This window comes from Cyprinodon tularosa, unplaced genomic scaffold, assembly GCF_016077235.1.
Source record: "Cyprinodon tularosa strain WSP-4 unplaced genomic scaffold, ASM1607723v1 ctg614, whole genome shotgun sequence".
Classification (NCBI taxonomy): domain Eukaryota; kingdom Metazoa; phylum Chordata; class Actinopteri; order Cyprinodontiformes; family Cyprinodontidae; genus Cyprinodon; species Cyprinodon tularosa.
Window position 1 is genome coordinate 245,665 of NW_024039357.1, and position 72,089 is coordinate 317,753.

Consider the following 72,089-nt stretch of genomic DNA (forward strand, 5'->3'; position numbering starts at 1 on the left):
GTCATGGTGTGGGGAATATTTTCTTGGCACTCTTTGGGCCCCTTGGTACCAATTGAGCATTGTTGCAACACCACAGCCTACCTGAGTATTGTTGCTGACCATGTCCATCCCTTTATGAACACAATGTACCCAACTTCTGATGGCTACTTTCAGCAGGATAATGCGCCATGTCATAAAGCTGGAATCATCTCAGGCTGGTTTCTTGAACATGACAATGAGTTCACTGTACTCAAATGGCCTCCACAGTCACCAGATCTCAATCCAATAGAGCATCTTTGGGATGTGGTGGAACGGGAGATCCGCATCATGCAGCCGACAAATCTGCGGCAACTGTGTGATGCCATCATGTCAATATGGACCAAACTCCCTGAGGAATGCTTCCAGCACCTTGTTGAATCTATGCCACCAAGAATTGAGGCAGTTCTGAAGGCAAAAGGGGGTCCAACCCGTTACTAGCATTGGGTACCTAATAAAGTGGCCGGTGAGTGTATATATATATGTATATAGGGTGAGGAAGAGTTTTTATTTTATATATATAAATAAATAGCACTATAATCATAATATAGGTTTTTATTCAGTTAAGTTGTATTTTTTGAGCCTGAATGAATGTAAAAATTATCCACAGGCTTTTAGTTTAAATCCAAAAACAGTAGTTTTTAGATTTAAAGTTCTGCCCTGGGGACATGGATAAATGAATGGGAGGAGTTAATTCAAGGGGGCGGAGACTTGGTGTGTCCTCAGAGTGAGAGCATCCCAGAGCAGCAGTCTGTCTGCCATGGCCTGTCTGATGGCCGCTTGGTCTGTGCATAATCCCAGTGTGACCAACTCCATTATTATGGTAAGTTTGAACCACACACACATAGTGCAGTAGGTGTGTTAGAATGTTTGAAATAGCCAATGCTGTATCCTGTAAACAGATTAATTTAGCCTATGACTTGAATTAAGCTGTTAAGTTTCTGTCTCGCATAATGGTGGATTATATTTCCTGAGGTCCTCAGAGACATTGAGACAAATCTGGAGACAGAATCAGACTTTCTGCTTATATAGAAAAAGGAAAAAATTAATGAAAAACAGAATATAATAAAACAGTCAGAATAAGTTGAAACAGAAAGGTTCCTGTAAGAGGCTGTTTGATGTGTCTCCTGCACAGGTAAACCCACCTGAGGACATCCTTGTGGACAGCCTGAACATTTCATTTTACAATATACATAAAAAAAGAGATTGGAAATAGAGTAAAAACTGAACTGAAGTACGGACACTTGTATTTAGTTTGGTTTAGTTTTGATTTAGTTTTGATTCTAATCCACTTCATGTGACTTCAGATAATCTCACAATTATCTGATCTCTCTTTGTTGTTGTGTTTTTAAATGTTTCTGAGCCACATCTTCAGAGGAAATCTTAGTTTGCCATATTGTATCGACTGCTAGAGGTAGTATTGAGTATTTTAAATTATTTTAAGTTCCCTAAAAGAAACAGAGCCAACTCTTACTGTTCCAATTAACACCAGCTTGAATATCATTTTTAACCTATGTGTATGCATTGTATAAGTGTAGAGCTCCTGAGAGTGCGCCCCCCTAGTGCTTACACCCAGTAGCAGTCAATGGCAGCAAAGATTGGCAAAAAAAGATACATATTTTATTTTCAAACAATTACTTTTAATAACATTCCATGAATCTTACAGGCATGAAAATAGGCCTATAAAAGAGAGACCTGTCTGGTTTTGGAACATCAGGTGTACCCAATGTTCAGGTTGCTCAGGTGTTGGAGTGTTGCTGTCAGTTGTGCTGATTCACAGCAGCAATCAGTTCACTTAGAGGGAACTCTTCTGTCCGACAGTGACCTCTGGGACGGATTAATGTCTCAAAGCCTCCTACATAAACCGGACCTCTGCTGAGAATCTGCCTGCTAATCTGAGTACGCCTACTGCTTTTCTTCAGCTAAAGCATTAACATGTCCTCATAAAAAGTCTGAAGAAACTCTCTTTCATACTTTTAACCAACCAGTTGAATCATAGAGTAAAGAAGCTGATAGAAAATGAAAAGAGTTAAAGATTTTATAAATTAAATTACTAAAATGAAAAATTGGTTTGATGTTAAGTAGAAAACAAGCATATTAAAGATGAAACAAACATCATCTTACTTTCAGAACACAAACGGACCCCCAGACTTGATGCTGGATTCGCGAACGGTCTGTGTCTGTTTGGAGGAAGTAATCAACAAGACTCCGATGAGAACCCAACAGACGCCCCTGCTACAAAAACCACAGAAGAAGGTGGATGCACCCTTGAAGAAGGTGGACAACAGCCTGACGGAGGCCCAGAGGTTCTCCTCATTACCAAGGAGACCAGCAGTCAACATAGAGTTCAAAGATGTCTCATACTCAATCAGAGAGGGACCCTGGTGGAGGATAAAAGGTAAGTAGGAGACACAACCTTTAGCTTCAGAGGAAACACAAAACTTAACAAAAGATTTAATGACTTATATAGTTTTATTTAAGTCAACTTTGAACTGAGAAACTGATTAAACTGGTTCAAACAACAGAGTTTTAGAGGTGGTTGGAGAGGAGGTGTTCCCTGGCGAGATTACTCCTTCTGAGGGTTATTAGTACTATGGTGGAACCTTCTGACATGGAGGGCCATCAAAAAGACCACCAGCCTGTATTTCAGAGTGTAAACAGCTGCGGCTGGACCAAACCGTCCATGTAACAGGCATTCAAAGAGCTGTGGGAAGGTAGAGCAAGTATATGGGGAGTGGAGGGACATAAGGATCTGACAGGTTCTGAATATTTGGAAATAGTTTTGCTTACAGCTTCAGAGAGTTGGATGGCAAAGGGAATCAGATCAGATCCAGCTTTACTGTTGATGACCCTTGGTCAGAGTGATCAGAGAGAGGAAGGTCTTTGTGTCAGTTCACCTATAAAGATTTTATCCATCAGTTCATCCATCCGTTTATGGTAACTACCAAATATTACCCTCATGGTCTGTTTTACCAGTATTTTAATCCCTCCAGAGAGTTATAGGTCTACTTCAAGGCCTTGTTTAGGGGGAATATATCTAAAACATCTCCATTAGAAGGTGTTCAGAAGATATCCTCGTAAACCCCAAACGTTTTGATCTGTTCCACTCAGGGCCATAGTTCATCCCCAATGTGAAGTTGGAAATCTATTTTTCCCGGCTAAGGAAAGTGACTTCAGATCTACAGTAGCTCTTGTCCTGAGGAAGGTCTTTCTGCGTTTTCATGACTGCTGAAGAGGTATGGTTGTCAGTAGTTGTCCCTGGCAGGGGATTCAGTTGTTCTGCATGATATATCAAACTGATCAATTACTCTTGAAATGATACTAGGATGAAGGGATCAGCAATACCCCTCCTGGGCTGGTGAGATCAAGGCCACATCCCTAGAGCCAGGCCTGTGGGTGACGTCACTGTAGTCCAATGGTTCAGTCTTCACCCTTGTGTTATGTGCTATGAAGGAACTGTGTAATTAGAGTGTTCAAATGTCAGAGGCAGAGGACTTGATAAAGTTCATGGCCTCACTAAAATTTGCCTTTAAGGGTCTTAGAAGTCATTTTGGTCTAAACATACACAACTGGAATAAACCAAGAACAGCTTCATTAATATCTGGTCTAAATGTACCTTTTTGGTAACTTAAAAGAATATTTTTCTAATATACCGACTATATGGTGACCGACCTTGTTGAGGCCGAGAGCTATTTCATGGTTACTGAGTCATAGGAAGGGCTATCAATACTGACCTATGAACTGGAGGGGTCAGCGTTTTCCTAACTGAATTCAAATCAAGTCTCTTTATTTACAGGTCCTTCTCAAAATATTAGCATATTGTGATAGAGCTCATTATTTTCCATAATGTAATGATAAACTTGAACGTTCATATATCTTAGATTCATTGCACACTAACTGAAATATTTCAGGTCTTTTATTGTCTTAATATGGATGTTTTGGCATACAACTCATGAAAACCTAAAATTCCTATCTTACAAAATTAGCATATCATGAAAAAGGTCTATGCACCTAATCATCTGAATCGACAAATTAACTCTAAACACCAGCAAAATATTCGTGAGGTCTTTAAAACTCCCACCCTGGTTCATCACTCAAAACTCCAATCATGAGTAAGACTGCCGACCTGACTGCTATCCAGGAGGCCATCATTGACACCCTCAAGCAAGAGGATATGACACAGAAAGATATTTCTGAACCAATAGGCTGTTCCCAGAGTGCTGTATCAAGGCACCTGCAAAGTCTGTGGGAAGGAAAAATTTTGGCAGAAAACGCTGCACAACGAGAAGAGGTGACCAGACCCTGGGGCAGATTGTGGAGAAGGCCCGATTCCAGACCTTGGGGAACTTGCGGAAGCAGTGGAGTCTGGAGTAGAAACATCCAGAGCCACCGTGCACAGGTGTGTGCAGGAAATTGGCTACAGGTGCCGCATTCCCCAGGTCAAGCCACTTTAGTCCAGAAACAACAACAGAGGCGCCTGACCTGTGCTACAGAGAAGCAGCACTGGACTGTTGCTCAGTTTTGCATGTCATTTGAAAATCAAGGTGCCGGAGTCTGGAGGAAGACTGGGAAGAAGGAAATGCCAAAATGCCAGAAGTCCAGTGTCAAGTACCCACAGTCAGTGATGGTCTGGGGTGCCATGTCAGCTGCTGGTGTTGGTCCACTGTGTTTTATCAAGGGCAGGGTCAATGCAGCTATCAGGAGATTTTGGAGGACTTCATGCTTCCATCTGCTGAAAAGCTTTATGGAAATGAAGATTTCATTTTTCAGCACAACATGGCACCTGCTCACAGTACCAAAACCACTGGTACATGGTTTACTGACCATGGTATCACTGTGCTCAAATGGCCTGCCAACTCTCCTGATCTGAACCCCATAGAAAATCTGTGGGATACTGTGAAGAGAAAGTTGAGAGACAAAAGACCCAACCCTCTGGATGAGCTAAAGGCCACTATGGAAGCATACTGGGCCTCCATAACACCTCAGCAGTGCCACTGGCTGATTGCCTCCATGCCACGCCGCTTTGAAGCAGTCATTTCTGCAAAAGGATTCCCGACCAAGTTTTGAGTGCCTAACTGTACATAATTATTTGAAGGTTGACTTATTTGTATAAAGAACACTTTTCTTTTATTGGTCAGATGAAATATGCAAATTTGTGAGATAGGAATTTTGGGTTTCATGAGCTGTATGCCAAAATCATCTGTATTAAGAACATAAAAGACCTGAAATATTTCAGTTAGTGTGCAATGAATCTAAAATATAGGAATGTTCAAGTTTTATCATTACATTATGGAAAATAATGAACTTTATCACAATATGCTAATATTTTGAGAAGGACCTGTATATAACATGTCATCTCAAGATACTTTACAGAGACATTTCAACCAGATTTGGTTCAAAGTTCTCTATCTAAGGAAAACCAGCTGATTGCATCGACTCATTGACTCAACAGCAATCCCTCACACAAGCATGCTTGTAGTGACAGTGGAGAGGAAAAAACTCCCTTTAAACAAGAAGAAACCTCCAGCAGAACCAGGCTCAATCTGAGCGGCCATCTGGCATTCAAGGAGACAGACGCAGACACAGAAAAAGAAGCAGAGATACAAAAGGCACTGTCAACCGGCTCCCTTATGCTGTCGTCATCAACACACACACTCATACCTAATGACAATTTAGAGAGACCAGTTAACCAAACAGTCATGGTTAAGACTGTGGGAGAAAGCCAGAGTACCCAGAGAGAACCCATGCAGAGAACATTCAGAAAAACCCTGGGCTGGGAACTGAACCCATAATTTTCTTGCTGCAGGGCAACATTGTAACAAACTGTGCCACAGTGCAGGCCCAAAATTTAACAGTCAACTGGAAACTTGTCCATCATAGATTGTTCTTCACCTCTCCCAGTAGCTGTTGGACATGTTTGTCTACAGCAGGGGTGCTCAAGTCCATCCTGTAACTTTGCATCTCTTTTCTAACACACCTGAGGCATGGTAACAACACAATAATTTAATTCAGGTGTGTTAAAAATGGGGTGCATAAAAAAAGTTGCAGGTTAGTAGCTCTTGAGGACTGGACTTGAGCACCCCTGGTCTACAGCACCATGCTGTGTTTCATGCCTGGACCACATTAAGTTAAGATTAGTTACATCTTCTTCTATACGAACTTCCATGTGAACATGTAGGTATGTCTGAAACCAAAATGCCAAAATGTATCCAAACGAAGTTCTGGGAAAAGCAGTTTTAGACTTGTATGGCTTCAATGAGAAGCAGTGAAGTTTTAGATCTGTGGACAAGAAGAACTCTGCCAGAAAAGGACAGAAGGCCTGCACAGAAACAACTTCTATAGGTATTTTTGCAGCTGTGTTTCATCAGGAATCCTCTAAATGAACAAACCACTCAGAATCCTTTCCTGAGTGAAATTAAGACAATGAGAAAGTTATACTCAAGCACAGATAGCATTAGGTCCCTATCAGTAAACATTTATCTTTTGATAAAACCATTTTTTTTAAAGAATACAATTTTCTGATATCACTCAGATTAATTAATTTATTAAGCCTCCTCTTGAACCCAGCTGTTTTATTTTGTGGCACTAGTAACCTTTATTTGACACGACTGGGACTTAACTACCTCAAGAACTGAGGCTTCCATGCATGGGCTTGGAAAAACCTCATCATCACAGCATAAATGACCAAAAGAGCTAGAGCCAATATTGTGGAGAAAATTGATCATTTTATGCATGCTCCAGCCTCTATATTGATTGCTTAGAAAATTTGCTTCCATTTTAAATTAAAATATCATTCTCTTGACTCAGAATTTAGGAGTGAGAACTCTTTTTTTTAAAGAAAATGTTTTTGATACTGGAATAAATGACAGAGGCACATTTTTCCTGTCAGATCTCAAGAAAGTTCTGCAGGTGAATCCAGACCTGGTGTTTTTCTCTCGCAATCATTCTCACATTCACAGTGGTTCTGGTTCTGCTGAGGGGTTCTTCCCGTGAAACAGAGGTTGTTATTCTTTAATGTCACCTGTAAGTTTAAGGAAGAGGACAGCGGGAGAGTCAATGCCGCTGTTTCTATAGACAAATAAATAAAAAATGAGCATCTCTACCTAATAACCACAACCAAATTGTGATCAATGTGATTGAATTTCAACAATTTTCTGTTTAGATTTGATTGTTTTTTTATTTTGCACCCAGTTAGTCACAGTAAAAGAAACAGGACTGTAGTGGAAAAACAGGCCAAGCACCAACTTCTATAAACAAAGGTGTTGATGGCAGCAGCACAGCTGATCTGTGTCACAGCCAAACAGGAACAGTCAAGGAGAAGCTACTATGAGAAAAAGCATAGAGAGCAAAAATACTGCATGATGGAAGAATAGAGATAGAATGAAGCAGAATGATGAAAAGGGGTCCCTATGTCCTCCAGCAGTCTAAGCCTATAGCAGCATAACTATAGCGATAGCTCAGGATAACCTAAGCCACTCTAACTATAAGCTTTATCAAAAAGGTCTGCCTCATGGACTAAACCTAGTAGTTGGTTCCACAGGAGAGGAGCCTGATAACTAAAAGATCTCCCTCCCATTCTACTTTAAGCAATTCTCAGAACAACTGGTAAACCTGCAGTTTGAGAGCCTTTTGAATTGAAAAAGCTTCCTGGATGCCAAGCGAAACATCTTCAAACTTGAAAACAAAGTCCAGTGGATTGTTTTTTAAGTTGTTTGGAATTACTATGAGCCGGATGACTGAGAATCTTCACCAGCATTGAGAGCACTGTTAGGAACTCTGTTCGGAACATTAGGAACAATCATATCTCTGATATAAGATGGAGCTTGGCCATTTAGGCTTTATATGTGAGAAGGAGGATTTTAAATTGTATTCTCCATTTAATAGGAAGCCAATGAAGAAAAGCTAGGATAGGAGAGATATTATCTCTCTTTTTAATTTTCCGCAGAACTCTGGCTGCAGCATTTTGGATCAGCCTAAGGCTTTTAACTACAGTTTGGAGGTCTGTGGGCTTCCTGCTAGTAAAGAATTACAATATTCCAACCTTGAAGTAACAAATACATGGACTAGTTTTTCAGCATCAGCTCTAGATAAGATATTTCTAGTTTTTGCAATATATCAGAGATGAAAGAAGGAAATTCTAGAAATGTCTTTGATACGGGATTTAAATGACAGGTCCTGATCAAAAAGAACACAAAGTTCTTTTACTTTATGATCTGAAACCAATTTAATCCCACCCAAATGATGACTGACTAATCAGCCTCTTTTTCAAAAGATTAGACATCCAGGTGTTTATGTCTTTAAGAAACGCCCGTAATCTATGCCATTGGCTAGTTTAATCAGGATTTGTGGACAAATTATTAAAATCAGAAAAATCAGAGGTCAGGTATTTTCTGATCAATTGCCAAGTTACGTTAAACCTCCATCTGAGCTTAGAGAGCAAGGAGAACCCACCGAAGATGAAGGCATGTGAGCATCTGTTTGCTATTGCACCGGTCTGACAGTGTTTGTGTTCCTGCTGGATTAACAGGCTTTAATCTGTTAATCTCACTCAATGTCTCCTACTGGAAATAGCTGCACATCAGATTAAGAAGCTCTGCCAGCAACAGCTGAGAGGAATTTCTCCGTGATCAAGGGAAAAACAATCTGATGAGGCTGCAGAGGAGCAGGAGCTCCTTGTGAGATTGTCACCTGAGACTGAGTGCAATTCTTATTGTCTTCTGATTATCAACAAAGAAACTCACCATTAGAATAGGAAGAGAGACCTTTTCTGAGCAGCTGTGACTCTAAAACTCAGAATGTGAACAGAAAAGTTTGGATCATGTTTCAGCTTTTCAGACTGGAACAAAGACGGAGCTGCATGAACAGAGAGTCCTGATCTGTGCAGTGATACGTCGGTTTCACTCACTTCAAAGGTGCATGCATGTTTCAACCACTGATGATTTTACTTATTTAAGAAGAGCTGATGATAAATTATGTTTTTTACTGAATTACATTTCAGTGTTTAAAAAATATTCCTGGAGTGAGCGGTTGATTTAAATTTAGAGCCAGGCAGAAGTGGAGATGCTCAATTTTTTTTTAATACTCTGACTTCAAACTTTTTGTCTCATCACACTTTTATAACTCGTGTGTTTACCAGCTACACCTCCGGTAATCCAGTCTCTGGTCAGACCTTTGCGTTTCTAAAGATGTCTGTACGTGAAGTTTGTGGGGAGCTCAAACATTTAGATATTAAAATGTATGGATAAAAAAAGGCATACAGGATTTCACTAACTGCCTAAGAAGTAGAGGGAGATATTCTCACAGACAAAGACAGTTTCCCACAAACAGAAACATTGATTCTAGAGTCTAACCTCTTAACAAAACATCTAAAACAGCTTCTGAGGCATCAGTAGGATAAGACCCAGTCAGCCTTTTCTATCAGAAATTTATTTTTAGCTGAACCTGTGAGACATACAGTATACCCTTACTTAACCTACCCAACTAACAAAACTCTATTGCATTTGGAAAACTGCATTTGTTTTCTCTCTATTAAAAAGAGGAGATCCTACAATACCATATAATTACAAACCCATTTCAAAGCTGTGTGTTTTAGCAAAACTTCTTGAATGTTAATAAACGAACAGATTAAACATTATTGGTATCCTGAAAACATTTTATCACCTCATCAATCCGGTTTTAGAAAACAACATGAAATAGTTACTGCCTACCTGAAGGTCCTAAATGATGAAATTGAAGCTGTTGATGCCAAGGACTACTGTGCTGCCCATTTAATGGATCTGTCCAAAGCCTTTGACACAGTTGATATTTTTGTCTCAAAGGCTTTTGGACATAGGTTTCACTAACTAGGCTGTGGGTTCCTAAATTATCTAACTGGTCTTAAAAAGTGTGTACAGTTTTGTATTCAGACACCAAACTATTGGGACATCACTTGGGGGGTCCTGCAAGGGTCAATTTTAGGACCTACTCTTTTTACTATTTACTTTAACAATGTAACCCATGGTATTACTAATGCGGCTGTAAATAATTATGCTGATGATTCCATAAGCTATTGTCATGCAAAAGAAGTGAAGCTTTTCTTCGAGCACCTGTCTGTGTCACAGTTGGGTGGAGGTTTTGAGGACCCAAATGCAGAGATCAGGAGCCAGAGATGAATCTTGTAGATTTAATTACAGAACTGAGGCAAAACACAAAAATACAAATAACAACCAAAAGACCAGAAAACGTCAGGGGAAAACTCACGTTTGAAGCCAGAGATTAGGAAGCAACTAAACAACAACAAGGAACCAGCCCTGAGTGACAGCAGAGGTGGTGTATATAAGGGGAACAGAAGGGAGAACGGGTTAATGAGCTGTATAAGGAACAAGTGTGAATTAGAAGGAAACCAAGGGGAAAGGAAAAAAGCACAAGACGGCAACAGAGAGTAACTTAAGACTACTTGAATATAATGGAAAATAAACCCTAAGATCAACAAAACAGAATAACTGAAAACTAAAAACTCAGGCTCAAAAGGAGATAACCATAACAGTATGCTTTTAAGACAATTCAGTCACAGTTTTCACAACTTCAATTACTGCTAAATGCAAGCAAGATTAAAATAATTGTATTTTCCAGCAAATAGAAGAGGCGTTCACCTCTCCCTACTGTCACCACAGTTTTGGAATTGCAGATTGACTTAGTATCTTATACATATGTTGGCATCACTTCAAACTTTTAACCTTTCAGCCTCACATTGGAAACCTGCTCAAAAAGCTTAATCTAAAACTTCTTCTTTTTTTCAAGATAAATCTTATTTGCCAGAACAGCCTGTTTCTGCCATGTTCCTGAGCCTGTTAGGTTATGACGATGCTGTTTACATAAAAGCCTCTAACAGCTCATGACATGTTTTGAAAGCTGTGTATCATGGAGCTCTCAGTCTCACTCACCCTCTACTCACTAGTTAACTGGCCCTCTCTACACGCAGACTGCTACACATTTATTAACAGATCCAGTCTTCATCTGGTACCACCCTATTTGTCATGTTCATATCTATTAAATTTCAATTACCATGTTTTCACGACCATAAGGCGCACCGTACTAAAAGGCGCAGTCTCAGTTATGTGTCCCATTTCTGTATTTAACACACACATAAGGCGCACCGGACTATAGGGCGCAGGTTTTATATACAGGTGCATGTCCTCTACTACGTTTAAATGCCTCTACTGCGTATTTAAAAATAGAGCGGGAGCAAAACTGAGTATGTTTGTGTTTTATTCATGTATTTATTAAAAAGTATTAATCAAACCCATCCAAGTCATCATCCTCTGTTTCTGAATTAAACAGCTGCTCTAAATCAGACATGCCAGTTTCCCCTTCTTCGCTGTCAGAGTCACTTTCCGTACCGGGCGGCTCCTCGGAAATGATGCCGGCTTTTGCGAAAGCTCGAACAACAGTGCCAGTAGACACATTAGCCCAAGCATCAACAATCCATCCGCAAACGGTGGCGTAACTTGCCGGCGCTGCCTTCCACTTTTCGTGAAACTGTGGTCTCTGTCGGTCATCCATCGCTCCCACGCCGCTCGCAGCCTTACTTTGAACGGCCGCTTCATACCGATGTCGAGCAGTTGAAGTTCCTTTGTCAGACCCCCGGGATAACAGCGAGCACAGCGTTCATTTGATTCACCTTTTTTTCACATCGGCTGTGAGATGGGCATGCATGGAGTCACAGATTAACAGCGATGGTGATGTGTGGAAAAAACCACCTGGTTTCCTTACATAGACCTCCCTTAGCGGCGCTTTTATCATCTCCTCATCCATCCAGCCATTTTCATTTGCCTTAATAAAGACTCCAGCTGGAAAAGTCTCTTTAGGCAAAGTCTTTCTTTTAAAAATCACCATGGGCAGCAGTTTCTGTCCATTTGCGTGGCAGCCAAGCACACGGTTTTATATACAGGTGCATGTTCTCGCCAAGCAAACAGATAGGGCGCACCGCACATGTTGAGGAAAAAAAAAAAGACGTTTATATGCGCCTTATAGTCGTGAAAATACGGTAAATGTATTTATATAGTGCCAATTCACAACACATGTCATATCAAGGCACTTTATAGTTCACCAGATCATAGAGTCAAATTGATTCAAAGTTTTCTAGTAGTTTAGCCAGTCACAGTCAGAGAAACAGGACTACACTGAAAAACAGGCTGATCTCAAACATCTATAAACAAAGGTATTGATGGCAACAGCACAGCTGTTATGTCTCTCCAGCATGGGGTCACAGCCAAACAGGACACATCTCACATAAACAGCAGTGCCAGAGCCTCCCTTCACAGAATTTGATCCTTTCCAGCGTTCCTTTGGTACTTTGTGTCCTGAACTTTGCAAAAAAAGCATTTTCCACTCTGGTCTATCCACCTAGAACCTGCTTCAGTACGACCTGAAGTTATCCAGTCTATTCACACTTGGGGAGTTTTATTGATACTTCTAGAAAATACATGTATTGGCATCTACACATGTTTTAAATTATTTCATGAACAATTCATAACTGATCTTTTTTTACTGTGTATTGTATAATTTGTGTATTATATAATACTGTTAACAGTTATTGTTTTTAAAATATGTTCCTCTTGTAAATGAGATTCTAAATCTTAAGACATTTTCCTTTCTAAATAAAAGATTAAATAAAATACTTTAATATAAGGAAAAATGATTTAGATAATGTACAAAAAAGCTGCTAATTACAGACACAATCAAATTGTTCTTCTGAGGCAGTTTTAAAGCTATTCTAATTTTATTATAAATGCTTGAAGAAAAAGCTTTGCTTTGAAACATCCACACTGACCCGTGATATCACCTCCTGTGTGGCTGTTACCGGTTTTGTTCTTTGACACTGGAATAAAGGTCGCCAACAAAGGAATAAAGATCGTATTTCTCTGGAAGCAGCAGTTAAACTCATTGTTCTTCAAATTCAACCCCTTTATTCATTGGGAACATTCCTCTGCTGATCAGGCGTGAAAAAATACTGCAACAGGCCGCTCTGGGTTTCCTGTTTGCAAAACATTTCTTCAGTTTGCTACTGATTCTTTTTTCAGATTCAAACCTTGAACTACTCCACGTTCTGGGGTTTTGAACTTATTCAGCGTAAACCGCAAAAAGAGAGTTCCCGTGTTCCACAGTGATGAGGCTTTCTGGGCAAAACCAAAACCATCTGGAGCCCTGTTAGTTAGTGGGCTGAATACATGAGGTACAACTGTAGCACAATTGTAGTTAAGATTGTAGAACGGTCTGTAATATAGGCTTTTGTATGAATTGTGGTAATCATAATAGTACATGCTGTAAACCCGGCTATAGTAGAAATTGTAATACAGGTACTAGTACAAGTGGTAGCAAAGGATGGAGAACAGGCAAGAGTTCTGGTTGCAGAATCAGCTGTAGTACGGATTGTAGTACAGGAAGTAGTACTGGACGTATTGTGTCTTATAGCTCATTTGTGCAAGTAGTGGTTTAGGATGGAGTTGAGGCTGGGATAAAGGCTAGAATTGAGCTGTTGTAAAGTAGTACAGTACAGCTGCAGTACAGGTAGTGGTACTAGTCATATATATATAATATATATATATATATATATATATATATATATATATATATATATATATATATATATATATATATATATATATATATATATATATTTATATATATCATACTATTTAATATATTAGTAAAAGGTTATAGTTAGGGTTGTATTACAGGTTGTAGAGCTGCTGCAGAGGTTACTGTCAGTCAGTGGGGATTTAATCCAGTTCTCAGATAAACATGATAATCTCATTAAGGAGTTTTCACACTCCACCAGCTGATAAACTGTAGAGGTTGGTGAAGACATTCTTCATTGTTGTTTTCCTCAAGTTTTTGAAGGCAGATGGATCCCAAGTCTTGTTCTTTTGAATAAGCAACCGATGCAGATCATTTTCCTCAGGCAACCATATGGTCTTATTAACATAAAAATGGTCAAATGTATGCAGATGACAGTTTTTTTTTTTCTGTACACAAAGAGCAGTAATACTGTCACCAGAAATGTCTGGAGTCTGTCACTGGTTTATAAATAACCATTGCATTTTGAACTATACACAGAGTGCATTGATTATCTTTTCAGTTTAGAACAAAAAAAATATTCTAAGGTACTTTAAAAGTTTAACCGACTCTAAAGATGCTGGAAAACTATCCATGTGTCTCAGCATGTTTAAGGTGTAACATGCAACATTTGAGATGTTTCAGTGCAGATTTTCCAATCAGAAGTGTTTACAGTCTGTCAATGTGGAGAGAATTTAGCTTTGAAAAAAAAAGAAGAAAAAACTAAGTTCCTCTCGCCACCTTTTTTTGATTGGTTGGTTTTCAGAAGCTGAAACTGGACTGGAAACCAGAGCCATGGACTGGAGGACAAAGAACTGCTCTGGGTGCTGCTGGGAACCTGCAGACTCATTGTTTCTGTGTTGTTTCAGGTTACAAAACTCTACTCAAAGGGATCTCTGGGAAATTCACCAGTGGGGACCTTGTGGCCATTATGGGGCCCTCAGGAGCTGGGAAGTCCACGCTCATGAATATCCTGGCAGGATACAGGTGAGCCTGTGGCCTTTTAATCCTCACTCTGATCAGGTTCTGTGGAGTTCTGAGTTTTCCTTTGCAAGCATAAACATTTCAGACTGGATCTCTTTATGAATCAGATATTCTTATTTCTTCATTCTCCAACAGGGAGACAGGAATGAAAGGGGAGATCCTGATCAACGGTCAACCCAGAGACCTGCGCTCTTTCCGGAAGGTTTCCTGCTACATCATGCAGGACGATATGTTGCTTCCACACCTCACTGTGCAGGAGGCCATGATGGTAGGCTCAGATCCTCTGATAATCTGTCTTAAGGGAAAATGTCCAAATAATTCAATTCAATTCCGTTTATATAGCGCCAATTCACAACACGTCATCTCACAACACTTTACAGTTAACAGGATCATACAGTCAATTTGAATCAAACTTTTTTTATCTAAGGAAAACCAGTTGATTGCATCAACTCATTGACTTGAATGCAATCCCTCACACTAAGCGTGATTGTAGCGACAGTGGAGAGGAAAAACTCCCTTTTAACAGTAAGAAACCTCCAGCAGAACCAGGCTCAGTTTGAGCGGCCATCTGCTGAGGCCGACTGGGGTTCAAGGAGACAGAAGCAGAGATACAAAAGGCAGCTGTAAAAGGCGGCCCCATCCAGGAAACACACATGCAGGCATAAGAGCTGTGAGCCAGCTCCCATGTCAGAGGATGAAGAGAGCACATCCATCCACAGTCAGAGAAACAGGTCTACACTGAAAAACAGCCTGATCACTAAAACCTAATTTATTGTTGTTTTATTACATTAATCTATGTTCACCTTTATTTGCCAGAGTTATGATCTCCTACGGACTGAACTGACCAGTCAGAGCATCTATTTTTTTTTTTTAGGATTTCTAAATTCATCTTTTATATGAGCAAACATGAAAAGATGATGGGATTATCGTGTTTGATTTACTCTTATGCCAAGGTTTTATTCAATTTGTATACTGATCCGGATCATTAAGGACCCCAAACTGATCTCAAGGAGAATGTATTGGTCAGATATAGATAAAACTTGCAGCGCAGATTTTTTTCTGTCTGAAAGAACTTAAATTAAGCCAAACACAAGAAAAATCTTGACCTGTTGCAGTTTATGGTCTTCAAGCAATTTTCATCAAGTCTTTGTTGGGAACAAAGAGAAAGGTTTTGCTAGCTTAAGGAAAAGTTCTTGTCTGTTAGGCCCCGTCCACACGAAGCCGAACCCTGGCCTAAACGCACAAATTTTTCACCAAACCAGCCTCTCATCCATACGAAGCCGGCGTTTCGGGGGTCTGTAAACGATCTTTTTTTTATTCAGCCTTCAGAGTGGGAAGATTTTGAAACGCCGTTTTCGCGTTTCCATCTTTAAGCTCTAACCGCATTTTTTTTTACACGCATGCGTCATAGCGTCGCTTCTAAACACGCATGTGCGACACAGTATCACAACAACAATGGCGCCGTACTGTGTTGAATGGTTGCTGCTAATGCTACTCACCCTGCTGTCGGGCTTATAACAGAATCTTCTTCTTCTGGAATATCTCCATGAAGAACAGAGCAATATCGACGACATAGTTCAGCACCTGAATTTGACTGAACCACGAAAATGGACCCGCAGGGCAACCATGTATAAATATTAGTGCGCATGCCCAACATTTCGTCGCCACGACAGCGCCACTTACAGGCCTGGCATACATTTTGCAGCGTTTTCATGCATTCGTGTGGACGATCACATTTATTTTACGTCTCCGTCTTTACGACAAACGTTCTGGAAAATATTAGCATTTCGTGTTCGTTTTGACTTCGTGTGGACGGGGCCTTAGGTTCCTCCTCAGGCCCATAACACAAAGCAATGATATTCAGATAAGAGAGGCTTTGATAGGCAGGGAGTTGTTTGGAATTCTCACACATCAGTGCAGCATGGCTGTAAGCAGTGCAAGTGTTGACCCAAACACCCTACATCTTAAACTCCTCATTATACCAATTTTCTGGTTCAATATTAAGTTAACATGGTTGCAGAAGATGGTTAAAGATTGGGTGAAGTTTGTCTGAAAATAAAAATACAAATTTTAGCTGCTTTATTATATTATTTACATAATAGGGGTCTGGGATTCTATTGTGTGCTATTTATTGCGCCATAGTCTGAACCGTAAATAAATATACTAACATCATGAGGTTAAAAGATCAAACAGACATCTCTAGTCCTAGTTGTCATGTTAGTACCATATCTGTTCCTCTTGCAAATTTCAGACATGTATATTAGTTTTAGTTCATGTCCAGATGCTACAAACGTGACATCTGTGTGTCTCTGCAGGTTTCAGCCAACCTGAAGCTACAGGAAAAGGTGGAGGCTCGGAGGGAGATGGTACGCTTGCTTTTGTACAGTTTCTCTACCCCAGTTAAGACATCCAACTCTGCTCAGCAGATCTGATTTTGTTTTCGGCTCCATCAGGTTCAGGAGATCCTGACAGCTCTGGGGCTGCTTGACTGTGCTAAAACAAGAACATCGCACCTGTCAGGGGGTCAGAGAAAGAGGCTGGCCATCGCTCTGGAGCTTGTCAACAATCCTCCAGTTATGTTCTTTGATGAACCTACCAGGTGAGAAAAAGATCTGATGTCAACTATAGGTCTCCTAATCATTTCAATCAGTTTTCCTCTTCTTGTTATTAGGAGCTACAGTGTTTTTCCTGGTTGGTTTAGTTAGGGATATGTATACTGCTGGTTCTGTTGATTATTGTGCAGTTAAATATTTTTTAGTCTTGGAAACTTTAAATCATATTGAGCTGTTTGGTTCATTATTACTTCAGATTCCTGAGAAAGCACTGACACAACATTTGCTCTTGTGTGTTTGTGTTCTAGTGGTTTGGACAGTTCATCTTGTTTCCAAGTCGTCTCTCTTCTCAAAGCCCTGGCTCGAGGAGGACGGACCGTCATCTGCACCATTCATCAACCTAGTGCCAAACTCTTTGAGCTTTTCGACAAGGTAATGGGGGGAGAGCAAAGTTGCTGACATAATACACCAATAGACATAATACACCAATAGTATTAACCTACAGACACTTCTAAGTGCTCTAATATTAACACCCCTAAGATCCAGCACTGTTCTAAGACCCAATACCACCACAAGACCCGTCACCACTTTAAGACCAAAACTATTCTAAAACCAAGCTCATCCAAAGAACAAACACTATTCCAAGGCCCAACACCATCCTAAAGGTTGGAACAGACCTGATTTAACATCTGATCGGACGGAATATCGGATCAGATGAAGTTTTACCATGTACACTTGTGTCCATGGGCCTGGTTCAACTGCCCACAATTCTCTCCAACTGTACCTGGGTAGTTACAACCAAGGCAGAACCCTGGTGTATTTTGGTCGGACCAATGAGAATGCCATTAGTCAGGCATAAACAAAGACATGGTGGCAAAGGAAAAAAGATCTGCTTTGGCGGAAAAACAAAGAGCCTCTGTCTCCAGGAGGATCCTCATTTGGGCTTTCATAAAAATGTTGATTGGTCTAACTAGTCGACTTAGCTAGACTAATTTTACCCACATCTGGAAACTCAAAAATTGCCTGCAGGGCGGTGTGTGTGGCGTGCAAAACAGCTCTCTTATTACATTATTTTATGGGGTTACTAGAGCACACACTACAGTTAGCAATAATGGCCTGATTAGATCTACCTGACCGTCACAGCAACAGGATGAATTGTGAGTAATTTAAGTTCAGGTTAGGATTAACCCTTACTGTCAAATAGTCGACTTGGAAAAATTCCTCTCCGTTAATTCCCTATTCCCCATTTAGGTTAGTGTTAAAAACACTGCATTTATAGCTAACAGGAGAGACTTGGACATATCAAACCGAGAACATATAAAAAAAAAAAAAAAAACAAGATACCCTGGTATACATTTTATGAAAATGAGTGGCAGACATTGCAATTTGTTTTAGTGTAAGTTAGATATTTACCTTAAAATTTATGGTTCAGCAATATTTGGGAGGGGTTAACAAAGATTAACCTAAAGCTGGATGTTTTATAACTGACCTCTTTGGACTAAACCACTAGATGGCTTCACCAACTTTCTTAATCATATTAATTGAAAACATTTAACATTTTAAAAGCCTTTAAATCAAATTACACATAAACTGTTGGAGTGTCATACAAATACATAGGGCTAATTTTACTGAGTGCAAATAGATTTACCTAAAGATGTGTTGGTAACAAGCTAAAGAAGAGGTTATGAGTTAAATGAGACAGAAAGAAAATAAATCTGCTTACCATTTTTGGCCCTAAAGTTAAATTTTGTTTTTTATCTGAAATCAACTTTATTTTCTGCAACAAGGTATTTTCTTTTCTCCCTTTCAGATTAAGCTTCTTTCTGTCCATCATTTTCACCCAGAACATTTTAGGAACACAGTAGCAATAACATTTCCAGGCAAACTGAACTGTTTGGAAAAGAGACCTCAGAAAACTCAAATAGATCCAGAGTTGTAGTGACCTGAGATTCCTGATCTCTGTGTGTGTGTTTCAGCTCTATGTGCTGAGCCAGGGTCAGTGCATCTACAGAGGAAAAGTGTCCAGCCTGGTTCCATACCTGCAGAACCTCGGACTGAACTGTCCCACCTACCACAACCCAGCCGATTTCAGTAAGAACAGAAGCACCAGTCTCATTTCAAGACCCGTTCTCTGACTCAGAACCTGGTCACCCGGGTTATGAGGAATAGTCGTGACAGTGTCCTCTGTGTAGTAGACAGCAGGCAGAAGCTCAGAAGGATTCTGGTGTACCTATAGATGCATGAAAGATTTGCTTATCTTCAAGCCAAGGTCTTATTCATCTTTGACAGGATTTAAAGCAGAAACTTAAAAAAGACAAAACATTTTTTTATTTCAAGTTTGAGGAACTTGGATGGAGGAAAGCTTGCATTAAGTTGGTGCTAGGGTCTCCGATGTAGTTAAACAACTTAGAAAAACTTAGGATAGGTATATCTACGTGGAGCGTTTCAGTATCAAAAACCAGTCTTCTTTAACTTTTCTGTGGTTCTAGCATGGAGGTGGTTCTCTGCATAAGCTTTTTGGGATGGGGCTCATAGTCTGTTGATATATCAGATCAAATGTTATGTCCTTATTCTTAGCCACCTGGAAAAGTTAATTCCATGCTACTAAAGACACATCTGTCTGAGGTGAACCTTATGTTCAGGAGCATTCTGGTCTTTGTCCTGGCGATCTCAAACTAAACCACCTCTTTACCCTCACCATCAGGGCCGGTTCTAGCCCTTTGGTTGCCCTAGGCGAGATTGAGTTTTGCGCCCCCCCCCCCCCCCCCCGCTCACTTTTGCCGTGCTAAATACGAATACTGTTTTCAGCATCTGTTTAGTGCTTCGTTGAGTTCAGTGAGTGGATTTGATATAAGTATTAATAGTTTTAGGAATTGTGCTATAAGAATCAAGGTTGTGTTTAAGCATTCAGAAAAAACTGTAACTTAGCATGGAGTGATGCATAGACAAATACCAGAATAGGTTTCAGTACCTCTTATTTTAAATAATTTATTACACACTCAAAGTTAGGACTGTGCAAAAACACTTTTAACCATCTGTAAGGACACTTAGGTAAAGTATAACTAAAAAACTGGATTGAATCATTGAATGAATTTATTTCAGACAATTAACAAATTTAACACACATTAAACAAATATTAAATAAATCAATTTCAGAAATTACCAAATAACAATAAAAAATAATAAATTTAAGAAATTCTTCAACCAAGGACTACATAAAAAAGTAATTGATAAACATTAAATTAAATTTTCTTTTCCAGTTCAATTAAATCATTTGAACATAAATAGAAATGAGATAAACAAAATTTTCCTCTAAATAAAATATATCAGGTATATTTACCCTGATTTCTGACACTGATTAGTGATTAAAGAAAGGATTAACCCTCTACAAACAAAAGTGCTTTTATGAATACCATTACAAAATTAAAAGTTTGAAGTCGTTTTTTTTTTGTTCACATATTCTATGATGAACAGCCATAACTTCATATATTTTGATGATTATTTGTACATCCCTTTTGAACACTCAATGCAGATAATCACTACAAAATATTTTATTTATATTAGTATCTTCTACCCATTCTCAAGCTAATAATATAGCACATAATTCTGAGAAAAAAATGTCAACATTAGGGATGGGGATCGTTAATATTTATTGATATCGATACCTTTATCGATACTCCTTATCGATCCGAGTCTTTATCGATACCACTATCGATACTTTTTTGTTATTTGGTGGAAAGACGATGCAACAAAATTTTATTAACAGAACTGGTATTGCACTATTGCTTAACAAGTGAGCATAACAAAAACGTTTCTAGCCTTCAATAAACATGGCTAATGTAATAGGCCACTTGGAAATGACATAAAACTAACTAGAATATATTTTCACAATTGTTGGTTAATGTATTGTCTACTGTCACTTTTCATCATGTTTTTAGTGATTAGGAAAATATTTAACAAATAAATAATTGTATTTTAAATTAAATGTAATTTTTAATAAATGTTGGCATCAGTAGTTTCATTATATATAGAGCAATATACAACTGTATTACTCATGTTTTTCGCCAAAAACAAAATTTCCCGTTTTCTTTACGTTACACTTGAACGCATCATGATAACCTAATTGTCATTTTACTGAGCCAATCTGAACACATCATCACGCAACACGTCTGAAACTTTATTTACTTTTCAAGCTAACTAGCTTGTATGCTTCCGATTACAAGACGGATTTCACAATTAATATTTTTAACTGACCGGACAAGCTACAAAGTCTGTGTGCGCTTACCAGTGGTACTCTGAGTGGATGATTAAGACGGGCCGACTGCGGCAGCAGCTGGAGGAGGAGAGGGGAGTCTTTTCCGTTCAGCCATCCTCGAGTCGCGAGCAAAGTTAAGTGTCAGAATTCACTTGTTTTACTTTTAATATCTGTTTGCTTACAATTTCATTCCAAAATATTGGTGGACATGCTGCAGGGATTGACGTCACGACTTCCGGGTTGGAGGGCGCTTGAAAAGAGATCAGAATCTTTTCCGATTTTCTCTTAAATGTGAAAAAATAAATAAAAAAACGGTGGTATATTTATTTGTTCATATTTTGCTATTTATATATACGTAAGCTTAAGTCAAACTGACGGATGCTTCATAACCGGTTTAATTCGCTTTTTTTTCTAATTCTATGATTAATGGGAAGTAAGCCTAAGGGCGACGCTAAGTATAGAGGGCGCCCCCAACACATTTGTCGCCCTAGGCAATTGCCTAGCTCGCCTATAGCAATCGCCGGCCCTGCTCACCATGACATTTCAGCTTATATAGACTTTTTTTAAGGCCATGGGTCTCAGCTGGAGGGAAGGTAGAAGACGACTTTTGGATTGGGAAGGATGTTCTGTCACAAAGTGATGTGGGATGGGGATTAGATTAGATAAAATGTATTGTCACGAAATTAATTTGATTTGGGTACAGACTCTGGCTCCTACATAGTCCAAACTATGTGTCACACTGCATTCACACATAAAAACACTGCTACAGAAATTCCATTATAGGACAATAAATAAATACATAATGAACAATGTTACGTTACATTTACAATAAGAAAAGAAAAAAATATAAAAACCCTTCTTTAAAAAATCTACTACATGAGATAATGAATATAGAAACAAGCATATCCATTTAGTGTAAATTTTGAATACCCTTGCATATTCCACAATTTAATGCTTGATACTGTTTATTGCCTTAATGGAAAGTGGAAGAAATGAGCTCTTATAGCAGTTCAATCTCGACTGGGACTCGACCTGAAGGAAGAAACTGATACTCTGAATAAACAAATATGAGTGGGGTCTGAGATGATTTTCTGGGCTTGTCTAGTTATTGTTTCATTGAAGATGGTTTGAAGTAAGGGGTGCTTAACAAGTTCCATCAAATTCATTGCTCTTTGAGTCAGGCAATTAGGTTTGGCCTCCATTTACAAACCAAGACAGGTTGCCAAACCAGGCAGAAATTCCATACCAAATCATGTTCTCTATAACAGCACGGTAAAAGAGCAGCATGACTCTCTGACTGACACCAAAGGCCCTCAGCCTGCGCAGAAAATGTAGCCACTGCTGGACCCTGTTGCAGACATAATCAACTTGAGCAGTCCGAGATAATTTATTATTGATTTTTAATACAAGATGTTCATAGGAATCTGCTTGGGCAAGTATTTGATTATGGATGACTAATTGATGGAGCTAACTAAATAGACTGGAGCAGCATTTGCTGTGATTGTCATGTTGAAAAGTGTACTGAACTTTGCTGAGGAGCCAAGCATATAGGGTCTCTGCTTCTACTCTTGTTCTTGTCTGTCTGTCTTCTCTATAAGTCATGGAGGTTGCATCCGGGGAGTACGGGGACCAGATGGTGAGACTGGTCAGGGCAGTTCAGGACAGGAGATCTGAGGAGGTCCATCAGAAAGAGCTGAATGGAGACGCCAGCCTCCACCCGCTTCTGTGGCAGGAGGTAGAAAACAAACCACTCTAGGATCTCAACTGGAATATCAGACAGTAAAATAAAAACATACAGTCGGTGTTCTGGATGATTTCTTACAGCTGAATGTTTCTGCTCTGCTCAGGAGAGTTCTTCATCTGAAGGTTGCCACAGCTTCTCAGCCAGCTGCAAGACTCAGTTCTGCATCCTGTTCAGGAGGACTTTCCTCAGCATCCTCAGAGACTCGGTGAGAAAGCTGGTCTCCCTCCTACAGCTGCTGGAGGCTTACCTCCACTATCTCAGATTTGATTCTGACCCATTTGAAAAAGATCTGAGAGTGGATCATTGATGCTTAAAACCTGAGAAAATAAAAATACTGTGATTGGCAACTTCTCAAGAAATTCAATTCAGTTCAAGTCAGTTTATTTATATAGCGCCAATTCACAAAAAAAGTCATCTCAAGGCACTTTACAGTTGATCAGATCATCCAGTCATATTGATACAGTTTTCTATCTAAGGAAAACCAGTTGATTGCATCGACTCATTGACTCAAATGCAATCCCTAACACTAAGCACGCTTCTAGTGACAGTGGAGAGGAAAAACTCCCTTTTAACTGGAAGAAAACCTCCAGCAGAACCACGCTCAGTGTGAGTGACCATCTGCTGAGGCCAGCTGGGGTTCAAGGAGACAGAAGCAAACATTGAAAAAGAAGCTGTAAAAGGCGGCCCCGTCCAGGAAACACACAGCCAGGCAGACGAGCTCTGAGCCGACTCCTATGTCAGAGGATGAAGAGAGCACATCCAGCCAGTCACAGTCAGAGAAACTGGACTACAGTGAAAAACAGGCCAATCTCCAACATCTATAAACAAAGGTGTTGATGGCAGCAGCACAGCTGATATTTCTCTCCAGGATGAAGTCACAGTCAAAGAGGAACAGACAAGATAAAGCTACCAGGAGAAAAAGCAGAGAGAGTATAACGTTAGAGATTGAACTAAAAGATTCTACAGAGTGGGAGAATAGCGATAGAATGAGGCAGAATGATGAAAAAGGCCCCCCTATGTCCTCCAGATGTCTAAGCCTGTAGCAGCATATTTATAGAGATAGTTCAGGACAACCTGAGCACCTCTAAATATAAGCTTTATCAAAAAGGAAAGTTTTAAGCCAACCCAAAAAATAGACAAGGTGTCTGCTTCACAGACTACAACTGGTAGTTGGTTTCACAGGAGAGGAGCCTGATAACTAAAAGATCTGCCTCCCATTCTACTTTAAGAAGTTCTAGGAACCACTAGTAAACCTGCAGATTGAGAGGAACATAAGTAACAATCATATTTCTGATATAAGATGGAGCTTGGCCATTTAAGGCTTTGTATGTGAGAAGGAGGATTTTAAATTCTATTCTTTGATTCAACATGAAGCCAATGAAGAGAAGCTAGGATAGGAGAGATATGATCTCTTTTTTTAATCAGAACTCTGGCTGCAGCATTTTGGATCAGCTGAAGGATTTTACTCCAGCCTTGAAGTAACAAATGGATGGACTAGTTTCTCAGCATCACCCCTCTATCCAACCTCTATTGTTTTCTTCCTATTTGCGGCTTGTAAAATTCTGGCTTCATATGGAACAGTCATTTCCGTCATTAACAACTGTAAACTAGAGTTTGTTCAAGCAATGCTTTCCTCAACTTTGAACTAATCTGACAATGTGGTCTGGTTGAATTGACTCTGTAAAGAGCCTTGAGATGACATGTGTTGTAAATTGGCACCACATAAATAAACTGAATTTAATTCAAATTGAATTAGAACAGTGAAGCTAACGGTAGCTTAGCTCATACAATGCTCCAAATTTAACATTAATCATTGTAGATCATATTTCTACTGCTGTCAGAACACATTTATGACATTAAACTTAGTTATTTAGTAATGACTTTAGTTTAACAATTTTAAACTCTTAAAGAGAACAACAATTAGGCCAAATCTTCTTTGCTAACGTACTAGCTGCAGCCAGGAAGAAATCAGTACTGTCTCAGAACGCAGGATTTCATGAAAGGTAGCCAATCACAGGCAGTTTACTTTTTTTGGTGGGTTTCCCCCTAAAAACAATGATAAAAGTTGACATAAGCCACAGAAAAAGATCCACAAATGAGTAGAAGAGAATCTACTGGCACATAAAAAGCGTTTCAGAAGCAAATAGAAGGAGCATGAACTCGTGGATGTGATAAATTAAGGACCTCATGATATTAAATATGCATACATTAAATATTTAGAACGTGCCTACAGAGCAGTGTTTACAATTTAAATAAAACTGCTCAAATTAGTTTTTATTACATGTGAACTTTTGGAAGAATTCTCTCTTCTTACTTTCATATCATAATGTTTTAATTCCAGAGAAGAGATTTTGGCTAATCTTGTGGAAATAAAATCCTAAATTTGATACCAATATATGTTGTTTTATGTTTCACACATAAAATGGATCTTAATAGACTCCCAAATAAATTAAAAATGTTTTCCACATTATGTAACAGGTATCCCTGACACCTTAAATGAAAACAAGCAAATATTGTAGATTTGAATGAAAGAGCTGCATTATTTTGCAGTTTGTACATCCTGGTTGTTTGTTGATTTCATTAAAATAATTTATTCTTTTTAATCAGTTATCATAGAATAATTGTTAATTTCTCTAGTATCTGTATAACACTGTGACTGGCTGAGCAGGTGCTGACCCACCTCAGGATCTCCTCTCACATCGGGATCGGAGTTCTGATCGGGCTCCTGTACCTGGGCATCGGAAACGAGGCCAAGAAGGTTCTGAGTAACTCAGGCTTCCTCTTCTTCTCCATGCTGTTCCTCATGTTTGCTGCTCTCATGCCTACTGTACTCACATGTGAGTCAGCATGTCTCTCTCAGTATGGTACACAGAGGTAGAACCAGAGGAACATTCCTGGTTCCTCCTCCTGGTCCCTTTTTTCCTTCCTAATATTATCCTCCCATGTTTCTGTGCTCAGTTCCTCTGGAGTTGGGGGTTTTCCTGAGGGAACACCTGAACTACTGGTACAGTCTGAAGGCTTACTACTTGGCCAAGACCATGGCTGACCTTCCCTTCCAGGTAACTTCCTCACACACACGTTCCTCCAGTATTATTAAACACCTATCGAACACCTGGACCTTGATTTTGAGCTTTGAGGGACAGCCATGATGTGTTTATAGGTTGGATCTAAGAGTAACCTGCCAAGAATAAGATATCTGTCAATAAAAACCTAGAGTAGGTTCTTTAGGGGGGTTACCTATAACTTCACTATATTTCTAGAAAGCTAGTCGTTATTCATTCCTTTTGCTCAGCTTATCTTTCTTATCATCATATCAATTTAACTTTATTGATCTCACATTGGAGAAATTTACCTTTGTATTTTGCCCCTCCACTTGGGGAGCAGTGGGCTGCCATTGTGGGGCTAAAAATCTTGTTCATAGACCCTGAGTGGCAGTTTGTGGAAGTGGGGCTTGAACCCAGACCCACAGGATTCCAAGCTCTATACCCTAACCAATAGCAGGCCACTTCTCTCTTTTTGTTTATCTTTCTTGAAATGAAATTCGCCACATTAGGTTTTCACAAAGTTCAAAGTTCATCCTAATGAATGAGTATCCTGGTTGTTAAGGTCGTTAATTAGCACCATATTCAGAACTTATACATGGCCTTGAGGACTGAATTTAGACACCACTGTCGTAGAGATTTAATGACATTCCACAAATAAGAACAACTTAGGGCAGATATATTATTGGTAGTTTACAAATTTTATAAATGCTGAGAGTTGTAGTTTATTTGTGGTAATAGACTCAAGCCTCCTGATTTCTTTTTTGTTGTTTTTCAAAAAAAAAAAAAAAAGATGATAAAAAATACCTTTTTTTGTGGCATTTAATGCTGAATTTTTTTTTCTCCAGCTTTTTAATTGTAATTACACTGTCGCAAGTACAGAGCAACGGCATGTACTCTGCAGTTAACCCATCCCCTTGGGGAGCAGTGGGCTTCCATTAAGCGGCACCTGGGGAGCAATCAGGGGTTAATGGTTTTCCTCGGGACCCAGAATCCCAGTCCGTGTGAGTGGGGCTTGAACTCAGAACCTTTGGAATCAAAGCACAATGCCCTAACCACTGTGTAGCCTATTGGTGGTGTACAGTAGAATTTGAAGCAGGGTGAAAATTACAAGGTTCTGTAAAATTACTTCGAAGAATAAACATCAAACAACGGATATTAGAATTAATATCAGTACGTTTAATTTGTGCCATTGAATACTTGAGTATTTTCAAAAGTGAGCACTTCAGTGCCTTAATTTGAGTCAATTTTTGACCAAGCAACTTTTGCTGGTAGTTGAGTAAGATCGACCATGAGTATTGTGTCCAAGACTCGATATTTGTCAACTATTTGTATTTTGCTGCACTAGTGGCTCGTCATTGCAAAGTAGGCTGACAGGAAAGGGGGTACAAGTGAGGGGGAGAGACATGCAGTAAAGGACGACAAGTCGGATTGGAACCACGGTCAGGGATGTTGAGGATACATGGGTTGTGTGAACTAAAGCACGCCCTACGTGACAACATTTTTGATGATCTGAGACTCATATAGCTTGCAGCACACAGAACTGGTCCACCATTTCTTTATTGTTTTTAGTGTTTAAACTATGGTGATACCTTCTTTTTCTGGAAGGCCCACAGCACTACTGCAGCCCATAATATCTGTTTGTATCTGCCTTGGTACTTTATTTGAGAACTGACAGGTTAGACAGAAATTTCAGTTCTAGATTGTAAAAACATAAATAAATCAGAGCTGAAATACAATCTGAGCAAAAGAGAGATTCTGTGTAACTCTTTAAAGTGTTGGAGGGTTTAACAGAAAACTGTAAGTCCTTCAGCTGTGGGTGACACACTGGGTTATAGTAGACAGAGGTATCCATGTTTTCATCACATCACAGGTCTCTGAGATTAATGTGTTAAATTAAAAACCTTCAAACATAAACTGTGATTGATTAAAAACTGTAGAGATAGAACTAAAACACCCATGGTTCTAGGTAGACCTATCAAGCAGAACTTTGGGTCAAAAAAAAAAAGTTTTGTTGAACTTGACCAAAGCTGCAGCAGGAGTCAGCTAAAGAAAAACTTGGAGGGAACTTGTACAAAACCACGAAATGGTGTTTTTAGATTTTTGACAGAAGAAACTCTTTATTCTAGGTGGTGTTTCCAGTGGTTTACTGCAGTATTGTTTACTGGATGACGGCTCAGCCTCCAGACGCTGCACGATTCTTCCTCTTCCTGTCTCTGGGAGTCCTTACGTCCTTAGTGGCTCAGAGCCTGGGTTTGCTGATCGGAGCTGCCTCCACCTCACTGCAGGTCGGTTCCTTCCCTCACCTGCATAGAGTTGGATTGGTTTCCATGGCAATCTCACAATATTTGATCTTTGCAGGTGGCCACATTTGTGGGTCCGGTCACAGCGATCCCGGTGCTGCTATTCTCAGGGTTCTTTGTCAGCTTTGATACCATCCCCTGGTACCTGCAGTGGATGTCCTACATCTCCTATGTCAGGTGGGGGCAGCTGTCAATGCTTCAGGATCATGATCAATAAGTTGGCAGCAGGGGGCACTGTTGTCCAGCTGACTGACACAATTTGCTGCTGTTGTGCTTCAGGTATGGCTTTGAGGGTGCCATCCTGTCCATCTATGGTCTGGATCGAGCAGACCTTCACTGCGATGAAGAAGATACCTGCCACTTCCAGAAGTCTGAGGCCATTCTGAAGGAGCTCGACATGATGGATGCCAAACTCTACCTGGACTTCATCGTCCTCGCCATCTTCTTCTTCTCTCTGAGGATCATCGCCTACTTCGTCCTGCGGTACAAGATACGGTCTGAGAGGTAGACCAGCACTAGCACAGGACTAAACCAGTCAGTCTGCATTTGGACTCTGATGAGGAGATGCTGTGTGTCTGAAGGTCTGGTTCAGGTCTTGCAGGGACTGGAGCTGGTCTCCTGGTTTCTGAATATTTTACTGTGCCACACTCTGAACTCAGCAGAATATAAGTCTCCCTGGGCTGGTTTCTGAAACAAGACTCTGATCAAGAGACGTTCAGGGCCAAGAGAACTTTCTTTGTGATGTTAGTGAATCATTGGTAGGTTTGTGAATGAAGACTTGTGGACTCACTGAGACTGTCCCACAAATAAACGTGTCAAACAAGTTTGGTTTCACTGTTTGCTTCCTCCAGTCTTTTTCCTGAAGCTGAATGCTCTTTGATTTGATCCTTGTGAAGCTTATTTTTTAAGTCTCGTGGCACCAAAGTAAGCACAGAGTGGGAAGACATGCAGCAAAAGTCTTAGTATGTAAACCCAATGTCAAAATAGAGGACTATGGCCTTCCTATATATCAGCAGCCTCTGCCATTATGCCACTGCTTACTGTGTAAAGCTTTCCATCCATCCATCCATCCATCCATCCATCCATCCATCCATCCATCCATCCATCCATCCATCCATCCTCTGCACAGCAATAAAAAAAAATCATGGTTCTTTTATTGAGTTTCTTTTTAATCGGAAATAAAAACTCGTAAAAAATGGTCAGTAAGAAACAAAACATATGCATCTCTGCAGATGCAGAACATGGAGGAGGAACCCTGTTTTTTTTTATTTTTTATTTTTTTTTGGTGTATTTGTTTTTTTAACCTATCATGAAAAAGTGCTGCATTTTTCCTGACCAGCAGGTGGAGATATTTACTTATAGAAGATAAAACTGCTGACATCAGGAGTGATTTTACACCCCAAAGAATTATGCTTCTCTTATTGAACTATGACCTGTAAACTGATAACCAATAATCAAAGATTTATCTGTGAGTTCTGGGGGAGATAAGCGAAGTCATGAGCTGCTTTCTTTGGATTTTTAGATTTTAGGAAAACAAAGGAAACAGTAAATGAACACATTAACTGACTGGTTATTTCTCCTCCTCAAGATACATATTAAAATTCATTCATCTGAGTTTGGTGACAGGAGGAGCAGCAGGAGCTGAGCAAAGTTTGTATTGTTTGGATGATTAAAGAGTTATGGAAGAATTTAAATCACTTTTGCCCCGAATTAATCAACTTTAAGGTTTTCCAGATCTCCTATCAATCACATTTCTTTTTCTCATAAATCCCACTTTTCCTCAAATTATTTCTAGAAAACACAGTTTACCCCAAAATATTTTTATGAGGTACACCATCATTTGGTGGAGATAATTACAGCACTTGATTTAACAAATGCAGCCATTATTAATTAGAAAGAGCACACTGAAACTCTGCATGTTTCTTACAGCAATTATATGGAAATTCATATATATGATGATATTGACTGCATTGTACAGAGGGTAAAATTGTCATACAAATACGATATTTATCTTACACCTGGCCCACTGTGTGCTGATCAGTTGGAACACTGGTACTGAAAGCTGATTGTTCTCAGGTTTAAATGTGTTTTTTGGTGGGAAAGATGTACAAGTTTAATTATACAATGCGGGTATTAAAAAAATACTTCTTTTTAGTGGTACACTTAAGATTAATTTGGAAAAAAGTGGAACAAAGTGGACTTAATGGAAGATGACCAAGAAGGACACCATCATTATAAACTAATCATAGAAAGGCCAGACTGGAATTTGCCAAACAAGATGGTGACAGCCACAATGATTCTAACAAATGAGAGAACGCTGGACTTTTACTCAAAGCACATCAACTCTATGTCCATAGAGGGGAAAATGAAGCATATCAAGTAAAGAACACTGTCCATACATACAAATGCTTTAATACTTTCTTTTTTGATGCATTTTTTATGATAATGGTCTTAACTTAAAGTTAAAAACATAGTCTATTTTCATAAATATATTTACTGATACATTTATCAGAACTATTACAATGTGCAATGTGGTAAATGCTTTGTTTGGTTTCATTTCTTTTAAAGGTTTTTCACCTGCTTAATTAAATGATTATCTGTAAACAACACAAGAAGAAAAATAAAAAAGGAAAAGATGAAACAACAGTTTGGTCATTGAGTGGAACCCAGTTTAATGTTCAGCTTAATACACGCCTTCAAGTGTGGGAATAGCACAGCAAAGATTCAATCACTTGACAAACATGGAGCAAGCTCTGTTATGCTCTGGGGCTTCTTTGCTTCATCTGGCACAGGGTGTCCATCTCTACAGGTTCCAATGAAATTTCAAGAATATCAGGGGATCATAAAGAGAATGTGTTAGAACTGTGTTAGAAAGCTTGGTCAACATGACAATGACCCAAAATACAGCTAAAAACACAGAGAATGGCTGAGAAGAAAACATTGGACTATTCTATTCGGCTTGTAAGAATAAAATCTAAATCCTATTGAGCATCTTTGGAAGAAGCTGAAAAATACTTTCTGGAAAAGGCCCCCTTCAAACCTGAAACAAGTGGAGCAGTTTTCTCATAAGGAGTTGAACAAAATACTTGAATGGAGGAGCAGATTTATCATTGACAGTCATAGGAATCATTTGGTTGCAGTGATTGCCTCTAAAGGTTGTGGAACAATATGTTTAAGCCAAAGGTACTATTAGTTTTGTCCAGGCATATTTAAGGAGTAAATATTTTTTTCCTTTTAAATCACTCTGCTGAAGGATTTTTTTAAAGTAAATCCTAAATTTATTTTCTTCATTTTCATAGAATTTACTTTTGTCATATTTAAGCTATTTCTGTGACCATTGTGGATTTTTCTTTTATTTAAGTACCACAATTTTTTTATGTGTGTACTTCTAAATGCCGTTTTTTTGGGTCTTTTTCTTTAGAAGTCCTCCAGGGCTTCAGCCCCACAGGCCCAGGTGGCAGGTTCAGCCGAGTACCACTGTACCTGGAGTTAACCTAAACACCTTCTTACAGTGTACCTGTGTGTACAGGCCTGTATAAGCAGTGTAAAAAACCAGAAGCTAACTTGACAATACATATTTACTTGAATTTGATGCTACCTCTCTTAGAAAGGGTTTAGTGTTGGCCACTACTAAAACAAACCTCTGTCTTCCAACCCCTTTTCTCATGTTTTCAATGTTTAATCATTCACATCACACATTTACAGCTAGCTTGTGACAATTACCTGCACACTATATCAAATACTGCTTTTTTGTCTAAAACTATTTGTTAAAACACTCTCCTCAAGTTTAAAGGGGGTTACTTCACTATTGGCATATCCGGGAATGTGAAGTAACCCTGGAAATTTGCAGCCCTGCCCTGGGATACTACACTTTGCGACTGGCTCCTCCGACATTTACGGACTCACAATAAATTATAATGGAAGATGAAAATAAATAGTTATTTACTTTCTTATAAAAGTTAATAAAAAACTGTACATGTTTCTGATGAAGACAATGGAGATAACTCCTCATTCCACCACTCTGTTGCAAAACTATAATGACTGTGTTCAGTGTCAGTGCAGGTGCCAGGGTACAATAACAACTCATGAGACCGGGAAAGAATAATCATGTGTAAAATGAGGTGGAAATCAGAGGGAACAATTCCTTAAAGGAATAGTACTCCCAAAACATGATTAGCCTTCATTTTCTACTCACCCCCATGCTGAACAACACCCTGGAGTACTTTTTTGATATCTCAAATGCATCTGGAGATCTGGGAGGCTTCTTGCTGTCTGCTGACATTCAAATAATGGAGGTCTAAGGTGACCGAGACAGAAAGGTCCATAAAAGTTCACAAAAAACGAGTCAATATTCCTCCATACTGGTCGTCCAATGTATTCCAAGTGTCCTGAGTGGGTAGCATCCAGAATTTACTCGAAACGAAGTCATTTAGAATGTTTTTAGAGCATAAACAGTAGTGTATAGGATTTCCTGAAAGCGCGCACATGCGCGATCACGACGCTACGGAAGCCGGCAGACCAAACCAGATGAAAGTGCGCATTCAGCGTCTGCTCTGCCGATAATGCAAGCGTAGAAGAAGAAATGTGCTGTTTACCTGTGCAAAGAAAGAAACAACGAAAGAAAAATGTCTGAGGACTTCAGTGTTGAGGAAGAGCAGGAGTTCTTTGCCGAGCTGAATGCGCTGGTTTGGTCTGCCGGCTTCCGTAGCGTCGTGATCGCGCATGTGCGCGCTTTCAGGAAATCCTATACACTACTGTTTATGCTCTAAAAACATTCTAAATGACTTCGTTTCGAGTAAATTCTGGATGCTACCCACTCAGGAAACTTGGAATACATTGGACGAGCAGTATGGAGGTATATTGAAACGTTTTTTGTGGACTTTTATGGACCTTTCTGCCTCGGGCGCTGGGCACCTCCATTATTTGAATGTCAGCAGACAGCAAGAAGCCTCCCAGATCTCCAGATGCATTTGAGATATCAAAAAAGTACTCCAGAGTGTTGTTCAGCATGGGGGTGAGTAGAAAATGAAGGCTAATCATGTTTTGGGTGTACTATTCCTTTAAATAACTTGATTGGAACTTGTTCTAAAGCCCCTGTCACACCTTAACCATTTAAACCAGCATATGCCTGATGTATGAAAACTCTGGCAAAAACGCTGGCATACATTGGATAAGTTATAGGTTTTATACGTTTAGGTAGAAATGTTTTTTGCATTTAGGTTACGTATAGGTTTTATACGTTTTATATAAGTTATGAGCATGCTGAAGCACGCTGAAACACGCTGGCACACGTCGACATTAGGCAAGTATGACGAGAAATTTAGCTCATGCTCAAAATTTCTTGATGTATGCCAGTGTATGCCATACGTGGGCAATAAGTTACAGGTAAGTTATTTGATCGTTGTCAGACTTTAATTAAGTGTAAGTTACTCATAAGTCGTGGCGTGTAGCTTATCCAAACACTATGACTAACTTTTACATAACTTATCAAGAACTTATTTCAACGCATATCAATGTATTTGAAGTCTTCCATACGACCGTGGAACGTGTTTTTAACTTCCAGTTACTGTATAATGGTATAAAAGGGGGTTCACAGGAGGAAACTGTCAGTACTCCGCCAGACTTCATCCCCATCATAGGGTGCATGTGAGTCTGATGGATTCTCCCTGTGTTCACGGCCAACAAACTTCCTAGCAGACATTATGCTGAATGTGCTGTGACTGCAAACCTTATTTTTACTAATACCGCAGTCAAAGAAATCTTTTTATGCAGTTCAGGGGCCTCCAGGTGCACCGCTGCCCCCCTCAGGACACTGGCTTGAGACATTTCATGGGCATTATGCTGCCATGCGTTATTCATAAGTTAGGCTGTCTTTGGACATATGTTATGAATACTCTATGCATATGCCCCAAATTTAAACAGTTTTGCACTGAAAACTCAGTTGGATCAAAACAGTCCAAACTCATTTTATGCTCTGTAGTTACCTCAGATGCTGCTGTATCTTCCAGAGTTCAACCTATTATAGTTAGAGAGATACCAATGAAAAAACTCTTATTAATAAAGAACCCCATAAAATGACTTCTGTTAAGAATAGGGGGAATGGACGAATTAAAAGAGCCATGGTTCTGGGTGAGTTTGATGGCTGTATTAAAAAGATATCTAAGATTATTCTTATTCTCATCTACTAATGAATAAAAATATGTTCTAGTTCTATAAAGGGATATTTTATACAGCAGTGCACTGTTTTTTTTTTTAGATTAGGTAGGATTCCTCTAGGCATGTAGAGCACCATTTCTCTCCAGTTTCCTAGCATTATGCTTCAAAGTGCTCAAATCTGCATTTAACCAAGGAGCCAGCCTCCTATTACTACATTTCTTCTTTTTAGAGGGGCTACATTGTCTAAAGTAGCATAGAGAAATGAAGTAACAGCATCATCAATTAAATGGTTTCCCTCAGCAGTATTATTCAGTGATGCAGAGGAGATAAAAATATATATTTGTTTTTATTATTTATCATTGTATAATCTGACAATTATCTGCGACTTCTTTCAGGGGAATAGAAAAAATAGTCAGACAGGACAGGCTTGTAAGGAAATACTATTATTTCTCCACAGTCAATGACATATTTTAGCATATTTCAGGTACAAAGTATGAATATTAGAATGCGTGGGACTATGCACATTTTAAACAAACCTAATCGAGTCTAAGGTATCAGTAAAGGCTGCATTTTAGCTTTCACCTTCAGGACTGGCATTAATAACCATCACTATAATGACTTTGTCAGTATTTGACACTAAATCAGATAGAAACTTACAAAATTGTGAATAAGGACCTGGTGGACAATATAAAGTAACGCATAGAAGATGTCTTGTTGCTCTGAAGTTTGGATAGGGGGAAACTAAGATTTAAATTATAATCTAGTTTCTTGGCATATAAAAATGTAAACAGCTGGAGGGGGTTTGCCTTATTTATGCTTACAGAATGTCGTTGTAGCCATGTTTCATAATCTTTACACTTCCTTTCTAATTTCTACGTTGTTACCTCTGTAACAGAAACAAATTAGTTTTCTTCCTTCCACCTAGTGTAAAGTTAATCTGCATTTTGTTATAAACTTGTCAACGCCTCTCTGGATTTATCAGATCACAAACCATTAGTAACATCTAAACTTAAGAGTTTCTGAGTTAGAAAAGAGATGATACACTGCTGTGGAGCAGACTGGTGAAAATAAATCATTTCAAAAATACATCAATGGAGCTCCTTCTGTGGAAAGTCAGATTTAAGTGATTATGATAGTGCTTTCTTTTTTTTTAAATCAGGCTTAGTAGGAAAATAAACTATTGCAGCTCTGTTTCTGTATCAGCTACAGAACATTTCTAGAGTTGTTTGAAGAAATTGCATCATTCAAGCTCATTAGTCAACTCAGGGATGTCCAAGATCAGCTCATCATGTCATCATGTCCCAGAGGAGTCTTTATAATGGCAACAGTTCCTGTAATTCCCTCTGAAGCAGCTGAACCAGACCGACCAGTTAGGAGCAGATGTCCATTTGTCCTGAGAGGACAGAGAACACTAATGACATCCCTGCTGACTTCTCTGCAGACCTCAGAAAGGAATGACACAAAGGAGATGTTGCTCCACAGCAAACTCTGTTGTTGGTTGCAGAAAAACTTAGAAGAAAAACTTTGTTTCAATTGGAGCCAAATCACAGGAAAATAACATTAATGCAAAATTATTTTCTATGAAAGAAAAATGTTCCAGCTTTATAGTGTCCTATTTCTGTCAGTTAAGTTTAAAGTGTCCCTGGTGGACCAGACAGGTGAGAGGCCCTAAGGACCAGTAGGAAAAAAAAGATCTAAACAATAAACATTTATGTTAAAGTTCTTAAAGATGAAATATCATCACAACAAATGGGCAAAACTAATTACTCTGGATGTCAATGCTGTTTATAATACAATATTTGAAATGTTTTGCACTCAACTAATAATTTGGGTCATGGGTCGTCCCTGGTACCATTTTGTCGATCAGCAGCTGAAAAGCTTGGGGCCTTCTGGTCCAGAGGATCCATGTACAGAAAATCTGACACAGACTGAGCCTGAGCCTGAGCAACGAACACAAAGGATTCTGCAGATGAAACAAAAATAAAGAGCTAATGTTCTGGGTGTTCGATTAGTGGTTAAACACATTATATGCAATATATAACAATGAATGACCAAGTTTGTTGCATCCTGTGGTTGTGATAGAAAAAAAAAAAAAATCATCTCCTCTCCGTAACCCTGCTTGACAGCATATGAGGGTCTTCTTGCTGATTTGCTGTGCTTGGTATTTCTACAAACATAGGTAATTATGGTGCTTATTTCCTCTCCGGTCACATCTGTCCAGAAAGCGTTGAGTCAGAATTCTTGGTATTTGATTGAGTGCTGCTTTTCTAATCAAAACCATGCTGTCTTTTTATATATTTTTTTAATAGTATATGTTTTATCTTTCAACTTTCCAAAGAGCAAAAATTGTTCGGTGTTTATCTAATCAGGTCAATAGAGTCTAAGATCGAGCCCCCAAGATCCATGGTCTGAGCTTCACTCTCAGTCCTTGGACTGGATCTATTTTCTTTACAGCATTTTGAATTATCTTGCTAATTAAATGTGCTGTAAAAATAAACGTCTCTTGACTTACCTTGTAATAATGGGAGCAGAAGTTATTTTGTCAGAAGCCAATGATTTGTTCAAAAGTTACATTCACCAAATCAATCAATACATAAAACTGCAGTTTTGGATTTACAGCTAAAAGAAGCTGAGTCGGTCATATAGTGAGAATCTGAATCAGAATAAAGTTTAGTGCCAAGCAGGTTTGCACTTACAAGAAATTTGACTTGTTGATGGTGTGGACAAAATATATATACAGAGCCTATTGCTATATAGAATTTAAAACATACAATGAACTATATACAATATATAGTGTATCTACACTCACCGGCCACTTTATTAGGTACCCCATGCTAGTAACGGGTTGGACCCCCTTTTGCCTTCAGAACTTCCTCAATTCTTCATGGCATAGATTCAACAAGGTGCTGGAAGCATTCCTCAGGGAGTTTGGTCCATATTGACATGATGGCATCACACATTTGCCGCAGATTTGTTGGCTGCAAATCCATGATGCAAATCTCCCGTTCCACCACATCCCAAAGATGCTCTATTGGATTTAGATCTGGTGACTGTGGAGGCCATTTGAGTACAGTGAACTCATTGTCATGTTCAAGAAACCAGTCTGAGATGATTCCAGCTTTATGACATGGTGCATTATCCTGCTGAAAGTAGCCATCAGAAGTTGGGTACATTGTGGTCATAAAGGGATGGACAGGGTCAGCAACAATACTCGGGTAGGCTGTGGCATTGCAACGATGCTCAATTGGTACCAAGGGGCCCAAAGAGTGCCAAGAAAATATTCCCCACACCATGACATCACCACCACCAGCCTGAACCGTTGATACAAGGCAGGGTGGATCCATGCTTTCATGTTGTAGACGCCAAATTCTGACCCTACCATCCGAATGTCGCAGCAGAAATCGAGACTCATTAGACCAGGCAACGTTTTTTCAATCTTCTATTGTCCAATTTCGATGAGCTTGTGCAAATTGTAGCCTCAGTTTCCTGTTCTTAGCTGAAAGAAGTGGCACCCGGTGTGGTCTTCTGCTGCTGTAGCCCATCTGCCTCAAAGTTCAACGTACTGTGCGTTCAGAGATGCTCTTCTGCCCACCTTGGTTGTAACGGGTGGTTATTTGAGTCACTGTTGCCCTTCTATCAGCTCGAACCAGTCTGGCCATTCTCCTCTGACCTCTGGCATCAACAAGGCATTTCCGCCCACAGAACTGCCGCTCACTGGATGTTTTTTCTTTTTCGGACCATTCTCTGTAAACCCTAGAGATGGTTGTGCGTGAAAATCCCAGTAGACCAGCAGTTTCTAAAATACTCAGACCAGCACTTCTGGCACCAACAATCATGCCACGTTCAAAGTCACTCTAATCACCTTTCTTCCCCATACTGATGCTCGGTTTGAACTGCAGGAGATTGTCTTGACCATGTCTACATGCCTAAATGCACTGAGTTGCCGCCATGTGATTGGCTGCTTAGAAATTAAGTGTTAACGAGCAGTTGGACAGGTGTACCTTATAAAGTGGCCGATGAGTGTATATACTATATACACAGTGGACTGTGCGTTAATGTAACACAGGAGGTCTGGAAATGCTATGTTGGTGTAGCTTCTAGGTCTTTAACAGGGGATGGAGAGAGGCAGTGTCTGTGTCATGGGGTCTCTGGGCCTTGTTGATAAGGTTGGTAGCGGATGGGAAGAAAATGTTTTGTGGTGTGAGGTTTTGGTCCTGATGAATCACAGTCTCCTGCCAGAGGGAAGTGTCTAAAATAGTTTGTGGCTGTAGTTTGAGAGATCAGCCACAATCTTCTCTGCATGCCTCAGAGTCCTGGAGGTGTGCATATCCTGGATTGAAGATTGCAGCCGATCACCTTCTCTGCAGACCGGATCATACGCTGCAATCTACCCTTGTTCTTGGTGGTGGCACCAGCGTACCAGAGGATTATGGAGGAGGAGAGGAACTCCACCAGAACTCCACCATCATTGTCCTTGGCAGGTTGAATATTTTTAGCTGCTGCAGGAAGTGCATTCTCTGCTGGGTCTTTTTGGTGAGGGAGTTGATGTTCAGCTCCCACTTTAGGTGTCAATTGTGGAGTCACAGAGAGTGATGGGGATAGCTGGCGAGCTGTGAGTCAGAATGTGCTACTTTCAGAGTTTTATTGTCTTTTCTTCTGCTTTACAATTAATTTTGCAATAAGAAGTGGCATTGAAAGTAATAATCATAGACCTTTAACTGACTTTTATGTTCTCCACAAGCTAAAAGGCAATAAATATCAGACTCTAACTTTACCTTATTTTAAATTCCCTTGGCTAAAAAAAAAAGGACTCAGCTGGGACTTTTAGGTTTAAAAAAATATGTAATTTATGAAAAGGATTAGTTTGTATATTACAATAAAAAACAACTATTGCATAAATCACTGTATTATCTATTCCACATAATGTATGTCCTTATGTACAGTCTTTGTTTGAGCTGATATGTATTTCTTTAGTTCTGGTGGCATAAAAGGCATAAAGGGTGTAAATGTATTGGCATGTTGATGATATAAAGACATGTTGAACCGTATCAGAGAAGAAACACAATAAATGCCAGTTAAAGAGAAACTCAATCATGACAATAGCCACATTCCCAATGACCACTGGAAATAAGAAGCCCCTCCTCAACAAACCCTCTACCATGAATGGATTTAGACAACAAATTGATGGTTACATTTCCAATGCAAAAAATGTATACCCTATTCCCACTGGCCGAAAAACCTGTCTAAACCCTGGAACAATCGGCTTTTATTGGAAGTGGGAACAGCTCACTGACGCATGTTTACCAGGGTCAAACGACTCAGCAAGCAACCTGCGTTAAAATTGCGTAGGCTCTGATCGGCATGCTGTGGGAACACCAGAACCAGGTTGACACGCTAATTGAGGTGATACCATTGAGTGCAACATATGGACATCAACAGACTGTTCCAGCCACGTCTGTTCTAAAAAGCCGAAACCACCCTGTTTACATTTGATAAACATGGAGCAGCTCAGGTGAGAGAGATCTGGACAGATAAAAGAGAAAAACAATAAAGCATATTTACTACCCCCTGGCTTCCTTACATGTTGCTCTCAATTGTTTTCTTTTCAGATTTCTGTCGCACTGGTGATATCATCAACACTAAACCAGCGTGATGGTGTGATCAGACATGCAGCAGTGGTAGGAAAGAGGCCATGCAGCTTACCAGCTCGTGGTTAGACCCTACCCGGATTCCCGACGTGGAGGCCTGTGATTGGCCTGCGTCTTGCTCTCTTTTCTTTTAAAGTCTACTGGTGCAGTGGCGGCACGTCTGTCAGAGAGGCAGATCAGACCACTTAGGCCAGTAGCATATGAGTTTTAAGGTTAAAATGATTGCCAAAAAAAAATTATGGCTGTATCATTAACTGTTTGTCTGGATCAGGTGAAGAGGCCAAAATCAGCTCAGTTTGGCTTGAAAAGTCTATGTTTGCCCTAGACTCCCAAAATCTGATTTGAATTTTAGATCCATATTGTTAGTTTTAAGGTTGAAAGGATTGCCAGGAAAGATCATGGCTGTACTATTAACCCTCCAGTAGTCCGTATCAACCACACAGACAGCAGCGTTTGGAGGAAGGGATGTGTGACGTGTGTCTGGTGCCGGCTACTGTGATGTACATAGCTAGCGAGCGGTGCAATTGAGGATAAGAAGCAATGGACTCGGTCTTCTAACATAGTAAAAGGAAGAGTAAAGGCGGCGCAGAGAGGGACTACCTCCTGCTGGTGCTTCAGGGGAAGTATAGCATTTGGGAGAAGGTACAGAACCATTTCTACAGTAGAGCAACAACATGCTAGCCTCGTGAGACCATCCTGTTCACGCGAGCTTTCAAGGTTTCACTTGCAAATCAGTCTGGCTACTCTCCGTTAAAGAAAATTTGGAGCCGTTCACCAAACGAACGTCCAATCAGCGTTGGCTTTGAGGCGGGTTGAGGTGTGACGCAACAAGAAGCGCGACAGTTTAGTCTAAAGAACATGGCGGCTTCAGCCGATGAAACTAGCTGTAGCGTGGCTATCGAGCAAGTTTATCGAGCAAGAATTACAGAGTATTTTTTCACTGAAAGAAGAGCAAAACACTGCTCTGGAGGCTTTTCTCAGAGGAAAAGATGTTTTTGCTCTTCTCCCGACTGGTTTCGGCAAGAGTAGCCTGGCTTGTGGTTGTGTTTTCGTCGTTGCTCTCTTAGTACGTCATATGCTTCGTTGATCTGATTGGTTTATTTGGCCCGTCTATCACCAACATAGGCCAATCAGCTAACCAGTATTTTCGCCCCTTCCCAATTACTTCTACGGAAGGTTTCCAGATAGATATGCGGAGCAAATACATCTGGCGGAGTCAGGTTAACAACATGCACCAAGTGATTAAAAGTGGAATTAGCAATAACTAAAATAAAGACTAATGTACTTAATCTTTTAATTTTAGAATTTATTTTTTAAAATAAATTTATGCTTTCCATCTGAAAGAATAATAATAATTGAACTTGATTGATCTCACACTGGAGATGACTGTCTGTTCTTCTGCCTGGTTTGGATGCGTGTAAAAGTTGAAGGTGAACTAAAACATATAAGTAGTGTTGCAGCGATACCAGAATCAGGCAGGGCCCCTTTTCAATCAATGCAATTAGCTGGTTCAATCCCCACATTATCCATTCTGGGTTCCTGAGAAAGAGCCTTATCCCCACACTGCTCCCTGGGGAACACGCAATGGCAGCCCACTGCTTCCAAAGGGGATTCGTCAAATGCAGAGAGTGAATATCACATTTTCTTTTTTATGATTAAAGACAGCAATTACTTCATTCTGTGAATAATGAATTGGTTATACAACTTTTTCAGCTTTTATGGTAATGAAACTGTCAGAAGTACATAGCAACAAAATGAACTCTCTGCATTTAACCCATCCCCTCGGGGAGCAGTGGACTAACATTGTACAGCCGCCAGGGAGCAGAGTGGGGTTAAGGGTCTTGCTCAGGGACCAAGAATGGGAGTCTGTGGGAGTGGGGCTTTAACTCAGAAGTTCTGGATTCTGAGCGTAATGACCTAACCACTAGGCCACCCGCTTCCCCCTATAAAATATATGAATTTAGGTTTTTAATATGGGACCTGATTTTTTTATATTTTTATAGGGATGGAATGAAGATCCTTAAAATAATCTATTATGGTTTTTATTTCGCTTAACCCAATCTAAAGTTTTTTTCAGAATCAGAGCTAAACTGTAATTATCTTTAAAGATTGCATCAGTCTGCTAATGTGGAAAAAAATGGAAGGGATTAAAGGCTGCAGATTGTAGGCCCACAGGACTCGGCTGCTCATCATGTCATGAGCCACAGAGTCTGTCTGGTTAGACTGACTCTGACTGTTTGAGAGGTAAAGGTTGTTAATACCAGTTTAAGCAGGAAAGGAAGTGTCTGTTTTAATTCTAGTTTTTTCAAACCAGCTGAACTCTATATGCAGCAAATAATCATTATGAACTCGACACAGGTTTTATTTTTGACTTTAGGGGCTTACTTTGACACCAAGCTGTTGAAATACTTGTTCTTCCTTGTCGTCCTGTGTCTCTATGTTCTGATCATTGGTTCTAACATCGTGCTGATCGTGGTAATCTGTGTGAACAGGAGCCTACATGAACCCATGTACATGTTTCTGTGCAGCCTATTTGTGAATGAGCTGTATGGCAGCACAGCCTTGTTTCCCCTCCTGCTAGTTCAGATACTCTCCAATGTTCACGCTATTGCTGCTCCTCTCTGTTTCCTGCAGATCTTCTGTATCCACAGCTATGTAACTGTGGAGTTCTTCATCTTAGCTGTCATGTCCTATGACCGTTATGTGGCTATCTGCTACCCGCTGCGATATAAGGCAGTGATGAGAGCGAAGAGGATCTCTGTTCTTACTTCAGCTTCATGGTTTGCTGCCTTTCTCCTGGTAATAATAATGACATCTTTAAGTTTCTCTCTACAGCTTTGTGGAAGCATCATAAACAAAGTTTACTGCAACAACTACTCTATAGTTAAACTGGCTTGCTCTGATACCACAGTGAATAACATTTATGGCCTTATCAGCACTGCTCTCAGCGTTTTTCTTCCAGTATGTTTGATTCTCTACACCTACATGAGGATTTTGAAGGTATGTTTTTCTGGGTCCAAACAGACCCGACAGAAAGCAGTTGGCACCTGCACCCCTCACCTGGCCTCTATCATTAACTTCTGCGTTGGATGTGTGTTTGAAATAATCCAGAGCAGGTTTAACATGAGCAGCGTTCCCCGGGTGCTTCAAATACTGTTATCTCTGTACTTTCTGACGTTTCCTTCGCTCTTTAACCCTGTGATGTATGGCCTGAACGTGTCCAAAATACGCAATTTGTGTAAAAATCTGTTCCTGAAATGTTTTGATTGTTTCAAGAATAAAAAATAGCTGAGAGTTTTTTTTGTTTTGTTTTGTTTTTCCACCTCTCAAACAGTAGCTTTTTGAGGGTCTCTACGGTGTTAACGATACCACAACCTCAGGTCTTAACTATGTCTAGCAAACCAAATTTTTTTAATTTATAACTTACAAGTAATATCTGTGGTCATTTTAAGAATAACGTCTTTTTTATGATCCCTTTTTGTTCATTATGAAAAACAAAACAAAGAATTTATTTAGGAAAGACATTACTATCTCTGTGTCAACATGAAAATGCTGAAGAAAGCTGCTAGGATTATTATTTATTCTTTAATATAATTTAGATTGATTCATCATGTTTACATTTTGTCTGTAAATACACCTTTTACAGCTCTTTTACAGTGAGGGAAAGAAAGGGTCTTGTGCTGCATGTCTGTTCTTCTGCAAATTAAAACCTAAACCAAATATTAACTCCTTACATAATAATTATATTTGTTGAATAAAGCTAATGAGTTGGCTTCACTGCTCTATTCTCAGAACAGGTTAATTAAATTCAGTTCAGTTTATTTCTATAGCTCCATTCACAACACATGTCATCTCAAGGCACTTTACAGTTCAACCAGGTCATCCAGTCAGATTGATTTAAAGTTTTCTATCTAAGGAAAACCAGTTGATTGCATCGACTCATTGACTCAAATGCAATCCCTCACACTTGCTTGTCGTGACAGTGGAGAGGAAAAATTCCCTTTTAACAGGAAGAAACCTCCAGCAGAACCAGGCTCAGTGTGAGCGGCCATTTGCAGAGGCCAATTGTGGTTTAAGGACACAGAAGCAGAGACACAAAAAGCAGCTGTAAAAGGCGGCCCCATCCAGGAAACACACAGCCAGGCAGACGAGCTCTGAGCCAACTCCCATGTCAGAGGATGAAGAGAGCACATCCAGCCAGTCACAGTCAGAGAAACAGGACTGCACTGGAAAAAAGGCCGATCTCCAACATCTATAAACAAAGGTGTTGGTGGCAGCACCACAGCTGATATTTCTCTCCAGGATGGTGTCACAGCCAAATAGGAACAAACCAGATGAAGCTACTATGAGAAAAAACAGAGAGAGCATAACTTTGGAGATTGAACTAACAGATTCTGCAGAGTGGGAGAATAGAGAGAGAATGAAGCAGAATGATGAAATGGGGGTCTCTATGTCCTCCTGAAGTCTAAGCCTATAGCAGCATAACTATAGAGATAGCTCAGGATAACCTGAGCCACTCTAACTATAAGCTTTATCAAAAAGGAAAGTTTTAAGCCTAGCCTTAAAGTAGACAGGGTGTCTGCCTCGCAGACTAAAACTGGTAGTTGGTTCCACAGGAGAGGAGCCTGATAACCAAAAGATCTGCCTCCCATTCTATTTTTAGAAATTCTAGGAACCACTAGTAAACCTGCAGATTGAGAGCGAAGTGCTCTGTTAGGAACATAAGGAACAATCAGATCTCTGATATCAGATGGAGCTTGGCCATTTAAGGCTTTATATGTGAGAAGGAGGATTTTAAATTCTATTCTGGATTTAACAGGAAGCCAATGAAGAGAAGCCAGGATAGGAGAGATATGATCTCTCTTTTTAATTTTCATTAGAACTCTGGCTGCAGCATTTTGGATCAGCTGAAGGCTTTTAACTACAGTTTGTGGACTTCCTGATTGTAAAGAATTACAATAGTCCAGCCTTGAAGTAACAAATGCATGGACTAGTTTTTCAGCATCACCCCTGGACAGGAGATTTCTCAATTTTGCAATATTCCTCAGATGAAAGAAGGAAATTCTAGAAACCTCTTTGATATGGGATTTAAATGACAGGTCCTGATCAAAAACAACACCAATATTTTTCACTTTATTATCTGAAATCAGTTTAATCCCATCCAAATGAAGTGACTGGCTAATCAGTTTCTTTTTCAGAGACTCTGGTCCAAAGATTATAATTTCAGTTTTGTCTGCATTCAGAAGCAGAAAGTTAAGAGTCATCCAGGTTTGTATGTCTTCAAGACATGCCTGTAATCTATGTAATGGGTTAGCTTCATCTGGATTTATAGACAGATATAGCTGGGTATCATCAGCATAACAGTGAAAATTAACCCCATGCTGTCTATTAACTCTACCAATCGGGAGCATATAAAAAGTAAAGAGAATTGGTCCTAGCACTGATCCCTGTGGTACTCCACAGGTAACCTTTGATCATGTTGAAGATCTATCATTAACATGAACAAACTGAATTCGATCAGATAGATAAGATTTAAACCAGTCTAGTGCTGTTCCGTTAATTCCAACAAAATATTCAAGTCTTTCGAAAAGAATATTATGGTCAACTGTATCAAATGCAGCACTGAGATCCAACAGGACGAGCACAGATACAAGTCCATTATCTGAGGCCATGAGAATATCATTAGTGGTTTTCACCAGAGCTGTTTCAGTGCTATGATGAGCTCTAAAGCCAGACTGAAACTCTTCAAAAAGTTCATTTTGGTGTAAGTAATTGCACACTTGTCTGGCAACTACTTTCTCAAGAATGTTAGATAAAAAAGGAAGATTGGATATAGGTCTATAATTAACCAAGTCATCTGGGTCAAGAGACGGCTTCTTAAGCAGAGGTTTAATTACAGCAACCTTAAAAGCCTTAGGTACATATCCCTGTAACAGAGATAGATTAATCACATCTAAAATGGAGGAGGAGATCAAAGGGAATACCTCCTTAAATAACCTGGTTGGAACTGGATCTAACATACAAGTTGAAGGCTTAGATGAAGACAATAGTTTTTCTAACTCTGAGAGTTCAACTGGATCAAAGCAGTCTAAACCCGGTTCAGATTCCATGACTACCTCAGATGCTGCCCCACCCTCCAGAGACAAACCAATCGCGGATCAATCTTATTTATAAAGAATCCTATAAAATCCTTACTGCTAAGAGAAGGTGGAATGGGCGGTTCAACTAAGCTATGACTCTGGCTGAGTTTGGCAACTGTATTAAAAAGAAATCTAGGATTATTCTTACTTTTCTCTATTAATAAGGAGAAATATGCCGCTCTTTCTTTACAAAGGGTCCTCTTATACAGCAGTAAACTATTTTTCCAGACTAGGAAGGACTCCCGCTGGCCTTTGGAGCGATATTTTCTCCCCAGTTTCCTAGCATTTTGCTTCAAAGTGCGCAGCTCTGCATTAAACCAAGGAGGCAGCTTTCTATTTCGAATGGTTTTCATTTTCAAAGGAGCTGCATTGTCTGAGGCAGTACGCAGAGAACTAGCAACCCCCTCAACAAAATCATCAACCTGTGATGGGGAATAAAGCTTTTGCACTCTGCAGAACTGCTCAGCGACACAGAGGAGACAGAAAGTGAAGCTGATTTTTTAAAATTTATAACTGAACTATCTGATAATGATCTGCTAAAATGTAACCTTCTTTTTCGGGGAGGAGAACTCTGTTAAAGTAATCTTGAAAGTTATTAGAAAGTGGTCAGAGAGGACAGGGTTGTGAGGAAATACTGTTATTTCCTCACATTCTATGCCGTATGTCAGCACAAAATCCAAAGTATGAAGATGAGCATGTGTGGGACTATTCACATTTTGAATAAAGCCAATAGTGTCTAAGATGGCATTAGAGGCTGCTCTTAAACTATCGCCTTCAGTGTCAGCATAGATGTTAAAATCTCCCACTATAATGACCCTATCATTATATAATACCAAATTAGAAATGAACTCTGAAAACTCGTCTTAAAATTCAGAGTAAAGACCTGGTGGACGATACAAAGTTACAAAAAGAAGAGGTTTTCTGCTTTGCAATTTGGATGAGGGAAATTAAGGGTTAAATGTTTAAAAGAGTTGTAAGTATTAACTGCCTGGGGAGTAATCAGTAAGTCAGACTCATTAATACTTACATAATCCTCTTGCTGCATCCAGTTTTCTGTAAGGCAACATAAATCAATTTGATTATCACAAATCAAGTCATTAACTAGCAGACTTTTAGAGGAAAGATCTTATGTTAAACGGAGCATATTTGATCGTTTTAACTTTTTCCTCAATTGCAGTTATTTTCATTTTAATTAGATTATCATGATTTACTCCTTTGAGAATCTTTGCCAATTTATTAGATTTTGGTCGTGAGCAAGATACTGTCTGGATGGGGTAAAGAGTGGCCCTATTCTCCCAGCTGCAGCAGAGATCTAATAGATCTTTCATCAAATCAGTAAGGAAACACTGTTACTATTCATGAAATATTAGGAAGAATGGATCTCATTCTACTCAACGCCTCACAACCTTCCCTTTCCAGCAAGATGAATAGTCACCACATTTGTGACTTCACAAATTCCTGGGAAATGGTAAATGGCCTGTAAGTATATCGTACTTTTTCAAATTAGCAGACATGACCAAAGCAATTTAAACAACATTTAATCATTCACCCATTCACGCACACACTGAAGATGGCAAGCTGGATTGTAGCCACAGCTGCCCTGGGGCTCACTGACAGAAGTGAGGCTGCCGTACACTGTCACCACCATTCCCTCTGACCACCATTAGTATGCAATTTGGCTGAAGTGTCTTGCACAATGCCACAACCATACGGAAAACCGGGTCCTAAACTGACAACCCTCCGGTTGCAGGAGAAACTCCTCCATCCAACACCACTGTCACACCAAGAGAAAACATCTTGCCAGAAGCCAAAAGATGCATTAGCCTTAAATACAGATATGTATAGAGCCAAGGAAATGCAGGGACGTGTATGACATCAACCAGAAACGCCACCAGGCTGAAAGAAAAAAAACATGGCAACAATGTTTGCGTGTCACTCCCAACTGGAATTGGTAAAAATTTCATTTATCAGTTAATAACTCTGCTAGTTGTAAAACAAATTAAGAATGTGATGCTCCACATTTGCTAAAGCTGCTGTGATAAACAAAAATATCAACATGGGAGGTAGATGGCACTTGGTGATTTACCCAGTCAGCTTAAAAAAAATGACCATATGATCCTCCTTTCGGTAAATACTTTCCACAGGAGCCTTTCCAGTTGGATCCTGAATATAGTTAAAATTAAACTGCACATATAAATCTGTTGTCAACATGAGCATGGAGGTTGGTTGAGGACCCAAATGCAGAGATGAGGGAGGCAGAGATACGTTCTTGTAGGTTGCTGATGAAGGTTGTCAGTCATCCAGGTCATAGTCATTCCGTAAAAATTCAAAAAATATCGCCTAGAATCATAGACAGGTTCAGATATTACAGGCTAACGATGGAACTAACGACCCATTCATCGGTTTCCATTGCATGTTTCCAAGCGATACAAGGCGTTGTCTATATAAGACTCAAACTCACAGCGGATCCAGACATTTGAATTGAGAAAGCTTCCTGGAGAGGTGGCGAAACGTCTTCAAATCTTGAAAACCAAGTCCAGTGGATATTTTTTGAATTTTTACGGAAGTTCTTGTAGTTTTAATGAAGTTAACAGCAACAGAAACAAAATCCAGGAATCAAAACCAAAAAACCAGGAGGCATCAGGAGAAAACAGACATGGGGAACCAAGCAACAACAAGGAACCAGCATTGAAGAATTTGCACATGGAGAGTATATATTGGAGACAACAAAGATTGGGTTAATCAGCTGATATGGAGCAGAAAGAAACAAAAAACAGAGTCTAAAACAACCACCAAAGGTGGGCAAAACTCACTGCAGATCAAGTTATGTTGTTTTTTCTTTAAGGGATTTCAAACTGCTCAATGCAATTGTTGAACACATCCCGACTTGTTTAATAAGAGGAGAAAAATCGTTACTATGTTCCTTCTCCACAAGCATGCAGCGACAGTGGAAATTAATAACTACTTTTTAAAGAGATCAACCTTGCAGCAGAACCAAAATGGAACTGGTTGTAAAGTTCAACCCAAAATTATTGTTACAACAATAAAAGATACAGGTCCTTTTTTTCCTCTACAGGGTTTAAGAACTTGAGTAATGTAAAACTACAGAGTAGTAGGACAATGTAGGAAAGTAAGAAAAAGTGGTCTTTATCTCCTCCAGCAGTCTAAGCCTATAGCAGCATACCTATAGAGTTAGCTCAGGATAACCTGAGCCACTTTTTATCAGCCAGGTTTTATCAGACAAGTTTTATCAAAAAGAAAATTCCCAAGCTTAGTCTTAAACGTAGACAGTTTGTCTACCTCTTAGACTAAAACTGGTAGTTGGTTCCACAGGAGAGGAGCCTGATATAGTGCTTTAGGCTAAGCCTGGTGCAGGACACGAGGACCAGTTTTCGTCATTCTGTTTCATTCAATCTCTGTTTTCCCATTCTAAAGTATTGGTTAGTTCAACCCATACCTAAACATGCTCTTTTTCAAAGTTTTTTAAATGAAAAGTTACTCAGAGTGCATCTGCTCAAAAGTTTGTTTCCTTGTATTCAGTTACCATTTCTAACACAGAAAATATTTATCGATAGGTGCTTCTGTGTTCCTTTTGTTTTTCCACTTCTGTCTCCTTGAACCCCAGTCAGCCTCCGCAGAAGGCCGCTTACACTGAGCCTGGTTCTGCTGGGGGTTTTTCTTCTTGTTAAGAGGGACTTTTCCTCTGCACTGTCGCTGAATACATGATCAGTTTGTGGGATTAACGTGTTGTGAATTAGTTGCAAATAAATGGAATTTTAATGGACTAAAGCATCTGCCTCCTATCCTACTTTTAGAAATGTTATTCACAAGTAAACCTGCTGATTGAGAGCAAGATGTTCCGTTAAAAATATTGGAAAAATCAGATCCCTGATGGATGGACCTTGAGTATTTAAGGCTTTCTATATAAGAAGGAGGATTTTAAATTATATTATGAATTTAAGAGGAGGCAAATAAGGGAAATATTATCTCTCTTAGTATAATCTGGCCATAACTCTTTAAGTAATGAATCTTTTAACCAATTTTCTTTAACTTTTTAAGAAAAGGAGTTTCTAAATGTTAAAAGAAGAATGCCAGATTTTACAATTTCCTGCGTCATACATTCATATATTTTGGGGTTTCTAGCATCACTGGAAACATAGCTGGCATTACATTTACTGCTGGATAAAGGATTATTATTTATTCTTTAATATAATTTAGATTGATTAATCATGTTTACATTTTGTTTGTAAATATACCTTTTACAGCTCTTTTACAGTGAGGGAAAGAAAGGGTCTGTTCTTCTTCAAATTAAGACCTGAAACAAATATTAACCCCTTACATAATAATTATATTTGTTGAATAAGGCTACTGTGAATAAGCCCATGTGGGTTGGCTTCACTTGTAATCTCAAGGCACTTGAGGAAAACCAGTTGATTGCATCGACTCATTGACTCAAATGCAATCCCTCACACTTGCTTGTCGTGACAGTGGAGAGGAAAAACTCCCTTTGAACAGGAAGAAACTTCCAGCAGAACCAGGCTCAGTGTGAGCGGCCATCTGCTGAGGCCGACTGGGGTTCAAGGAAACAGAACCAGAGATACAAAAAGCAGCTGTAAAAGGCGGCCCCATCCAGGAAACACACAGCCAGGCAGACAAGCTCCGAGCCAGCTCCCATGTCAGAGGATGAAGAGAGCACATCCAGCCAGTCACAGTCAGAGAAACAGGACTACACTGGAAAACAGGCTGATCTCCAACATCTATAAACAAAGGCCTTGATGGCAGCAGCACAGCTGATATTTCTCTCCAGGATGGAGTGACTGCCAAATAGGAACAGACTAGGCAAAGGTACTATGATAAAGAGCAGAGAGAATAACATTGGAGATTGAACTAGCAGATTCTGCAGAGTGGGAGAATAGAAATAGAATGAAGCAGAATGATGAAATGGGGGTCCCTATGTCCTCCAGAAGTCTAAGCTTATAGCAGCATAAATATAGAGATCGGTCAGGATAACCTGAGCCACTCTAACTATAAGCTTTATCAAAAATTAAAGTTTTAAGCCTACCCTTAGAAGTAGACAGGGTGTCTGCCTCGTGGACTAAAACTGGTAGTTGGTTCCACAGGAGCGGAGCCTGATAACTAAAAGATCTGCCTCCCATTCTATTTTTAGAAATTCTAGGAACCACTAGTAAACCTGCAGATTGAGAGCGAAGTGCTCTTTTAGGAACATAAGGAACAATCAGATCTCTGATATCAGATGGAGCTTGGCCATTTAAGGCTTTATATGTGAGAAGAAGGATTTTAAATTCTATTCTGGATTTAACAGGAAGCCAATGAAGAGAAGCCAGGATAGGAGAGATATGATCTCTCTTTTAAATTTTCATCAGAACTCTGGCTGCAGCATTTTGGTTCAGCTGAAGGCTTTTAACTACAGTTTGTGGACTTCCTGATAGTAAAGAATCACAATAGTCCAGCCTTGAAGGACTAGTGTCTCAACATCACTCCTGGATAGGATAATTCTAATTCATGCAATAGTCCTCAAATGAAAGAAGGAATTTCTGGAAAAATATGGGATTTAAATGACAGGTCCTGATCAAAAACAACATCAAGATTTTTCACTTTATTATCTGAAATCGGTTTAATCCCATCTAAATGAAGTGACTGGCTAATCAGTTCCGTAAAACTTTAAAAAACAGTCCACTGGACTTGATTTCCAAGGTTTGAAGATGTTTCGCTTCCCCTCCAGGAAGCTTTCTCAATTCAAATGTCTGGATCTGCAGTGAGTTTGAGTCTTTATATAGACAAGGCCTTGTATTGCTTGGAAACATGCAAATTGAAACCGATGAGTGGGTCATTTGGTTCCATTGTTAGCCTGTAATAACTGAAACCTGTCTATGATTCTGAAGGTTGGTCGTTAAAGGGGGGGATTGTCTCCTGTAATACCTGAAACCTGTCTATGATTGTTAAGGGTCGGTAGTTAAAGGAGGTATTGTTCACCAGCTGAAGAGAGGAGGTGCTTTGTTCCTCTGTGATGGGGAGGGGGACGGGCGTTATGGTGATACCTGGAAGGGATCATGTCTATAACTGAATTGTAAGTTTTTGGAAGCTGGAATCTGAGTCCACCACCTCTGTTTTAAGTTGTTTTTTCTCTCTTAACATTGATGGCTTCCTTCACGCCCCTCTCAACCCACCTATTTTCTTTATCCAGAATGTGAACATTCTGGTCCTCAAAGGAATGTCCTTTGTCCACAAGGTGTAGATGTACCGCAGAGTCTTGTCCAGAGGAGGCCGCTCTTCTGTGTTGGGCCATGCGTCTGTGGAGAGGTTGTTTGGTTTCTCCATAAAGATCAGATCATTCCTTGCTGCACTGAACAGCATATACCACTCCGCTCATATTCGGTCGGGGGTTTTATCTTTAGGATGCAGTAAATGTACTGGGATTTTGTGTTTGGAGAAAATCCTCTTGAGTTTTTCAGAGACTCCAGCAACGTAAGGGATTGTGATGTTTTTGCATTTAATTTTCCCATCGCTGTCTTCTGTTTCGTGTCTTTTGGATTTCCTTGCTGATTTGGTAAATGCCCAGTTTCGATATCCACAGTTTTCATATCACAGTGGAGAGCATATTTGATGTGTTTCTGTTTTTTGTGCTTCCCTTCTGTTTTAGTAGGGACATGTTCTGCCCGGTGTTGTAAGGTTCTGATGACTGAGAGTTTGTGTTCCAGTGTGTGGTGTCAGTCAAAAAAAAAAAAAATACTGGTCTGTGTGAGTAGGTTTCCTAAACACACAATGTTTAGGCTTCCATATCCTTTCATGCTCACCAGACAGTCCAGAAAGGGTAGTTTGTTGTCCTCTCTGGTGAATTTGATGTTATGGTCAAAAAGAGTTGATATGTCTTGTGAAAGATTCCACTTCCTTTAGCTGGATTTTGACGATTATGTCATCCACAATTCTAAACCAGTGGTTTGGTGGTGTTCCGTTGAAAGTGTCTAAAGCTCTCTTTTCCATTTCTTCCATGTAAAGATTGGCTACAATTGGTGACATTGGAGATCCAATTGCACAACCATGCTTCTGTGTGTAAAAATTACCTCTGAATTTGAAATAGGTTGTGGAAAGACAAAGGCCCAGTAGTGTGTAAATTCTATATTGTATTGTTTTTTAAACTTTTACGGAATGACTATGACCTGGATGACTAAGAATCTTCATCAGCATATTGCAAAAATTCACTTATCAGCTTATTTTTCAAAAACTCTGTGTCAGGTATCCAGTTTGTGTGGTCTGTTTTTGTTTCCTTTCCTCCTCCACCAGGTGGTGCCCCGTCCTCATTGGGTCTCCCTGCACACCTGCAGCTCATTGGCTCATTATCTGTGGAGTGCTCTTAAGCTGCTGACTGCCACTACCTCGACGCCAGAGTGTTTGCCAATACAGGGTACTCTAGCCATGCTTAGTTTAGCAGAGTCTAACCTGAGTTTTTGTTTGCCAGTTTTGGGTACTCTAGCCAAGCTGACTTTTGCTGAGTTAAACTGAGTTTTTGTCAACCTGAGTCTTAACTTTTTTTTTTTTGTCTTTGCCTCTCAGCAGGAAGTCATCCTGCTAACTGGATTTGTTTGAACCTTCTCTTTCTGGAAGGATCAACTGAGCTTCTAACTGAGCTGGGGTTCCAAACAGGAAGTTTGGATCCACTTTCCCCAAGAGGTCGTTTGAGCTTCACACCGAGCAAAGGTGTCATCTGCACCGCAGCCCATTCAAGTACCACAGGAAATCTGAGTGGCAGTCAGCTTCTCCGTTCAATCCAAACAGGAAGTTTGGATCCACTTTCCCCAAGAGGTCGTTTGAGCTTCACACCGAGTAAAGGTTTCATCTTTACCACAGCCTGTTCAAATATCGCAGAAAATCTGAGTGGCAGTCAGCTTCTCCATTCACCAAGGAACAACTGCAGTCTGAGTAACCCTGTCCGCCCACTTCTATCTCCTTGAACCCCAGTCAGCCTCCGCAGAAGACTGCTTACACTGAGTCTGGTTCTGCTGGATGTTTTTTCCTGTTAAAAGCATTGTCGCTGAATACATGATCAGTTTGTGGATTAACGTGTGGTGAATTAGTTCCTAATAAAAGAAATTAAATTGACTAAAGCATCTGCCTACCATTCTACTTTTAGAAATTCTATTCACAATTAAACCTGCCGATTAAGAGCAAGATGTTCAGTTAGGAATATTGGAAAAATCAGATCTCTGATTTAGATGGACCTTGAGTATTTAATGCTTTCTATGTGAGTATGAGGATTTTAAATGTTATTATGAATTTAAGAGGAGGCAAATAAAGGGAAATATTATCTCTCTCATATCTTTAATTAATAAATCTGGTAACCAGTTTTCTTTATCTTTTTGAGAAAAGGAGTTTCTAAATTTTAAAAGAAGAACGCCAGATTTTAACATTTCCTGCATCATATATTCATATAATTTGGGGTTTCTAGAATCACTTGAATCATAGATTGCATTACATTTACTGCTGGATAAAGGATTATTATTTATTCTTTAATATAATTTAGATTGATTAATCGTGTTTAATTTTTTGATCCAGAATACAGTTAAAATTAAACTGCAAATATAAATCTGGTGTCAACATGACGGTGGATGTAGCGGCTCCGCAGCTCCTTTAGTATGGAAGCAAATCGTTACTATATTTCAAATGAAAAAGCATTTTCAGAAATGATTTTTCATTTCTGAAAATGGAATACACTTTCTTTTCTATTGTCCATCATTCTTACTCTCGTTTGGACTATTTCCTAATCAGCAGCTCGCTGCTGTCTGATGTCTCAGATGCTGTAATCCATCCTATTGCTGTCAGTGATCATGCTCCTGTTACTTTAACCCTAATAAATAAAAAAATAGCCCCACAAAACAAGAGCTGGAGATTCAATACGTCACTGCTTAAAGATGAAGAGTTTCTCAAATTTTTCAAGGAAGAGTGGGCATCATACTTGGTGTGCAATGATTTACCAGGAATATCAGCATCTATACTATGGGAAGCAGGGAAAGCAGTGATGAGAGGTAAAATTATTTCATTCTCATCTCATAAAAAAAAGTTTGAACAAAAAAAGATCCAGGAATTAGAGGGAAAAATAAAGTTACTAGAAAGCTCGCTAGATGAGGAAAAATTAGGGGAAATCCATAAAATAAAACTAGAACTAAACGAATTTATTGAAAAACAAAATACATTTTTAATTCAAAGACTTCGAATTGACAACTTTGAACATAGCAATAAGTCAGGAAGCTTCTTAGCTAATCAGCTAAAAATAAACAAAGAAAAAACGACTATATTTGCAGTTACAGATTCAATTGGTAATACATTACAGGATCCGGAGGATATTAACAATACCTTCCGAGATTTCTATAAATCTTTATACACATCACAGTTAAATCCATCAGATAATGATATTAAGCGATTTCTGGATAAAATAACTCTTCCTAAATTATCAGAGAGTCAAAGAGCGACCTTGGACTCACCGCTGTCTACAGCTGAAGTTCAGGAAGCATTAAAAAACATGCCAAATAATAAAGCGCCAGGTCCAGACGGGTTCCCTACTGAGTTCTATAAAGAGTTCTGAGACATTCTGGCCCCAACGTTCCACAGAATGCTGCAGGAAACTCTAGATAAGGGCAAATTTCCAGTTAATATGAATTCTGCCACCATTAGTCTCCTGCTTAAGCCAGGCAAAGATCCTATGTTTCCGACCAGCTATCGTCCCATATCATTAATTAATGTGGATATTAAAATAATCTGTAAAGCTTTAGCAAAACGATTAGATAAAGTCACTCCTCTCATAATCCACCCAGATCAAACTGGTTTCATTAAAGGGAGGCAGTCAGCTGCTAACACACGCAGACTGCTGAATTTAATAGATTATTCCTACAGCAAAAATCTTAAATCCTATTTATTGTCCTTAGATGCAGAAAAAGCATTCGATAGAGTAAACTGGAAATTTTTATTTGCTACTCTACATAAATTTGGCTTTGGCAATTCCTTTATAAATTGGTTAAAAATATTATATAGCTTCCCAACAGCCTGTGTCAGGACAAATAATCAAACATTTTCCAGCTTTTGTCTCCAGAGGGGCACCAGACAGGGATGCCCACTCTCCCCCTCACTTTTTGCTATTTTTATTGAGCCTTTGGCTGCTACAATCAGACAAACAAATATGATTAAAGGTATAAAAGGCATGAAAATGGAGCATAAAATTAGTCTTTACGCAGATGATGTATTACTTTATCTCCAGCACTCAAACACTTGCCTCTCTCAAGTGATTAGTTTACTAGAATCTTTCTCAAAAGTCTCAGAATACTCTATAAATTGGTCTAAATCTGTAATACTACCAATTAATTGCTCTCTACAGAATCCCTCGGGTCTACAATTGCAATCAGGAAATATCAAATATTTGGGAATTACTGTGTCATCTAAACTAGCTGAGTTACCAAAACTCAACCACATCCCTCTTTTAAAGAAAATAGAAGAGGACCTAGAAAGATGGAAATCGCTTCCGATCTCCCTTATGGGTCGGGTAGCCTCAATTAAAATGATGGTCTTACCCAGAATTAACTACCTATTTTCAATGATCCCAAATAAACCATCAACCGAATGGTTTAAATCTCTAGATTCTTCCATCTCTAAATTTCTTTGGAAGGACAAACCCCCTCGTATCAGCTTAAAAACACTACAGAAAACTAAAGACAGAGACAGATTTACCTAACTTCCAACACTACTATTTAGCAAATAGATTACAATACATCTCTAAATGGATAAAACATAATCCCTTAGATGAGCCCTGGATAGACACAGAACAGGATATATGCAGTAATATAGTAATCTCAGATTTGCCGTTTATTAGCTCTAAGATCAAACGGCACCCATGTTTCAAAAATATTAACATCATCTCTTCCCTGACAGCATGGTGGGAATTTCTAAAATTAACGAAGTCATCACTTATCCCGTGCAGTCGTACACCCATCTGGAATAACCCTGACATTCTACAAAACAATAATGTGATAAACTTTCCGTACTGGAAGAATAAAGGCATTACATATCTGGATCATTTGTTTGAAGGTACGGAGTTTATCACATTTGCTAGATTAAACTTGCAATATGGCATTAACAAAAATAAATTCTTAGAATATGAGCAAATCAAAGCTATAATTAGAAATAAATTTAAGCATATTGATGGAGGTTTAATAATTCCAACTAAAATATCAGAGTTTCTAGAGTTAACCCCCCCCAAACTACTGTCTAAGTTATACAGGACACTGACTAAACTGGATGATACAATATCTCTTCCTATTACTAAATGGGAGGAGGATTTATCAGTCAGCTTTGAACAAAACATCTGGGCTCAGATATGTCTAAGAACTTTTAACATGACTAGAAACCCCAATTTACAATTAATACAATACAAAATCCTCCACAGAGTGCACTATACAGGTCAAAGATTATTCAGGATGGGTTTTGCGCAATCTAACATCTGTCCACAGTGCACAGGCAATCAATTTCATAATTATTTTCACGCGTTATGGTTATGCACGCCGGTTTAGAGATTCTGGGTACAGGTATGTAAGGATCTATCACTGTGCCTGGGTTGTAAAATCCCAATTTCCCCTTCAGTTTGCTTGCTGGGTGACTTTGAGGGAAGCTCTATGGGAAATAAATCGGTTTGCTTGGCATTCACTGCATTATGTATCGCAAAGAAAACTATCCTCATGAATTGGAAAAGTAAGGATAAACTCAACGTCAATCAGTACAGAGATCTGTTGTTGGATCATATTAATCTTGAGACAGCATCTGCATCCCCATCAGACCGATCTCTCTGGGCTCCCTTGATCGGCTCCATCACTTAGTGTAGTGGGGGGCTATGTGGTTTGTCTTGTGGGGCGCGGGGGCTAGTTCGGGGGTCCTTGGGTCCTGGGGGCTCGGGGGGGTGCTCGGAGCGGGGTGCCTGGCGGGTCTGGCCCGGGGACTGTTGCCCCCGTCGGGGCGGAGTCTGGGGCGCCTCGGGGGGGTCCTGCGGCGGCCGCATGCGGTGCTCTTGGGGGGTTCCGTGGTGGCGGACGTGGGCTACTGGCCTGGTAGCTGTGCTGCTAATGGGTGGGGCTGGGCGCCGGGCATCGATTCTTTTGTGGTGCTGGCCGGGGTGCTTCTGCTCTGCGGGGCGTCGGGGCGTGCCTCGTCTTCCGGTGCCGGGTTTCGGTGGTTGGCCATGGCGCTTGCCGTGGTTGCGTCATCCGGGGGGGTGCGTGGGTGGTCGCGCCTGTGGCCGGGGTTCATGTGTGTCTGTTGTGGGCTGGTTGCGGGCGTCGGGGGTCCCTTTGGAGTGCCCCCGGGTCGGGGTGTGGCTTCGCTCTGTGGGGGCGGGTGCCGGTGGCGCGTGGTGCGGTGCATCGTGTGCGGTTTGGGAGTGGAGGATTGCTCGGTTTTTGGCGGCGGGGGGGGGACGGGCCGTTGCCGGCGTGGCCGTCCTCCTCTCGGCGGCCTGTGGGCGGTGCGGGGCCGGAGCGGGGTGGGTCGTGCTGCTTTCTTTTTGCTGCTTGTGCCGGCTTCTGGCGGCTGGGGCGGCCCTGCTGCTCTGGCTCTCTGGCGTACACCGGGTGGGGCTGCTCTGTCCTTTGCTTTGCCTTGCGGCTGTGTTTGCTGTGGTCGGTGGGGGCGGGGTGGTTTCATTGTGTTTTTGGGTGGGGGAATCCGCCTGGGGGCTTGGTTGGTGCCGTCGGTTCGTCCATGTCGGCCTTCCGGTGTTGTTTCTGTCGGGGCTGCTCGGGCCCCCGCATGCCGGCGGTGCGCTGCCGTGGGGGTTCCTGTTCGGCGGGCTTGCTTGTCTCCTGGGAGGGCAGGCATGTTGACTTTTCTGGGGAGGAGCATCTGGGTGGAGGGGTCCTCGTGGTGTGGCGGTGGGTGTTGGGCACTGGCTTGTTTGCGGCCGTTCTTCTTCAGTGAGGGGGAGATTTTTATTTTATTTTTTTGTGTGTGGGCGGGGGGGTCGGGGCTTGGAGTGGGGCTCGGGATTTGCGCTTTGCTGTGTTGTGTGGCTTTCTTCTTCTTCGGATTGGTGCTGTGGGACCGGTGTCGGGGGGGAGTCGTTCGGGGGCCGGGGTCGGGGTGCGGGTGCTGGCGCCGGCGCCGGGGGTTTTTGGGCATTGCCCGACCCTACTGTGGGGTGGGTCTGGGGTGGGTCCTGGGGTCTGGGATCCCTGGGGCGCATTGCCCTTGGGCGGGGGCCCCGGTGGGGTTTCGGGGGTTCGGGTTCTGTGGGGAGTGCTGCTTGGGTTCTGGGCCGGTGTACGCCCGGCTGTCTGCCCCTGCTGCCACGGCCTCTGGTGTGCCGGGGTGCCTCGGGGCCTGCTGGGCTGGGGGGGGCATGGACATTAACACCTATGGCAAGAACTTACCCCCTCACGGGTTTGCACTCTGTAAGTGGGGGAAGGGGAGGGAGGGGGAGTAGGTGTGATCTCGGCCTGGATGTCTTCTGTCGCTTGTGTGGTGAGTAGCTTGATTGTTATTGTAGGGGAGGGATTACATCTCCGGAGGGCGGGTGGGGGGTGGTGATAGTGGGAAGAAGATTTTTAAAGGGCTTCGGGTCTGGCTCCCTGTCTTGGTCCTGGTCCGTGCTGCCCCCTGGTGGGGCTTCGTCCGGGGTGGGGGCTCTGCGTGTTGCGCGTGGGCTGGCCGGCTGGGGTTGTCCCCCCCTTATTCATTTACTTATTTATTTATTTATTATTTTTTTTTTTTCTTTCTCTCTTTTTTTTTCTTTCTCTCTTTTTTTATTTTTTGGATGGACAGGACGGGGGGAGGGTGGTGGTGTCGGCTCCGTGCCCGGCTGGCTGGTGGGTCCTGCTGCCGGTCCCGTGCCCCCGGGCTATGGTGGTGAAACTGGTGGGGCCCCCTTCTCTGGAGGGGCTCTCGGGGAACGGGGGTGCCTATTGGAGTCAGCGGGGGAGCTGGCTCCCTGGGAGTGCAGTAAGCACCCCAGTCCTTTGCTCCCCATCCCCGAAATCCTCCCTCTGCCTGCTCCATCACTCTGCCACACATGTATGTTTTTGGGGAAGGGGTCGTTACTGGAGGGCCACACCTTCTGATGACGTCCCCCACACCAATTTTATTTTGCATTTTAGACACTTCCATCTACATCATTTTCACAACCTATGTAGGGCATTTTCGGGGGGTGGGGGTCAGGGCCACCGGGGGGGGGCTTATTTTATGGGCCTCACCACGGTCGGCCTCCTCCATCCCCTCTCGCATCTAGACATTGAGGGTTCAGGGTTGTCGAAGGGGGGGGTGTGCTGGCACCGTCTATCTCCTGGAGGGGGGGTGGACTGTGCCGGTCACCCCCTCTTGGTACTCCCAGTTTTAATTGCATCTGAGAGCAACACGCAACAACACGCAACATTCGAGCGGGCGCAGTGAGGATCGGGGTCTTCTAACACCCCTGTTCTCCGGCTACCGCCTGGAGTCTGGGGCCTGGAGGAAGAGCAAGCCACCTGGTCCGTGGTTTTGGCTGGGGCTGGCTGCGGGGCCTAGGTGGCCTGCCGGTGGCGGGGCTGTCACCTATGCTCTCCCCAAAGAAGGTTGGATGGAGGGGCATGAAGTGCCTGGTTGAAGCGTTTTTTTTTTTGTTTTTTTGTTGTTGTTTTTTTCCGGGGGGGGGGGGGGGGGGGGGGGGTTCTGGTTGGGTGGCCGGCGCGGGATGGGTGGGCCCCGGTCCCGGGGGGGCTCTTGCTGGGGGTGGTCCGGTCCGTGTGCGGGGTGGGGGGCCGGGCTTGAAGCAGGAAAGAGATGGGTTGGTGTGGCGGTGTCGCCGCCTCCCTCCCCTCACATCCGGATTTTAGGTTCACTTATGGGGTCATCCGATAGTCCCGGGACAAACCACCGGTGTCGCCGGGTTTTTGGTCCTGGTATTATTGGATGTGAGTGTTATGTGTGAATGTGTGTCCGCGTTGTTATTGTCTTTATTTATTATTATTATTATTATTTTATTCAATTTTTTTTTTCTGTGGTACGAGTGGGGGCACTAGGGAGGGAAGGCATGATTGAGATGGTGTGTTCTTTTTGTTTTTTTGTTTTTTTTCTCCAAGGTTGGGGCTGGCCGGGGCCAGCCCCGCTGGCCCCGGCCGGCTGGGGCTTTGCTGGGGCTCCTGTCTGGGGATCGGGTGCCCTTGGGGCCTCGGATCCCTGGGGACTGAGACTGGATCCGCTTCGGGGTGGGGCTGGCTGTTGTTCGGGGATTTTCGGTGTCGGTGCCGGTGCCTTCGCTACGATGCCGGTTCCTGGCCGGTTCTCTTCTTCGGTGGAGGGGAGCGGTTGCGGGCAGGTCGGTGTCTGGTGTCCGCTGTCGCAGCGGGCCTGCTGGGTGGGGGTCCTGCTGGCGGCGCGCCGCTGGTGTGTGGGGCTCCGGCGGGGGTGGTGTTGGGGGGCCGGTGTGGGCGGGCTGGCTGCGCTGGCTGGGTATTCAGGTGGGTTTTCCCTCTTGGAGGCATGGCGGAGCTGCTCTGTTCCCGCTGATCGCGGCGGGTGGGGCTGCGGGGCGGGTGGGGGCTTGGAGTGGCTCTCTTGGAGTGGCTCTGGCCGGCGCGTGTTGGGGGGCCTGGGTGGCGGAGCTGCTCTGGCCGCGTGTCAGGGCCTGGTGCGGGCGGTGTGGGGGGGTTTGGGGGGGGGGGGGGTGCGGACATGGCTGTGCTGCTTTGGCTTCTTCCGGTGGGGGGGCGGCGTGGTTCGCTCCGCTCTGGCTTTGTGCTGCCCCTCGGGCTGCTGGGGGGGGGTGGTTGCACCGGCTGCGGTCTGCTCTTCTTGCGGTTTTGCGCCGGGCGGCTTTTCTGCTCTCGGGCTGATTCTGTGCGCGGTGTGTTTCTTTGCGCGCTGTTGGCATCGGTCTTGGTGGGGTGGGGCTGCGCTTTTGGCCGGGGGGGCGTTTTGGGGGGGTCCCGCGGCGCTCGCGGCCGGTTCGCGGTGGATGCGCGTGGGCCCCGGCCGGGGGCGGGGCCGCCTGAGTGTTTTTCCTGGGTGGTGCGGTCGCGGTGGGTGTTGCGGCCGGTCGCCGGGGCTTGGTGCCGGGGGGCGGGGCGTGTTTCGGTGCTCTGTAGGGCTGGGGCATTTCGGTCGGTGCCGTGGGGGGGCTGGTGTTTGGTGCCCGGCCCTACTTCGGGGTGGCCGGCTGCCGGCGGGGCCCGCGGACTCGTCCCCGCGGCTCCCCGGGGCGCCGGCATGGCGGTGGCTGGGGGGCTTCTTCGTGGCTGTCTCTCCTCCTCCCTTGGTGGGGGTCTGATTTCCGGGGCTTGCCCCGCCTTGGTGCCTTCGCTTCTGGGGTCCCTTTGGGCGCCTGGGGCTTTGGGACTCCCAGGGCTGGACTCAGTGCTCTGGGGGGTGTGCCTCTCCGGCTCTCCACAACCAGTATTGAGCATTTTTTTTTTCTATGGTTAAAACTTTACATGCACAAGTTCACCCTCACAAACAACTACGGGTGCTAGGCTTCAGGTACTTAGAGATTCACTTCCAAACAGAAACCCCACATTCATATCTTCAGGTAACACAGAGTACATGTCAGACTTAATATTACTTAAGCGATAGTTTCAAGGTGTTTGTTTTATTGTATATCTCGTACCATGTCTTTTGGTTGTGCTGTTCTTTGTTTCCATCTCATTGCAGGTGATGAAGCAGACTGAAAATGTTTTGTCATTGTCTCCTTCCTATCTCCTCTTTCTTTCATCTTTTGTCCTTTTTTTTCTTTTTCTTTTTCCTTCTTCTTCTTCTGTTTTTCTGCTCTACTTAAATAAAAAAAAAAAAAGAAATGCTTTTTCATTTTAAGAATGTGGCTTTTTGACTCATAAATGAAATTAGTAATAAATAATTTTCTTCTTTAACACTGCTCATCATTTTACTTAATTAAAATTAAAAAGACAACAGACATTTGAGGTTTATTTTTCAAAATTTACCCCGGCAAATAGTACATACCAAAATTACATTTGAAATGTAAGAATGTGGCTGCATTACTTGACTCATAAATAAAATTAGTAATCAATCATCCTAATTGCATTTGCCTTTTCTTCTTTAGGACTGCACAATTTATGCCATAATCAAAGAGAAAACACAGCAGACATTGCTTTTTCGTTTTCGTGGTCTGCCAGCAAAGTACTGTCCAGCAGCAGAGTAACGTCAGCAGCCGCTCTTCCTCAGGTCCTTGCTGACCGGGCTACCCATCTTGTTTGGTAGGGGGCGCTGTGCACGTCTGCATTGCATTACATTGTAAGCGTACCGGCACGAAACTAGACAGAACAAAGACTGGGGTAATCAGCTGATATGGATATTGGGCTCTGTCTCGGGGACTGGCATGCTAATAGGCTCAGGCTCAGGGACTGGCCCGCTAAGGGGCTCTGGCTTGGGATAGGCTGGCTGGCAGGGAGCTGATGGAGGTGGAAGGAATTGAAAAAAGTCCTAATTCTCCCAATAGAAATATTCAAAAAGTTCTGATATTTTAAGTTGTGGGTGATCTGATTTTAATATATGAGATTGTGTGAGGCTGATAGAATGTTTAATGGTCCTTAGAGGTGGGGACAGCTGGGAGTCATGAAGGTGGCATCTGGGACTACAGAGGAAACTGACCTGGCTTGGTTACAGTGTAAGGCTAGCAGCAGGCTTACCCTTCGGAGGGGGAGTGGTGGCTTCAGTCTGACCCATCGGGGAGGATGTTGCAGCATCATGCTGACCCACTGGAGAGGAGGTGCTGGCGTCAGGCTCACCTGCTAGAGAGGCTGTAACAGTCTTCCTCTGGCTGCATTGCCTGCATTTGGTGGGGGTGGTCAGTTCAGGAGGCAGTGCACAGTATTAGGGAGAAGTGGAATCCAGAGATATGGGTAAAACTGTTCAAAGGGGTTCTGAACATGCAGCAGCTGGAGGTGATGTGATTAGTTGTGGTCGAGGTTGAGGAGGCTTATTGAAAAGCTGAGCAATAGCAGGCCATTCGTTACATTCCACCTCATCAAAAAATTTCCTACAATATATATATATATATATATATATACACTATATTGCCAAAAGTATTTGCTCACCCATCCAAATTATTGGAATCAGGTGTTCCAATCACTTCCATGGCCACAGGTGTATAAATTCAAGCACCTAGGCATGCAGACTGTTTTTACAAACATTTGTGAAAGAATGGGTCGCTCTCAGGAGCTCAGTGAATTCCAGCGTGGAACTGTGATAGGATGCCACCTGTGCAACAAATCCAGTCGTGAAATTTCCTCGCTCCTAAATATTCCACAGTCAACTGTCAGCTGTATTATAAGAAAATGGAAGTGTTTGGGAACGACAGCAACTCAGCCACGAAGTGGTAGGCCACGTAAACTGACGGAGCGGGGTCAGCGGATGCTGACGCGCATAGTGCGAAGAGGTCGCCAACTTTCTGCAGAGTCAATCACTACAGACCTCCAAACTTCATGTGGCCTTCAGACTAGCTCAAGAACAGTGCGCAGAGAGCTTCATGGAATGGGTTTCCATGGTCGAGCAGCTGCATCCAAGCCATACATCACCAAGTGCAATGCAAGGCGTCGGATGCGGTGGTGTAAAGCACGCCGCCACTGGACTCTAGAGCAGTGGAGACGCGTTCTCTGGAGTGACGAATCGCGCTTCTCCATCTGGCAATCTGATGGACGGGTCTGGGTTTGGCGGTTGCCAGGAGAACGGTACTTGTCTGACTGCATTGTGCCAAGTGTAAAGTTTGGTGGAGGGGGGATTATGGTGTGAGGTTGTTTTTCAGGAGCTGGGCTTGGCCCCTTAGTTCCAGTGAAAGGAACTCTGAATGCTTCAGCATACCAAGACATTTTGGACAATTCCATGCTCCCAACTTTGTGGGAACAGTTTGGAGCTGGCCCCTTCCTCTTCCAACATGACTGTGCACCAGTGCACAAAGCAAGGTCCATAAAGACATGGATGACAGAGTCTGGTGTGGATGAACTTGACTGGCCTGCACAGAGTCCTGACCTCAACCCGATAGAACACCTTTGGGATGAATTAGAGCGGAGACTGAGAGCCAGGCCTTCTCGTCCAACATCAGTGTGCGACCTCACAAATGCGCTTCTGGAAGAATGGTCAAAAATTCCCATAAACACACTCCTAAACCTTGTGGACAGCCTTCCCAGAAGAGTTGAAGCTGTTCTAGCTGCAAAGGGTGGACCGACGTCATATTGAACCCTATGGATTAGGAACGGGATGTCACTTAAGCTCATATGTGAGTCAAGGCAGGTGAGCAAATACTTTTGGCAATATAGTGTATATATATATATATATCAGTCATATTGACATGTGATAATAGCTTTCATCTGCTAGATATTTCATAGCTCTTAATGGCTTTTCATCTCACTTTATATTTAAAACAATGAATTGGTTTTGGTTTTAATCCCCATGAAAAGCACCAGAAGCACCAGTAACTAAGACAGAGAGAGCTGTAGAGGCCTGCAGTTGTTAAACACTATAGGTTAAATGAATATGTTCCTGCCTAGAGCTTTCTGGTTCATCCAGCGACCTGTTTGCCACCAGCTTTTCTAATAAGCACTCGTGTTCTGCAGATATCCCGTAGGATGTTCCCCTGAAGGTTCCGTTTGGTTCCCACTGCATCCTCCTCCTCATTACCTTCATCTGAGCTGTGCCATCAATCATCCAGAAATGTATTTCCATCACATTCAGCTAGAAACCAGCTTCTATAAAAATTAAACAGCTACTGTTTGAGTTTGATATAAAATGCAGATTATTTTAGCAAACATTTTTTGATAAAGGTGAGCTGGATGCCCTGCACTTCTGCACCTAAGCATGTTAATTACCTGCAGAACAAAGGCAGAACAGATATAATGGTTGCATATTTATGTTGGCTGTCATTGTAAAATCAGTCTGCTCACTAGTCTGCAGTAGTCTCACTAGTCTTACTTAGAGTCTGCAGGTCACGATAGAAACAGCAGAAAAACAAGAATCTAAGTGAAATAGAGAGATATCCATGGAGAGTTTATTGCATCAAAATGACAGACAGAATGTAAAACTTGCTTTAAGAAAACACTGGATGAAATGTTCCATCCCATCATGAAGCTCAACTTTTCCCTAAAATCAAACGTTTACTGAGGCTCCGTATCTTTGACATGTTCAGCCCATAAAGCAGAGGGTTAAACAGTGGCTGACAAGTGAGGAAATATAAAGATAAAAGAACTCGCAGCACGAGGGGGACTCGGCTCATATCAAACCTGCTTTGAATGACGTCAAAAAAACAGCCAAAGGAGAAGTTTATCAGAGAAGCCAGGTGTGGCGTGCAGGTGGTGACGGCCTTCTGCCGAGTCTGTTTGGATCCAGAAAAACATACTTTCAGGATCTTAGCATATGTGTAGAGAATTAAAAGGATTATACCCAGGATTACAGTGAATACATAAACTATTCCCAGTAAATTATTTGCTGTCGTATCAGAGCAGGCCAGCTTAACGATGGAGTAATTGTCACAGTACACCTTGTCAATGATGTTTCCACAAAGCTGGAGAGAGACTGTTAGAAACATCGCCCCAACAGATTCAATTAGAGGAAACAACCAGGTCAGAGCTACCAGCTTGGTGATCTTAGAAGGTGTCATGAGTGAGTGATACTCCAGAGGACGACAGATGGCCAGGTATCTGTCATAGGACATAATTGCCAGATTACAGAACTCAATGTGAGCGTAGGTATAGACACAATAGATCTGCAGGAAACAGAGCGGAGCAGCAACTGTGTGAACATCAGAGAGAATCTGAACCAGGAGGAAGGGAAACAAGCTGGAGCTGCCGTACAGCTCATTCACTAACAGGCTGCAAAGAAACAGGTACATGGGTTCATGTAAGCTTCTGTTCACACAGATCACCACGATCAGCAGGACATTGGAACCAACAATCAGAACATACAGAGTCAAAACAACCGCAAAATATAAATAATTCAGAACATCAGTGTGAAAGTAGGCAGTTAGAGTGAAAAACAAAACTTCTGTGGAGTTTATCATCATCCTGCTTCATAGCTCATCAGTTTAAACACAACCAAAGAAAATTTCACATTTCAACCGTACAGCTTTAGGAAACCTCACGTTATTTGAGCAAACAAGGGAGAGCAAGCTCTAGCCTTCCAACCATCGTTTAGTGTGGAGAATGATGCGATGCTGAGTCACAGAACAGAGACAGATTGGAAATTCTGTCCGATCCAACTGTTCACCGTCTGTCTCCTCAGCGTCACTCAGACTGAAGCTAAGATTGAAACTCAGCTCCACTTATACCTGCAGCTTGAAGAAACCACAGAAGATCTAGAGAGAGAGAGAGAGAGAGAGAGAGAGAGAGAGAGAGAGAGAGAGAGACACCTTAACAGCAGGGAACTGCAACCTGACTTGATATCAGATGTTTTTTTTTCTTTCAAACAAGAAACCACTTGAGTCCACAATTGACCCTCGACCAATCCAGCCAATACCTTCTTTCCAGGCAAGGTTAACCTGAACATGGGGTTGATGACTGCTTTATAACAAACAGAGATATAGAATTGAAAACTTAAAGCTCAGACAAAAACTTTATAAACTTTTCTTTTCCATTTAGTTTATAATAGACATTTTGAAATGTGATCATTAGTAATTTTTAGAAACATTTGTCATCTCAAGGTACTTTACAGAAACAATTCAATCAGATCATACAGACAGATTTGATGAAGTTTTCTATCAAAAGCCTGACTTATGCTTTATGTATCTGCGAGATCCATGTTCAATTGCAGTTCAGATTCAGCATGAATCCAAATCATTCAAATCAATGTGAACACTCACATCAGCCAAGGTGCAACAAAGTATTTCAGCATAAACGGAGTCTTGCCAAATGCTGCAGTGGACACACCACACACCAAACAGGTAATGTAGGCGGCACCTAAAAGAAAAGTTCCAGAGAATTTCTGAATAAAATCAACCCTCCAACATATGGTAGCAAGAAGAGCGAGCTCCTCGGTTGATGTGCGTGTCTGAGAAGGTGAGAGGAGTGAGAGGATGCTTGTTTCTAGGTCACTTGTGGAGAAATGTCCTGGGTTAGGAGTAGCGAGGAAACAGGAAGCAGGGAGAGGGAAATAATGAAAACGAAGAAGATTAAAATACAGTGAAATCAAAAAATTAGAAAAAGCGGAAACAGCAGCATCCAATTAAAGGGGAGTCGAGTAAAGAACAATCAAGTGATAAACGATTTAGAAATTCCACAGAAAAACCAAATGATTAGAAAAGTAATATTAAAACTAGTTAATCAGCTAGACTTTTTTGCAGATTGGAATCCGGTGCAGTTAACAAAATTGATAAGCAAACTCACAGGATAAGTCTGAAGTGCCATAATACTGTATAGTGGAGACTTGTTAATCATCACTGCAGAGACAGTGCTGAACAAGGTAAAGCTATACGCATTAACAAGATTGAGGGGAAAAGACTTCAGTGCAGCTTGGTGGATAAGAACGTGATTAGCAGGGAGGGGAGTGCTTCGAGGAGTACATCTTAAGATTATTGACAAAGAAATGCTTGAAAATATTAGTGCTGCAAAAGTAAAACAGCTGAAACGGTTAAAAACAACAAGAAATGGAAAAAGGCGTGATAGCTTATCAGTGTTGATCAAATTCCAAGAAGAGCCGAGTAAGGTTTTCATTGGATATATGAGCTACAATGTGAAAATATACAATCCTCCACCTCTGAGATGTTTCAAATGCAAAAAAATTCAGTCATATAGCAGCTATATGTAAAGGCAAACAGCGATGTGGAAGGTGTGCTGGACAGCATGAATATGTAAAATGTGGGAAAGAAGTCAAAATTAAATGCTGTAACTGCTGCATATCATCTCTAGCGTTCTGCTCTCTCTGCTTTTCCTCAGAGTAGCTTTGCCTCGTCTGTTCCTGTTTGGCTGTGACGTCATTCTGGAAAGAAATATCAGCTGTGCTGCTGCCATCAACACCTTTGTTTATAGATGTTGGAGATCGGCCTGTTTTCCAGTGTGGTCCTGTTTCTCTGACCGTGACTGGGTGGATGTGCTCTCTTCGTCCTCTGGCATTGGAGCTGGCTCGGAGCTTGTCTGCTTGGCTGTGTGTTTCCTGGACGGGGCCGACTTTTACAGCTGCTTTTTGTATCTCTGCTTCTGTCTCCTTGAACCCCAGTCAGCCTCAGCAAATGGCCGCTCACACTGAGCCTGGTTCTGCTGGAGGTTTCTTCCTGTTCAAAGGGAGTTTTTCCTCTCCACTGTCGCTACAAGCATGCTTAGTGTGAGGGATTGCATTTGAGTCAATGAGTCAATGCAATCAACTGGTTTTCCTTAGATAGAAAACTTTGTATCAATTTGACTGTATGATCTGGTTTACCTGTAAAGTGCCTTGAGATGACATGTGTTGTGAATTTGGCGCTATATAAATAAACTGAATTGAATTGAATATCGTGGATGTGAACTGAGCAAATGATCTGAAGAGATCAGAAAAGCGAAATAAGAGCTCGGAATAACTTATGCTGAAGCTGCAAAAAGAGTCCCATCCCAGTCACAAAGACTCATATCAACAGTGGTACAAATAACAAATACAAAACCTGTGTCCCAAAATTTCTTAATTGTAAAAAACAATGATTTTGTACTTTTCATAGTAGAAGTTATCAATTGTAGTGCTCAGACTACAAAGAAAACTGAAAGAATCAAAATAATAGTGAAAGCTGCAAAAAGGTACCTTGAAGTTAGAGATTTAAACTGGGAAACGATTGAAAGCATGATGGAAAAACGAGTAGGACCATCAGAAACTGGCAGAGTGACGGTAACATAAACAAAATTAGATATTATGAGGATGAATTTGATTAAGTATTTAATATTTATTATGTTGAGTTAAATGAAACAGTTTGGAAAAATTAAAACTTATTTACTTATTTTTGTTTATTTATTTTTTATCTTGGGGTGAGTCTTGTTTCCTGTTTCCTTGTTTGACCCCTTATCAGTTGTTGGTGGTAAAGCACTTTAACTAGTTTGCCAACTGCCATAAAGCACTACAAGAAGAAGAATGGTAGCAAGAATAGAAAGACCAAAAGAGAAACAGAGAGGCTATCGAACAATGAAAAGTGATATATATGTGCACTGATGACGAGTTCTGCCTGACAGCGCATGAAAAGTGTGAACCTCAAATTAACTCTTATTACTCTGGAGCTGGAACTCACCTCAGGGTTGCCCCATTAAGTGTGAGTGATTTTCTGCAGCTTGTCTGCAGCAAAACTACACAGCACTTCCCTGTGTTTATTGTGAGCCTAGCATTTCGCAGGATTTGCTCCTCTTTGAAGAGCATGTCGACAGACAACAAAATTCTGCCTGCATTGTATCATTGACTTTGCATCAATCCTTCACACTGAACATGCATGCAGTGAGTGTAGAGCAAAAAAATCTCCTTTTAACTTGAGAAAATCTTCAGCAGAACCAGGCTCACTGTGAGTGACCTTTTGTCAAGGCCAACAGAGTTCAAGGAGATAAAAACTGACACAAATGGAACATATACTGTAAGCCGTCATCTGCAAATACTTCCTGTCTTAGAGAAGGTTACTGTAAATTAGCTCCACAGGGGGGTCTGTCTAGGAAAGAAACATATAGTCAGATAAGCTATAAGCTTATTTCAATGGGATCAAATGGATAAAAGAGTGCACTTACACAATAAAAGCTGAGCCCTTGGAGAGAAACTGGACTAAAGACAAAAATATAGGCCCGACTCTATCATCTGAAAAGGCAGTTGTTGTCGGCAACATCCAAACTAGTGCCTCCCTCCAGGATGGTGTCAATTCAATTCAGTTTTTTTATATAGCGCCAATTCACAATACATGTCAACTCATGGCACTTTACAGAGAAAATTCAACCAGATCAGATCAGAAACAAAAGAGGGACTAATCATGACCAGTGGCAGTTCAAGAACATTTTAATGGGGTGACCAAGCAGCGACAAAGTGTACTTAGGTAAAAAACAACTTAGGGTACATCTATACTGATAAACCAAGAGGAAAATAACCTATTGAATAATCTAGATTTTCCAAATAAAAGACATTAATTTAATTTTTTATGGGGAACTTCCTAATAAAGCTATGCAAATATTTGCACATTAGTGCTTTTTTGAGCAGTGGTTATTTATCTTTAATTAGATGGAAGATTCCTTAATGACTGCAGAGACAAAGAGACTCTCCTCCATGAAGCATAGAAACTTATTCTTAAAAGATCATGAAATCTCTTTTTGTAAAATACAAAAGTATAATGATGCTGTTTTATGTACCGGTAGGTTGTACTGGTCTGTATCCCCAAAAAAGCTAATATTTTAAGATGCACGGAGAGTGTAAGAAAACTATATGAGCCAATATTTTTCTTTTATAGTACCATCATGAATTAAAAACTAAATTCACGCTTGGTTAACGCTTCGTAGATAACAGAAAACCTGTGATAAATAAATATAACGTTTGCTTATCTCTCCTGATCCATATTAACTTTTTTGCCTTTACAATCTGCCCTAACCTTCTGCCCTCTGTAACTAATTCCCAGTATAGCAACCTTTGTATTTCTATTGAACTTGCGGATTTCAGAAACTGTCTAGGTCTGTTCTGTCTACAGCCTGTTCAGTGTTACACAGAGTAAACTGT

General features: G+C 41.2%; 3 protein-coding genes across 4 annotated transcripts; 2 read left to right on the forward strand and 1 right to left on the reverse strand.

The window, feature by feature from the left end:
• The first annotated feature begins 766 nt into the window (after positions 1-766).
• Positions 767-29,312, forward strand: abcg1 (ATP-binding cassette, sub-family G (WHITE), member 1). Of its 2 annotated transcripts, none has more exons than XM_038307561.1 (15): positions 767-838; positions 2,146-2,413; positions 14,481-14,598; positions 14,731-14,863; positions 16,911-16,961; positions 17,049-17,194; positions 17,456-17,579; positions 19,124-19,238; positions 23,000-23,136; positions 23,249-23,350; positions 25,814-25,982; positions 26,104-26,204; positions 28,316-28,474; positions 28,548-28,666; positions 28,769-29,312. In XM_038307561.1, the coding sequence occupies exons 1-15, from the start codon at positions 776-778 to the stop codon at positions 28,995-28,997; spliced, it is 2,034 nt and encodes a 677-aa protein (XP_038163489.1). In that variant the 5' UTR covers positions 767-775; the 3' UTR covers positions 28,998-29,312. The 2 variants fall into 2 exon arrangements, with proteins under 2 accessions (XP_038163489.1, XP_038163490.1); XM_038307562.1 differs by lacking the exon at positions 767-838 and adding an exon at positions 1,637-1,914.
• A 13,180-nt stretch (positions 29,313-42,492) lies between these two features.
• Positions 42,493-43,587, forward strand: LOC119798231 (olfactory receptor 52K2-like). The gene has a single exon (XM_038307581.1). It carries the CDS (start codon positions 42,619-42,621, stop codon positions 43,579-43,581), a length of 963 nt encoding a protein of 320 aa, XP_038163509.1. The 5' UTR covers positions 42,493-42,618; the 3' UTR covers positions 43,582-43,587.
• Positions 43,588-66,499: 22,912 nt separating this feature from the next.
• LOC119798233 (olfactory receptor 4E2-like) lies at positions 66,500-67,675 on the reverse strand. The gene has a single exon (XM_038307583.1). The coding sequence runs from the start codon at positions 67,459-67,461 to the stop codon at positions 66,532-66,534; it is 930 nt and encodes a 309-aa protein (XP_038163511.1). The 5' UTR covers positions 67,462-67,675; the 3' UTR covers positions 66,500-66,531.
• Between the last annotated feature and the right edge of the window lie 4,414 nt (positions 67,676-72,089).

Coding starts and splice junctions, on each gene's coding strand:
- abcg1 (XM_038307561.1), top strand. CDS start 776: ATGGCCTGTCTGATGGCCGCTTGGTCTGTGCATAATCCCAGTGTGACC. Junction 23,137..23,248: donor ACCCGCTTCTGTGGCAGGAG/GTAGAAAACAAA, acceptor TGCTCTGCTCAG/GAGAGTTCTTCATCTGAAGG. Junction 28,667..28,768: donor TCCTACATCTCCTATGTCAG/GTGGGGGCAGCT, acceptor GTTGTGCTTCAG/GTATGGCTTTGAGGGTGCCA.
- LOC119798231 (XM_038307581.1), top strand. CDS start 42,619: ATGCAGCAAATAATCATTATGAACTCGACACAGGTTTTATTTTTGACT.
- LOC119798233 (XM_038307583.1), bottom strand. CDS start 67,461: ATGATGATAAACTCCACAGAAGTTTTGTTTTTCACTCTAACTGCCTAC.